This window comes from Nyctibius grandis, chromosome 5 (genome assembly GCF_013368605.1).
Source record: "Nyctibius grandis isolate bNycGra1 chromosome 5, bNycGra1.pri, whole genome shotgun sequence".
Taxonomy (NCBI): domain Eukaryota; kingdom Metazoa; phylum Chordata; class Aves; order Nyctibiiformes; family Nyctibiidae; genus Nyctibius; species Nyctibius grandis.
This window is the reverse complement of record NC_090662.1, coordinates 26,342,969-26,411,011: the sequence shown is the minus strand read 5'-3', so window position 1 is coordinate 26,411,011 and position 68,043 is coordinate 26,342,969. Positions and strand designations below refer to the sequence as shown.

The window sequence follows — 68,043 nt, the reverse complement described above, 5'->3', positions numbered from 1 at the left end:
CCCTGGGGTGGATACTGTCTAGTCCCATAGACTTGTGAGCATCCAAGTGGCACAGCAAGTTGCTGACCACTTCCTCCTGAATTACAGGGGGTCTATTCTGCTCCCTGTCCCTGTTTACTGGCTCAAGGGGCCGCTGCCCTGAGGATAACCGGTCTTACTGTGAAAGACTGAGGCAAAAAAGGTATTAAGCACCTCAGCCTCTTCCTCATCCCTCATCCCCTGGTCACAATGTTCCCTTTGTTTTTTAAACAAAGCTAAAACCTCTGTCATTCTGGAAATGAAAAGTCAAACTGGAAATGAAAAGTTAAGAGTCTCCTGGTTTTACTGAAGTTTATACCGGGAAGAAAGTAGTTTAAGGAGTGATTTGTACTTCTATGAAACCAGTCCTATGGCCAAGGGTGGGGTGAAATGCCATCACCATTTATCCTGCTGAGTAGCCCTCAGTCTTGTTAGTACTAAAGTGATGACTTGGCATAAGAAACAATGTGTGTGAAGATGTAAGAGTCTGGCCTCTAATGACTATCAGACAAAGACATTACAGGTAGACTAGGATAGACCAGGACACATGAAGTACTGTAATGTTTTTTTTTTAATAGAAAAGAATAATTATGGGTTCCATGGGAAGAACATCTTTTCAATACCAATTCTTTTCTCTTTAATTCCCATGCTTCCCTGCAGTCTTTTCTCTCATTTTAAGGCATGATGCGAGCTGCACATAACAGAAACAGTAAAGCTAAACAGGAAATGCCTAAGCAGATCTCTGGCCCAAATACAACTTACTGTAAAACTGTCATATGCACCCAAGAATGTCCTCTGGAGTTTTCTATTTGCTTTAAAATGAATAATCCACAGTTTATAAAGATGTCAGCAGTGATAGCATAGGCCTGTATATCCATCTCCTTGCTCTTTGAATTTCTTTTCACATATTTTGCACAAAAATAAAGGGATGCTACTTCGTGCCTTGAACCTGGTATCTCTGTTCACCTATTGGAAGTAAACTCTAGTATGAATTGCAAAGGAAAAAGTCAATCATGTATCTAGTTTTGTACTTTTATTGATCTGTAAGGAAGACTGCAAACATTTTAGCGTTATTTTTCTTCTGTACACTTTTTAACTTGGAATCTAGTCGGAGAAATATAGCTGGAGAATTAGGATGACATGTGAGTCAAGAGACAGAAAACTGGTAGTTGTGAGAATACAGCAAACACTTAATCTCTCTCTAATGCAGTTATACACTTTTGGATTGTAGAAGGATTCAAGATAGCTAGGCAGTCTGTGTCCACCTTACCACCTTATCTAATGCAAGCCATTTTTCAACAAGACCAGGAAAAGCAAGATTTTTGACATAATTTTGAAACAGAAGAATAACAGCAGAGAGGGCATAAGACAGAGACAGGATGGACAGATTTGGTCTTTTCTTTTTTCCTAAGAAGACAGAGAAATATACACACATGTGTAGATAAATACATGATATCTTGTAAATGCATATTTTGTGCATATAAATCATATATCTTAGAAAATGATGTATTGATACACAAGGTTTTTCAGGTTATTTGAAAGTTACTTTTAAATGTGATTCTGTGGTGAAAAATATGTTTAAATACAGTTGAAATGTCCATATTCCTTAGCCACAATAATAATTTCTACCCAAAATTTGTTCGAAAAAGGACGTCTTTTAGCTGCCAATTTTGCAGATTCCTCAGTGGAATACGAAAAATCCAGTTACATTAATTTCCTTTTTAAGTTCTATCATGCTTAATTTCTTTTCCAAGCAAAATGCTTCCCTACAGATATGAGAAATATTAGTTAAAAAGAATGTGTGTTTACAATGAAAGAACTACACTCAGAAGTTGCAAGTCAGGAGTCAATAGTGCATGTGAGAGGCTGAAAGCAAGCTTGGTAAAGTGTTGTAAAACTAGTTTAGGTCACAAAGTATAACTATTTTCTGCTAAATAAGTTGGAAAAAATCATCTTCCCTCTATGATTTAACTGTACCTCTTTTCTATTCTGATTTTAAATTATGCTAGCCAGATATTGGTTAATGAGGAAATCTGAAGTGGCTGTTACTGTAGGAACTTCAGATTCTTTTCCTCTTTTTTTTTTTCCAAAGTGAGTTTCTGAATTCTGAAATAATGATGGAGTTCAATGAAAGACGTGCAATTTAACTCATACTTCACAGGTTAAACCACATCTCTGTGAGTTCTTACTTTCCTACTGCACATGACATTACATACATTTCAACAGTCTTTAAAGTAAAAGTGCAGTTTTCCCTTCTCTGCCTGAACTGGAGGAGTGAGATAAGCCCAACTTAGTCATAGGATACGGGCTTCTAGGTGTTACAGTCATTATGTGATTTACTTTTTAAGATCAGCTTTATGATATTTCAGAAATACTGAAATGTCAACCTTTTTTAATCCTACTTGAAATTAGGTCTAAATCTACATACTTTCTCATGTTCACTGCAACTTCTGCTTAAAATCTCTTTCCCCTTATGTCATAGTTTGTCATTATAGCTCTGGAGAAGTTACATTTATTTCTTCAAAATGAGTACAAAAATGACATAGATATCCTGTAAGTTTCTCACCTGACAGGTAAAGAATGATAATGAAATGAAACCTTCAGAACATGAAGTGTTAACTAACATATACAGTGAAAGATTTTTAAGTTTTATGAAATGCTTATTTGATTGAAGATTCTTCTTATCTTGCTGCCCATTGACATTAAACTGCATAGGCAGTCAAAACCCTTAAAATGTCCCACTCCTGAAAGATAAACCTGAATAGCGAACAGGTCCGTACAAATGAGCTGTTCATCCACAACAGATTGAAAACCTTGGGCATCAAGAACAATTAAACTCAGCAGAAGATGAAAACACATAATAGTATTATAGTTAAACATATGGATTATACTTCCCTGAAAAGTCAGCATACAGAGGAGTATAAAACGAGAGGATGCATTTGCTGGCTATTGTGAAGTTGCATTGGCTGGTTATTATATTCTTGACATATGAATCATAATCAAAAGTACCAGCTGTAACATCATGTGTTAGTGCAAAGAACGCCAGGGTAATCAATAAAAACCAGCAGAGAAGCCAAAACCTGGCTGTCTGGAGAACACTATTGGGCTCTATTGGAACACATGGTGTGCAAATAGGTTTCGTTTAGGGGGAGAGTCTTTATTTTTGCTAATTTTAAACTGTTTGGTTTGGAATCAAAGTGTGCAATTAAGATCCTTAGTTCAGCTGTTATCAACTATTTTGAAATGGAAATATAGTGGAATTCTGACCAATAAACACAGTGGCCATAAAGGTTGGACTAAGTTAACAGCATTTGCTTGGGAAAAACAAACATTTTTTTGTTTCTTTTATAAAAATGAAGAAAGGAATATGCAGAAATGAAATCACTTTTTCTGTTCAAGAAATTACGAATTTCATCACACTTATTAAAGGATATATTGAAATACAGCCATAGCCCTCTTCATCCTAAACTGCATAGCAGAAGCTGATGCAGATAGAAAACTAGATGTTATTTTGTGCAGTGAGAGCATGATCCAAAGTTTCCTGAATACAATAAAAAATCTCTCATCAGCTTCAATGGATTTGTGATCAGGCCCCCACTTCTTTCACTTACGAAGAATTCATTTTTGTTTTTAGAATATAGAGCAGAAACACTGGAAACAGATTCTGCTCTGAAAACACTGCAGTGCCTCAGAAAGCTGTGTGCATCTTTGGGAAGTTAAATTAACCATGTCAATATGTCATTGAATCAGAAAAACAGGAGGATTTGAATCAAGGTTGATAATGACCTTCAAGAAGGAATCATTAGTGTCTGTGCTCATTAAAAAACAGGGATTAAAGCAGTCCAATTAGTGCCCATGCATGAGACTAAAAAGGCCATAGTCCAAAGATACAGCAGTGGAAATTGTAATAAGAGATGTTTTGTTCTTGTTTAGAGGTTCTTTCATGCATTTGTGAAACGACAGATAATTCCTTTTCCCCTTTTTCAGAATTATAGGCTTAGCTTTTTCTTTGGAAACTTGTTTCACTTGGTTTCACATGGCTTTTTAAAGCAAAACTAAGCATCTATAATTAAATTCCCATGTGCCAATAACATCACAAGTAATCACAGGTTAATGCAGCTGGACTGGAACTTTTTCACAAGTTTTTTGGGAATTGTCTCCCCTTTAAGGAATTGTGTATACAGGAGTGTCTCCTGTGTGCAACAGAAAGTAGCAGGAAAAGTAAAATTCTTTGCAGTTTTAGCCATCTAAAAGGTGTCTCCTTTTCTGGGTTAATGGAGATAGCCGGGTGACTAATCCAATGAAGATTTGTCAGTTCAGTCAAAAGACCCTCTCGAGAACTAGTCAACATGTCCTGAGATAAGCATTTTCATTTTGTGACTTGTGGTGGTTTGTACATGCTCCTGGACGACCGGCTCTAGGTTACCCTGCTTGAGCAGGGGGCTTGGACCAGATGACCTCCAGACATCCCTGCCAACATCAACCAATCTGTGATTCTGTCATTTAATGCTGTCAAGGACACTGACAAGAATTGCCCAGGAATTAAAAATATAACTTAAAATTATCCGCCACTATAATCTATTTCCAGGCCTATTTCTGTTATGATTTATTATCTGCAGTGTTGTAATGCGTAGGGCTGTCAGACCTAGACAAGAACTGTACTGTATTAGTCATTAATACATGACAAAATGATCAAGTTATATGTTCATAATAACACAAGACTGAACAGTATCAGCATTTGGACTGTGGGAATAGGCAGCTGGAATCTTTTCCTAGATCTTTTCTCACACAGAAATTCACTAAAAGTCTTTTCTTTCTCTCCTGTTGCTCTTCCTCTTTCATCTGAGCTATCACTCTGAGAAAATCTTTGTTTATATTATAGGCTTGTTCTCATGTACTGCAAAGCAATCCAGTCCAAATCATGAAAAAGCACTTACAAATGTACTAAGTCAGTTTGCTGCATCAAAGAAGGAGCGCAAAGTACTGTGATGCGTTCATCAGTTTGTATAAAACAGGAAGGGAAAGGCATTTTTTTTGTGGCTTTTTTTTTCCAACCTATGCCATCACTTAGATGATTATGCAAGACTCTGCAGGAGCACAGAGGAAAATATGCCATTTGCAAGCATAAGACTTCCTTCCAGCAGATCAGTGGAGTGAAAATAATGTGGCATTCTTTTCCAATGGGCACACTTGTGCCTAGTGCCAGCTTGGTGGCCTGTAGCCATGGCCCATTTCACTCAAGGATGTTATCCTTGATGGGATCTAAAGGATTATTGTGAGCAAAGTTTTAAAACTTGGGTGCTAAATCTATATCTATGCATACAAAGCAAGCAGCCAGAGAGTGGGTAAGGAAACAACAGGAGCATAAATCTCCAGCTTGCTAATGAGGGCTTGCTCCTGGGGAGTCCTGTGCTGTGACTTCTTGCCGTCCCGCTCTTCACTCACTGCCCCTAGCCATTGCTTAATGTGAATTGCCTTCCTCCACCTCTTGGGAAGGTGCTCTTGTACCAGACCACTGGTCAGGGGGACTCAATGCTTTTCTGGGACTGAAGATGGAAAAACACAAGATGGGATAGAGGAGAGAGAGGTTGTTCTGCAGGAGATAAAAAGACAAAATAGTGACTTAAGGGAAAGGCAGAGGATCAGGAGAGCAGTGGCAGATAGGAAAAGAAACATCAAACCCAGGGGATGGAAGAGCGGCCAGGAAGGAGAAATGACAGGGGGAGAAATCCTGGATTATATCACTTCTGAAAGCCAACAAATTTTCAAACAATGGAAAAGTTTTTTCTTTAATAAGTCTGTTGGCAGATTTGGATAGGGGCACCTGCAGCCTTCCTGTAGATCTGGCATCCCATTACAGATTAAAAGGCAATACCCAAGGAGTACTGTGAAATCTAGTAATTAGAGAGGTGTGTTGACTATACTGGTTTGGAAAGCAAGAAAGCTAGCGATCCCGGCTGTGAGCTAGTGGATAGGTAGGTGTGAAGAGCTCTCCTTGGCTAGGAAAGGAGTTAAGTGATTAACTGATGTTAACTGAGTGAGAAAATACTTCGGACAAGTGAAGCTAGGCTAATTAAGATAGGATAACTTGAGTCTGACTTTACAGGCAAGGAAGGAAATAATTAAAAAAGGTTGTAAAAATAGGGAGATGTCCAGTTTCAGGACATTTCAAATTCACATAGCTAGTGTGTGAATTGAACCTGCAATGCAGACAGTGATTGCAGCTTGATGGTATTTAACGTGTGAATAAAATTGAGAAAATTGACAGGTGAATGATAGAAGATAACAACTGAGAGGATAAACCATGTCACACTATAGATGCAGTAATGTTTATAAGGGCAAATGATTTTTTATGATCTCTGTATTCAAGCTGATATATCATCTGGACCCCACCATGTAGTGTTTGCTCATTAGCACCAATAACAGGCACTTTATTCTCCAGCAGAGAGACCTGAATGCCAGACCCAGGACAGAGTTGAGCTGTGCTTCTTGGGGAAGAGGTTGGAGCAGGGGAAGATTCTGGAACAGCCATCTGTGGGCAGCGGATGACCAGCTGCCCTGTGGGATGCAAAGGGGGGGTGTGGGTGCCTGGGTTGCCAGCAGCCCTGAAGCTCTGGCAGCTCCCAGAGTACTAGGAGTTCCCAAGCCAATGTGTCTACCAGCCAGGAAAAACAGCAGACCCTGAAGGAAAAAATTAATACTGATAAGCCCTCACTTCTACAGACTAGGTCCCTTTTTCAAAGATGTAGCATGTTTTTTGTCCAGTTCAGATCCACTTAACATAATTTATTTTCTTTAACATATTGATATTTAATTTGCTTTCCATATAATAAGTAGCTTAAACCTTTAACTCATTCATAGTATCACCCTTCTAGCCTGCACATTGATTATCACTCTTGCATCTATTCATTTAGAAAATGTAAATGAAATTCAAGGGTAGATAACAATACACTTTTTTTTCAGATATGCTGAAAATTGCAGCGTTTCTGAGTTCTCTTGATTAATCTCTGTGGGGTAGAAGTGTCTGCCTTTTGTGACCATTAACATATACAGATAGTAAAGAAGGCCTTAGCCCCACTGTGATTCTAGTCATGTCACACTGACTGTAGCAGAATATGCTTGGAAGCTGAGATTTCAAATGAGCAGCACATTCTTTTTTATACCACTGTTTTAAGTTATTCTTTTATTAACTCATTTTTTGTACACATCAGGGAGCAAATAAGTGTTAAGGAAAGGTCTGAATCAAATGTGGGAGTTTGAGCATGAGAACATCCTTCCAGACAGCAAAGTCTATCAAAAAGTCTTTCAAAGCATTTGAAATTAGGCTTGATTTTTACAAGATCACGGTTTTGCACTTTTCTCTGCTTGTGCTGGGTATAATGTTAGCAGAAGTAAATCAAACCAAAAGACATCTCTTTGTCAGCCTATCTGCCTCCAGGGTGGCTACTGCCCTTCTAACATGTCTTCTCTCGTTTTTGTTTTCAAGGACACATTATAACAATTTCCCAGAAAAAAACATACCATGGATGTTTGGGTCAAATGGTTAGCAGTGACAGCACTGCTTACTGTGGTTGATGCTCAGCTGCCGAAGCCGGCACTGGCCCCTCTGGCTCTGCACAAGCCTTTCATGGTTGTTTGGAATGCACCGACCGAGCAGTGCAGGCTACGGTACAAGGTGGACCTGGATCTCAGTGTTTTTGACATTGCATCCAACACCAATGAGACTCTGAGTGGGTCCAATGTGACAATCTTCTATCACACTCATTTGGGATACTATCCCTACTACTCAGATAACGGAGAGCCTGTCAATGGAGGGGTGCCCCAGAACGAAAGTCTTCTCAAACACCTTAATAAAGCAAAGTCTGACATTGACTATTGCATACCCATGAAGAAATTTCAGGGACTTGCAGTCATTGACTGGGAAAACTGGAGACCGCAGTGGGATAGGAACTGGGGCAATAAAAGCATTTATAGAAATAAATCTCTTGAGATAGTTAGGAGAAGGCATCCTCAGTGGTCAGAGGACAAAATTAGGAAAATGGCTAAAGAGGAATTTGAAAATGCTGGCAGGAGTTTTATGAACAACACTATCCTTCTGGCTGAGCATATGAGACCAAATGGTTTGTGGGGTTACTATCTTTACCCAGACTGCTACAATTATGATTACAAAGAACACCCTCAAACATACACAGGGAAATGTCCAGCCATTGAGTCTTCCCGCAATGACCTCCTGCTTTGGCTGTGGAAGGAAAGCACTGCTCTCTACCCTTCTGTATACCTGGATTATGTACTGAAGTCAAGTCCAAATGCACTGAAGTTTGTTCACTATCGGGTTAAGGAGGCAATACGTATTGCCTCAATTGCTAGAAAAGACTACGTTTTGCCCGTTTTTGTTTACTCCAGACCATTTTATGCTTATACTTTTCATGTTTTGACAGAGGTAAGCAGACAGACTTCTTTAGAAACTTACAGTTTAGAAAAAACCTCTTAGAAAAAGCATTTTCTAAAAGTTTTCCTTGCATAAAAACATTTATGCATTTGTTTTTCATATTTAAGACAGCTCCTCTAAAAGGAAGTTCTGTAGTCACAGTACAAAACTCTACACCTTTCAATAGTTAATATTGCAGTGCTTTGCTCTACTTCTATAGGGTAACATTGTATATTTTTAATGAAGGTAATTTAGAAAGAAAGTACAAACAAATTGTTTCCTTAAGGAAATAATTCATTCTGATATTTTAATTCTTCAAGACAGCTTGTGAAATGAACTTCACAAATTTTCATGAAGTTTAAAACTGATTAGTGTAATGGAAAGATAAACTTTCATGAGAAAAGAGTCGCAGGGCATTTTTGTTTCTTTATCCAAATGTAAATTAATTCAGTATAGAAATAAACCAGTCAAGTAAACTAGTCTAGCTTGGAGTTCCTAACTCCTGCATGATGAGCATTGGCCATCTTGCTTTTCAGAGGTACAACATGTTCAAATATCTTCATGATGGCGCATTTAGTGCAAACATTGTACAGTCCTTTTAATAAAGAACCCAAGTTTTTTAGTCATGCAATGTTCCTGCAAGCAATGATAAAGTGCAGTAAATACATAGTGGCCACAACATTGATGGTAAAGCTATATGCGTAGAAATCCCAGACTTTCTGGATATGTAATGACAATTATGGCTCTGACTTTTTTTATGCACATAATAGGGAGACACAAATGCTGATGGATTTCTCTAGTAGTTGTCCCAAGTGCTGAAAGTTTTGCTTTGATCTCTGTCAGTTCCACGAGAGGGGAGAGGGGAGGAAATCTGGGGCAGGGAGCTCACAGAAACAACCCCTCAATGGCTAAGGGCTGTCTAGGGGTGCTCCCTCCCTTTGGTTTACATGAGAGCTCACTTCTGCTGCCAGAGACAAGTTCTTGACTCAAACCAGAACAGCAAAAGGGAGAGGAGGGGCAATGGAAAAGGCAATGGCCAGTCCAGCAAACCACGGGCTGCACACGGCTTCAGCCTGGAGCAGGGAGCTGGGAAGGTGTGGTGGAGCCCTGACAGCCTGGGGAGTGTTTCAGGCTGCCCCCTGAAGCAAATGGTACATAGAAACAATCATTGATTCAGTCTGCCTTGTTTGTAGCAACCAGGGACTCTTTAGAGCTGTTTTCTGTGTGATGTGGAAACTGCAGGTCCTAGCTGACTCAGAAATCTTGGGCAAATAGGCAAGGCTGGGTTCCACTGTTACCAGTTATGAATGAGTTCAAAATCTATGGTGGTATAAAGTTACTGTTTTACCTTAAGCTATTTTCTGAACAGTTCCATAGGAATTTGGAGTGACGTTCCTCTTAAATTATACTCTTTAACTCACTGGCCTGTTTTTCAATTGCATGTAGGCATTTACTTTTGGATGCTTTGAAGATCACTTTACAACTCTGCATCCAGGGAAGATCCATGCATAGCCAGAGAAACATCTTTGAGTTATGCTCCACTACATATTTTCTAATAAGGACAGTACCTGGATCTGCAGGCAGCCATGGGGACAGGTCTTGGTGTGTCTCCAGACTATACGTGTTGTCTGTGTGAACAGCTTGGGGACCGCCAGGAACTTTCAAGGTTGCACTTAAGAAAGTTCTAAATAGGAATGATCAGGAAAATTATGTTCTTATTTTCCTTCATAGCTCTGAAGCCACCAAGATATTTTAAATATGGTTTTGTATGTTCAGCTTTTAGACTAGACCGGAGCTTCTCATTTGACCCACAACATGCCCCTAAGTGAAGCTCACAAACCTGCAAACAAGGCATGAAACCTCCAAGCTCCAGCAACAATGTGCGTGAATGTGACAAGGAAAGGAGCCAGTGTAGTACAATGACATCCAGGCTAAACGGCCATAGAAAAATTGGGATTGCAGACTGGTAGATACTTGAGCTTTGACAGGGACTGGGCCAGGAGAACCACCGTCCTGCTCGATCAAGCTATGCAAGAGCTGTGACTTTCTGGTTCAACAGAATTAACTGCTGACACATTCAAGCCTTATGTGTAAGCCCTTCTGTACACAGTATGAAAAATACAGTAAATATCACAGTGGAAGAAAATAGAAAGAATAGTTGCAAGTCAGAGTCACTGAGAGAGAGACATAAGTCTAGCAGACCTTCAGAAAGACGAAAGACCCAGGATGCTGTAGCTATGTCTGCTGTACCTTTCACCCTGACTTGCACCTGGAAATCAGGTGAGTTGTGCATAAGGTATCTGAGAAATTAATCCTGCTTTCTTTATTGGAAACAGTTTAGAAATTCTGAATTGAGATCTCAATCATTATGAAAGGTTTCTGTATTTGCTAGAAATGCATATAAGCAGTTTGCCATCTGTAGGGTATTTAGAAACTATCTGCCTTGACAATTCACTGCTAACTGTGTGGGAGAGGGAAGTTGCACAGTAGCATCTGTGCTTCCTGACTAGATGGCTGAAGTCATTAATAAAGCAGGATGACAACTAACAAATGATGAATAATGGATAACAACTTCTCTTGTTCACCTGCAGATAGTCTTCTCTGATGACTAGGTGTGCATGTGTACAGAGACCATTCCCTGCAACTATGCCAGGCTTGCACTACCATTCCTGAACACAGAAAAAGCATGTCTGAACCTAAGACTGATCAAAATTTAAAGGAAATATTACAGATGTACTTATTTTTCTTTCCTCAACATGTAACTAGAACTGGCTGTCCTGTTTCCTCTCAAACTCCAAAAATGAAACAGCTTAGCTCACCTCCTCTTTTTTAGTGTCCAAATGAAGTGACTTGGCTGATCAAAATATGGAGAAGCATAGATAGGAACTAGAGCCTCCTCCTCTCTGCCAAATTAGCTGTCCGCTCGGAGATAGCTCAGCATAATCTTGAGGATCTTTGGTTGTTGCATGCTGCCCCCAAAAGCTTGAAGGAGAATGAGCATCAGAAGGGAAGAGGCTTTGTTGCCTTGTTTTTCACTTGGATAAATACCAAATGCCTAAGTGACAGCTGACCCATAAAGTTGTCTCTTCAGGACAGTCCTCTAACATGGATGGAGGAGGATCTGATACAAAGAGTGAAATAGGATTCCCCACCTAGACAAATGCCAAAATGATGACTAAAATTTTTTAAACTTGCATGTTTTTTTCCATATGAGGTACTTCTTACACTCACATGGCAGAACCATGCCAGTGAGCCCCCACTAACGCCAAGCTGTGCTGTGTGAGGAGCAGTGCTAGGTTCATTCCCCAAACCAGGACTGCTGTGCCTGGGGACCGCTGGTGGAGCTCGTGTGCCTCACTCGGGGCTTCAGGGATGCACCTCCCTATGTCTGCTCCTGATATGCAACTCTCAGCCATTATGAGAGGCACTTATGTTTCCTTTTCTTAAAATACCTGAATAAGGGGCGAGACATTTATTTCGCTAACCCAGTCTGTGGCAGGGGAGGGTTGGTGGTGGTGCCTCCCTCATTGAGTGACCATCCGGTGGGCGGAGCACCCATCTCTGGCACAGGAGCTCTTGGCTCAGTTCTCTTCCCAGTCTGCTCAGGATGAATCCAGCACCCTGTGTTAGACACTAGGAAAGAGTTAGGGAATCACCAGACCAAACAGAACAAGCATATGAGAGAGAAAAAATAAAAGAGAGGGTGCAACCTCCTGTTCATAGGTTATTCAGGGAAGAGACTTCTGTGCTGATGGCTTTTGAGGTACTGAACATGAGTCAGTCATTCAGTAAAAGACGTCATTATGCTTAGAAATGAGAGTCAGAAACCTTATTTCCTTCCTTGTGGGCAAGTTACCTAATTATTAAGCTGAGTTAATCATAGGCTGTAGTCAGGTTCCCACTTGTTTCTCTTGCTCTCCTTTGAACCTTCATTGAATTGGTGCAAGGTGAAATGGCATCAGAAAAAGAAATGGCACCCCTCTAAACATTGCCTGTAACCTCATGGTGAAGATAACCCCTGATGGGTTACCTGGAGGTGATGAACCTTTTAAGCATGGGGGAAGAGAGAAAAATTCAGCCCATGACTTTCTAATTCTCTTTCCTCCTGGGGAGGACTCTTAGCACTCGCCCTTTGTTTTAAAGAATAAAAGAAGAGGAAATGTAAGGTGGAAGGAGAGTGTTTACATGAAATCCCATACAATATTTTTTGCAGTGAGCTGCAGGTGCTATAGGTGTCCTTTAAGCATCCCTAGGGGAATGTATCTTCCAATAAAATGCCAGAGTTTGGCCTCAGCCTGAGAAAAGTTCTGAGTTTCTCAGCATTGGCAAGGTGATGATTCTAGGTGTACATGAAAGTGGAAGCGTAGGTGCCTTGGGAACATCAGTTGTGAAGTTATTGCTAGCATTGGACTTCACACATCCAGGACCAGGTGAACTTTAAGGATCATGCTCTTGGATTTTATTATTTTGCATCCATATCAATCAAACATGAAGTGCTGAAATCCCATTGTGGATCTGAATCTAAACGATTTCTACAAGTAACAGAAGAAAGCTGTGGAATATGAGGGAATAAAAACTGGATTTACTGACTCCTGGTCAAGCACCCTAACTCCTAAAGCGTATTACTAAAAAAATCTTCATTTTGGGTTTTGCTCAAGTCTTAGTTCATCCAGCAATGGTAAACATCTGTTGATTTTTTATTTTGGCTGTTTGAAAATATTTCATTAATTTGTTAATTAGATCTGAACTGTGTTAGTGCTAAATCATTCAACCATCATGTGGTTAATGTAGAATCACAGCCCAGCCTTTGTACCTGGGTAATCTTCATAAAATGTTTTGCTTCAGAACCCTCATTACCAGGAGGTCAGGCTGTTATTTCACATTCTCTTAACATTTGATATTTTGATCTTTAATTCACATACCTTTTTTTTTTTTTTTTACTAATAAATTAATTCCCATAGGAAAAAAAAAAACCACCATTTACCACATGAAAGTAACACCTTTTTTTTAACTGATAAATTAATTCCCATAGGAAAAAAACCCCACCATTTCCCACATGAAAGTAACACCTGCAGCCCACACCACTATCCTCTTATAAAACTAGCACCGCACTGTATACTTTTAAGAGGAGTGACATTCTCTAAAGGACTGCTTGGGTGATCAGCAGCAATACAAACTTCGGGCAAGACCAATTCTACTTTATATCACGCTGAATCCTACACTAAGAGCCAGTAGGCAAGCTCTACTCTTTCAGACTTCTGCAGGTTTTCCTGCACTGTTTTGTCCAGCCTTAGTCAAGGCTCAAAGTCACTGCTCACTCTGACTTCTCTGAAATTGTCTTCAGCTCTTCAGCAGATTCTCCCTTTCCCAAAACATTTATTTGTGCCTTCTTTTATATCTTAACTATGCACTGGTAAATCAACAGACCCACTTACACACTGAAATAAATTATTTAGTAGTAATTTACAATAATAACATGGTTCTTCCACTCTATCATTTTGCATTTTTAAGGTGCTACCACAACACTGTGATAATTTGGCTGATCTTTTGGATTGTTTTCTCCTAAAAAGAGGTGAAAAGACTGCATCAAAGACCATCACTAACTTTTTAAAGGAATTTGCTGTTACTTCCTGAAATTGAGAAATATTGTAATATCTGTCATTACAAACACTGATCAGGAATTACTTTCTAATCAATTATTGTAGATAGAAATGGAATTAGATGTAATTGATCATGCCTTGAAATTTAGGGGTGTAAGAAGATCCCTCCTCCATATTTTCGAAGATTTAATTGCATTTCTCTTGACACAATATTCACGGTCTCAGGGAATGGCTTTAAGACACTTGCAAGGTACGTTGCTATGTTGTTGGCAAGGCACCAACGACTTCTGTTCTATACACAGTCTGTGCTCTGGTAGAGCTGCGTTACTGCTGATCGCTACACTCAACTGCTTATTGGTGCAGCTCTAAAAGTGAACATGGTTAAGTCAGTATGCAAATGTGTGTGCTTTTTTTTCCATTTGGCACTATGTAGCACTGGGAGAGGTTCACTTTTCAAACATATGTTTCCTGGAATGACGGCATTCACATTGGTAGGAACAGCAGATCCGTAACTGTATTGGCATGGCTAAAGCAGCAGAAGTTAGACACCTGCCTAAAGCCTATCAACTGCAATTAGACACTGTAAGGGTGAGCCAATGATATGTGGTCATCCTTATCATCACTTGCCCAAAGTGGTGCCTATGTAGAAACGGTAATCACTCAAAGTCTGGTAGATAAAATAGATCATTTAGGTCTTACTCCACCAGGTTGGTTGGAGGACCCCTTGTGAATAAACGATAATGATTTCGTTATTTAGTAGGCCCACTCATGAATGCAGCCTATGCAAACCTTCAGAGATACACAGGAGAGCTTTCTAAACTAATTAGTGATTTTGTGAAGAGTATACTACAGGACCGATGTCTCCTCTGGGGAGAAAAAAACAAAAAAAAGTGATGCCCATATCCTAGCGGTTTTTTACTTTTATTTTTATATCTTTGGTTTTCTGATGTCTGGTTTTGGCCTTCTTTTTCAGATGGATCTGGTCAATACCATTGGTGAAAGTGCGGCTTTGGGAGCAGCTGGAGTTGTTCTCTGGGGCAGTATGCAATACGCCAGCTCAAAGGTAGGTTGTATTGGTTTATTAGTATTTATCAATCACCTCAATACATCTCTGCCATCACACCGTCCATAGCACCCATCTGTCTTTATCAATGTCATCAGCCAGTGACGGAAGCGATGGCTCAGTACTACTTTCAGGTCTCCTTAGTTCTATAATTTCGTTAGGCTGAGAAGTCTTGTTGCTTCACAGCACATTGCTTTGGGCAGGTGATTTGTAGCATCGTGGAATAATGAGTCCAAGTTAGAATAAAGACATGTTTTGAAGCAACAACATACAAATGCAAACACAGCTTGTTTCACAGTGTTCTACTTTGTAGCTATGGCACTTTGTACAGATACACAGAGAAGGAATGGAGTCTGAAGGTGGGTTATTTTCTCTGGTCACTAGTGTTGAAATGGCACATGGAGAATAATGTTACCACAAGAAAAGGCTTAGTTCCTCCTCCCAGGTTCTTCAGGCTTTCACAAGTAATCCTTCTTGAAGTGACGGAGGAGGCAGGAGGCTGCACTGAGGTTTCACAGAAGGCACCGCAGGCTAGCCCCTGCTCCTGAACCTGGGCTGGGCTTTGGTGACCACTCTGCTTTTCATGCAGTCTACTCTCCTTCTCCTGAAGTCTCTGGCAAAGCACCACTGACTTGGGCAGAGGAAGAGGGAAATCTGAACTGGAACTTTCTAGCTGCAATTGCAGCAACATTGTGCTGGTGTCTGAAAATGATGTGGCTCCTTGTAAACTGAAGGAGTTGGAGAGATCAGGACCAAAGCAGTGACTCAATATGTGCTTTAAAACCTATTAGTCCCATGCACTGCTCCTTGTCAGCAGTTACCAGAAATCTCTACTTAAGGAACTAGTTAGTCTCGGATTAGCATATAAACTCTCTTTCTGTTTACTAGGACTCTTCCCTAGTCTAATACTGGATGTGGCTGCCAAGCACCCAAAATGACAATATAGTAAAGGTTAATACTTTGCTAATCTTACCCATGGAAGTAAACTCACTTAAACCAATAGATTACCCCAGTATGTAAATCCAACAAGATTTATCTCAACAGGTTGCTTTAGCCAAGAGCAGTTTTGTGCTAGCATCTTCTTAGATATAAGAAATTTGGACGTAGTGCTAGCTACTGAGAAATGCGTCATGGTCTTTTATTTTCTACAGGAGAGCTGTTCAACTGTGAAAAGGTACATTGATGGACCCTTAGGACATTACGTCATTAATGTGACCTCAGCAGCCAAACTCTGTAGCAAAGTCCTGTGTAAGAAGAATGGAAGATGTATCCGCAAAAACAGCGACTCTTCTGCTTACCTCCATTTGTCACCCACTAGTTTTAAGATCCGAGCCCATCACTCAGAGAGGGGCCCCAGGTTCCAGGTGACCGGTGAGCCCAGCCTGGAGAGTATTGAAGCCATGAGGCAGAGATTCATGTGTCAGTGTTACCAGGGCTGGACGGGAATATTTTGTGAGTTGCCTGATCAAAGGCTAATGGAGCGCTGGGTTCACACCGTGTTCAGTAGATCAAGAAAACAAAAGTTTTATGTCTTCCTCTTAGGAGCCATGCAGCTTTTTTGCTTTATACTGCACAGTAAAGTCTTCTGAGGCAGAGCAAGGAAATAAGAAATGGTGCCACTAAGACTTCTGTTCCGTAGCAAGTTTTTATTACGAAGGGAAAAGGCATTGTTGATTAAATAATTTTATTCTGTTTTCTTCATCTCCCACTCCTGGAATTGCTTCAGACATTAAACATTTTGAAAGCAAACCCCTCTTTTTTACCAGCTGCTTTACTCTTAACTCACGTTTTACTCATATGTTCAACAGGTAAAGCTTCTGCTGCAACAGTGGAAGCTTTACTTGAGTAAAAAAGTTGAATAAACCTGTACAAGGATTCATCCATGTAGAAGCTTAAAAAAGGACACAGAGCCTCTTTGTTTCAGGGCTGGATGATTTAACATATGGTGATGAGGAGAGTTTTCAAGTAGACCAGGGATTGCAAACTGTTCACTGCAGCTCTTGCTGAAGTTAAATGGCATTTTGTGTGAGCAGCAGCACTGTGCCCAGATCCACATCCACTGCAACTCACTGATCCCACTGCTTCTGCATAGACTATGTGAAGAGTATAGAGTTATACATCAGTGCACGCTTTAAAAAATGTATATTTCAGTATTTCAAGGCCTAATGCTATTCATGTTACTTCCAGAGGTATCAGTATTTCCAGGGGTAGCTTTGTGCCATCAGTTTCAAAGGTACTGCTTGACTGAAGATCTCTGCAATTGCCAGTCAATGGGTCAAATGTTCATTTTCCCACTGTGCCAGCCAACCAGCAGAATGTATACATGTTTAGACAAGGGGCTCCTGAGCTCTGAGAGCACCCCGCAGTGCTCCTGCCAGGCAGGCAGTGGAACGGTGCTTCTCCTCTTGCTCCGACCCCTTGGGAAGCAGGCAGCCTTGCCGCTCGGCATCACTGTTGCCTTTGGGGATGCTGAGGGTCTTTGCTTTCTGCTCTGCTAACTACATGGATCTGGTAGCTCTGCTCTCCTACTGCTCTTGTGCAGTGACCCAATCAAGCTGGCTGGTCAGCAACTGGGAAACAAGAACAGGCTGACAGACCCCACTGCTGACATGCATCTCCCTCATGCAGAGGAGGAGAAGATGAGGAACTCTACTTACTGGCAATGTGTTAGCTTGCAGCCTTTGGCTTCAGATGGGGACCTCTTTGGAGGTGATGTAGCTTAAAGAACCACTGATTACTGGTTAATTTAGCATCCATAACACGCCATCCTGTCAGGTAGTGGTGTGTACATTTGCAGTTATTCATTGATCCCTGTTCACGTGTGAGCATATATATTTCATCAAACCTGTCTGTCTTCCACACAGCCTTTCAATGTGACAAACAATGAATGTCTTCATTGAATTGATGTTAAACCCAAGAAATTCCCTACATCTCTCTCTGACTTAAGGAAAATAGTAAAATAATTTTCTTTTGACGCTATGGTATGATGCGTTGAACTGAGTATTGTTCCAGAGCATTGACACAGAGATTAATAAGAAACGCACAAGTGGATCTAAACCACTTTTTTTGCCCTGACTAGAGTTTGTGTTGATCATTTGAGGCCAGACTTCATTGCTTACATTACCCAGTATCATATTCCTGTAACAGTTGTTTGGTTAAAATTAGCAAGGCTATGTGGAGAGGATACTCAACTGAGTAAGGAAGTCTGAATCCAGCCCTTAGCCAGGCCCCCTTCTTGATACTGCCCTAAATTACTTTAAACATTATCATGTCTCTATGCATTCTAATCTGCTGGGGTGTCCTATGTTCTTTGTAATCTCCTGTTATCTATGAACATTTCTTCATAGTAACCCCACAAAAAAGCTTTCTTTGGTTTGCCAGGACCAGATTCACAGCTGGTGTGAAATGCAATGCTCAGATTCACTCGAGCCAAAGACCCAGCTCATAACAGACCTGCAGTGGATATGTTAAGGCTGCAATGATCCCTTTAAACCTGGACACTGAAATGGGACTGGCTTCAGTTAAACAGAGACTTAATGCTAGCTATAGTGAATTACTCTGTAATGACATGTTGGGCTGAGAAGCTACAGGAGAGCTTTGCCACTGACCTTCTGCTTTGTAGTGCATAATGGCAATGGACGACAGCAAAAGTGAAGGTAAAAAAACTTTATTATTTTAGTGTAGGAGAGAAGGGATTAAATTTAAAGTTTAGGAAACTGACAGTTGTTAGGAACTATGCCTTTAGACTGAAGCTAGGGTGTTTACCTTTTCAAATATTTTTTATTGATTATGTATATTCTGCTTTAGCTCCTTATTGAGTTCAGAGTTTGCTAAACTTCAAGGGGAACTTACATATACTTTGGTATATTGAGAGCATAGAAACTATACTCTCAAATTTAGCCCATTTTTGCTAAATACCTGTCACTAGTGCAGGTTTGTATTTAAACTGGATGCTCCTGCTTTGTGTAATTTTGTCCTGTGTTCTAAAACCAGGGATAATGTGAAAACACTGTAACGCTCATGCATTGTGTCAGTGAAATGTGTTTTTAAAATGTTTCCATTATTTCTGTAGGCTTATAAGAATAAACTGTGAAGCGACTTACTTACACGATTTATTTGGATAGCATAAATTCAATTAAAATGACATAAGGTCTTCATCAGCTAAAGTTCTGGTACTTCATGGGAAGTTTATACAAACAATACAAATGCTGTGACTGAAGTGGCAATATTCCTGATTCAGTCTGTGGTGTATATTCTTTATTAGGGTGCACTGACAGAGCCCTACTAAAGTCCATCGTGCTCTGTCTACGTCAGGTATGAATTTGCCCTGTGGCTGCTCTTTAGTCCAGGTTACCAATTCACACAGGGAAGTGTATGAGTGTCTGTGGTAGTACCTATGCCTGGAAACAAAGGTCTTTGAATTTGGGTCGTATATTTCTGTGAAGAACCACAAGCCCAGCTCTGCATCCTCATCACCAGGTTGTCTTAGGTAGAAGACCAAAACCAGAATTTGGTTTGGGCTTCTTAATAATTATTGATGGCACCAAGCATCTAAGAGAATGTAATTTTGCAGATTTTTTTTATATATTTCACATAGTTAGAGCCCTTCCTTTTGTAAAGAAAATAAGATTTACTATTAGACAGTGTCTCTGGAAGCTGCTAGTGGTGGGGTTGGAGGCAGCCGTGCTGCTGACTGAGGGCAGGCAGAGGTTGCACAGATGGATGTAAGGGCTCCCACATCTTGCGTGCAAGGTTGGCTGGAGCCTGATGCTGGGCAGGACCATAGAGCATGCACCACCCTGCAGGGCCCGGTGGCCAGTTGCCAAAAAAACAAAGGGGGCCAAAGGTTCCTCTCCTCCCTTCCCTTCTTTTGGGGGTGCTTTGCGCTCATCGGGGGACTCAGCACCCTTTCCAGTGGAGGGTTTACTGACATCCTGGTATCTTTTTTTTTTCTGTTCCCTGTGGAGAAATGTGAAATACAGTAAAAACCATGGTAACGAGCATTTTAATTCTGTTAGCATTAAATTAATAATAGTCTTCAAAATAAGCAATTAACTAATTGATTCACTTAATCCAGGTCTGAACACTGAAATAAAATCCAAATGCATAGGCTTTCTTGTAAAGCCCAGCTACGTGAAAGGTATGGGAGATGTACCGTTATTTTTTTCTGCTTCATTGATCCTCCCAAACAGTACCATATAGTTACAATCTTGACAATTTATTTCTTTATAAGTGCACTTCTGTCCTTGATGGTACTTTGTATCAAATCAAACTCCAGATGCTACTGTAGTACACATAATAAATAGCAAGTAGAGAAAGATACGCGAAGTGCATTTTTCATTACAGCTTATTTAATATTGTTGTAGGTTGTGCCTGATCATTCTGGTACACAAATTTTAGAAAGATTTTTTTTTTGGTTTAGTTGTATGGTCCAGTCTTTCGAGAGACACGATCAAATTTCTGTCTGTGTTAGAATTGTTTGGAGGAGGGAGAGTCTGTAGCAGCAAAGAACTGTGCTATAACCTTTACAATGATGTCCTTAGCTAGAACCAGCTCTTAAAGCATAGTTGATCCTGGGAAGTGGGGACTGATTTCTGGAGATAATAGGAACAAAGATTTGCTGTCTTTCATCTGAACCACCTCTGCTTCTAGATGATAATGGACTCAAATCCCATGTCTTTACTTTTCCCAAATTCTGAGCTGTAGTGCTCTAATCCTTTACTTCTCATCAGAGGACAAACAATGCCAACAGAAACACAACTGACACACTCCCAGCTTTTCTCAAATTTGCTCATTTAGCTTTACAAAACTTTGAAATTTGAGGAAATGCTGTGTTCATTTCCTTTTTCTCCCTCACCACTGCTGGATGTTGCACTTAATAAAATGTTGTATATTCTGAGTAACTCATAAATGTATAGAAAGGCTGGGACTTGTTTCGTTCCACTTCAGTCTGGCAGGTAGATGTGTGAGGCTGCAGACCCAGTTTGGCCAGCTTTAGGTGCCACTGGCATCTTCTTCCGACTCTCAATGTTCCCTCTCACTCCCCTCCCTGTGTCGTGGTGTGCTGTCCCCTGCTTGTGCTGGCACAGCACTTCGGGTGCCCTTGCGCTGGACTGGGAAAGCATCCAGGTCAAAAGTTCCCGTGTTAAAAAAAAGGTGCCACTCACAATGCTTTTTCTCCTAAAGTCAGATTAATTCCTCAATCTGACTCATATCACACTGCTCACACAGCTGAGCCAGGGCTAAGGAAGTGGGCAAAACCCACAGGGAAGTGGTAGCAAAGCCGTAAGTTGAGTATTGCCACTCCAGACAATACACCGTGAGTAAGCAGCCTTGGTATGAAGCATTGACTGTGGCTCACCCAACCCGTCCCCCAGGGTCCCTGTGTCAGGGAGGTTCAGTCCCTGGTGGTGTCCCCTCTTCTCCGTGCCTCTGTGGGGGGCAGAGGACAGCATGTCGGTCCCAGGATGGGGGGTACTGCCGTTCCAGGGTGCCTGGTGGGCTCCCCCAAAGCTGAGGGCTCCTTGGGGTGACCAGCCCAGACCTCAGTGCCTCAGCAGGTGCCAAAGGCAGGGCAAGTAAAGCTCTCCTGGGGTAGCATAACTTGGGAATCTAGATATTTAACATATTTTCTGAAGTCCCCTTTTGCCACTGCATCTTAAAGGAGAAAAAAGATGCGAAAGGCTCACTGGCTGAACATAATCATATCAACATTTTTGTATTTCATCAGCTTTTTCCAAATGCAAAGTTCTCTGCTAAGGTCAGTGGCTCTGCGAAAATGGGAATGATATTGTTATAGAAAAAAGTGCTAATAGCCCTCACAGACAAAACCAATAGAATGAAATCTCAGACCAGTTTGGATTTGTAACACTGTGCATAAATATGCGTGTGTGCATTCTTTTCTGTTAAAAATTGCTGAAATAAAAAAAAAACTTGCTTAAATTAAAAATTGCCTCAGTTTTGAACTGAAAGCATTTGTTGTAGGTAGTGAATTAAAACTGCACGTCATGCATAACAAGAAGGCACGTGAAAGACTTTGGCAAAGAAACTTTGATACACTTAAGATACTGTGGCAGCCACAACTACTTTTTTGTTTACATTTCAGGAAAAGTAATTTCCTGTCAATCTGGGCCAGACTCAGAGAGTGGGAGTATTTGCAAACACAGGTTACTCTAAAAATAGTTTGGAAACGGTAGTTCTGTACACTTCCAAGAACGACACTGGCTGGGAACAGTACAGCTTCTCAGAGACAAAATCCAGTCCTTAAAAAAAAGCAAGGAAAAACAATGATGTCACATACTGCTTAATGAGATTAAAGCCCCTGAGTTGTTCTTACTCAGCGATGGCACCGCGTGCTTACGTGTACCATAGCACGCAGCAGTATGGAGCAGTTAGAGGTCACATTAGAGAAGAGGGGAGAACTCTTTCGGTAGCTTCCCAAAGTAAACGTGTGCTTGAGATTTAACTTTGCTGCTTTTAATAGTTACAACACACCAGTTTATCCCTTGTATAATGTCACCAGAGTAATTCCAAGGTAGTATATTTCTGATTCAATTAAAACTTTGTTCAAGCTGTAATAAGCAAACAATGGGATATGTGTGCGTGTTAATATACATACATATGTATATGTATATATGAATGAGCGTGTGCATGTTTATATTGTAATACCGGTGTCTATAAGTTTGACCTAGAAGCAGCAGAGCAGTTACGAGGGGCGTGAGGCTTTGTTTGCTGCCTGGTGGGAACAAGCTCGGAGGCAGTTGTGTAACCGTATATCTCGGCACGTATGGCCTCTGCTGCTGCGCGGATTATGCCTATTATGTAACCGCATTATGCAGGAAGCTAACAGCACCTAACAAGCTAAAAATAAGCAGACTTCTATAATTTCAAAGGGCAATATTTTAAACTTTGCTTATACTGCTGCTCCTATTTCAACAATAAATGTGGCCTCTTCAGACATTTTATTTATATTTTGCCTAGGATCACATTTTAGCACGCTGGCAGGCTCTTTTCTCAGAGAGAGGCAGAGCTCCTTTCTCATTTTCCCATTACAGCAAGAACTCTCCTGGCTTTTATTTCAGGTGCTCTCCAACATGTGCAAGAAGCAAAGCAGCCCAGAGTATTGGTCCTGCTTTCTCTCCTCAGACAGTCAAGCAATCTGACACTTGCAGGCAGCTTTTCAAAACATGATGTTTGTTTCCGTGCTAGTAATAACCTTTTCAGTCAATTAGACAGCAGATTATTTAGAGCACTTTTTATATTGCTCCTTCAGATGCTGGGTTTCCAGGGCAGAACAAAAGTATTTAGCTTTTAGCCGTATTGAAGCTGCTCCTTACCTTGGCTTTGTGTCCACTCACCCTGCATTTCCCACTGGTAGGAGGAAGGTACCCTATGGAAATCCTGTGAGGCTGACGCCTCACTCCTCTACTGCAGTATGGGCAGTGGGTCCTGTACACAGAGGGCAGCTGGGCTTTCCTAAGCTGACACTTGTGTTCACCTTGTGGTGTTACCCCCGTTCCCCATGTCCAGCTGCTCGTGGTTCTCCCCATAGGGAGTGGAAGTGAGCTTCAACACGAGCATTTTAAGGCTCACGGAATCCGTCCCTCCATTTCTGCACAGGGTTCCCAATGGGGATGTTTAACATCTGGGGATACAGGCTCACGCCAGGTATCCCCTCCCCAGCGCTGGGCTGCCTTGGCACCGCGGGCATGGGGAGGACCCAAGGTGCTGGTGGGGGCTGTTTGCTACAGGGGTTCCCTATGTGGGGGAGTCCTGATCTTCCTTCTGCCCCTCCTCACCACCACCAGGCTGCAGTGGGAGCCATGGGGGAGCACTGCCCCTAGGGGAAATGCAAGCTGGCCTGTGGGGGGACAGGATGGAGGCAGGGTCATTGTGTGCCACTCCACTGCTCTATCAAAGGGGCTTCTTCAAGCTTGGTGAAACTGAGTCACGCACAAAGATCCTGCAAAGCCCTTGAGCCCCTACAACAGTAAGCGATGCTGATCGCAGGGGGTTAATTAGCACAAGCATGAACTGAAGCCCTTTGGAAACTTCAGACTTCTGCAAGGAGTACTCTTTTCTTAAATCTCAGCATCAAACTTTACTTTGTGGAATTTGGACAAGTAATTTTTCTAAACCTAGAAGTAGGAAGAAATAAGATAAGCTCTCCCTGGGCCTCTGTAGAAATTCAGGTACTGATGCATCTTGATTTGGAAGGAAGAGTGATATGTAACCACTGTTGTTGCTTTCATACCTCAGTGGCAATACTCAGCTCTCAGTATACTTGGCTAAAAACCCAATAATAAACTGACCTGATTGCAGTGAAGATGCTAATTTGAGTGGTAGAGTTACCCCACTTTTGACAGAAATCTCCTATTTTAATTTTGTTCTAATTTCTCTGCTCTTCAAGGGGCACAGCCTCATCTGATGTAAGATGGTGTATCTTTATTGATTTACAGTAGCTGAAAACCAGGCATGAAATATTCATGTTTGCTTTGTTCACCCGTGGATTTTTCCTTCTAGGCTGGCTTTAGTCCATTAGTTCCCTGCACCCACCAGCTGCTGCAAGGACAGTCAGCAGCAGTTCCTCAAAATATCCCCTGTGCTCCCAGCAAAGCAGCAGGTCATATGGTGGCTGATGAGAGCTAGTTGGAGAGGCTGTGCTAGGGCACGGCCACTGAGAGAGGCTCATTAGGTTTGTTCAAAGTCTCCATCCATACATGAGTCTGATTGAGGTTTACATGACTACCAGCTTAAAATAATTGCAATAATCCCTTAGACTGGCAACACTGAATTGTTGTATTTCCTCCAACAATAACGTTTAGTTCTAATGCAATACTCATCTGCAGGGGGAAGAAATCAAATGCCTTTTGTTGTTATGTTACAGCTATTCTGTAGGAGTGGGAAGAAAGGAATGTCACCCAAATCTGCCGCTGCTGGGTGCAAGCTGTAATCACTCCTGTGTGTGGGGGGGTGTTTGTTCTGCACAGTCTGGGGGCATGATCTTATCCTAGCACAAATACAAAGTACCTCTGCTGGACTCCCAGGAAAGTTAGTGGGAGGAGAGGCAACTCCTTCCTATTGTGCAGGGCTAACCGTTAGTTTAATTTCTGTGAGAAGAATATGCTCAGAACATAAAGCATCATTTATTTAGTTTTCAGTTAGGATTTACTGTACGATTGAATCAGGCAAATGGACAGAGAGGAAAGCTACTTCTTAAAAGAATCAGTTCGACACAATTTAAAATGTTATGAGCAATAAGAGTAAGTCAGCACTAATCTGTTGATATTTGATCTTTTCTCTCAGTAACCTCAGAAATGTAGGAAAAAGAGGATGGTAATGACATGCCATGAAGCCTGTATCTGGTCCCTGCTGCATGAACGTACCATGTGCTCTGGAGCTCCCTGGAGAGGGAGAGCCCAAGCAGTCCCGATGCCTTAAAATGGGTTTCAACATTTTTCAAAGGCAGCCTGAAGTCAGGTGGCTGGCTGCCCTGTGTTGTGGTCCTCCAAGCACATCTCCCAAATGTGGCTCTTTGTGGTGTGGGTATTTTGAACTACAGGTAAATGAGCAGTGTGGCAGGAAACCTGGGCACCCTGGGAGTCAGTTTAAGCCCACTCCTGAACACCGTCTTCACGTCTCGAGGCTGACGTACCCTAAAAGAATGTGAATCTTCCTGCTTTGCACATAGTGTAATCTATATTATCTTCTAATATGCAATCCCGTGAAGACAATGTGGTAGCAATGCAGACCACTCAGGCTATGCCAGGATTCAGGACATTATGCTCATTCTATAGTATAAGCATCCAAAATGTAGTTCCTAGTGCAAAGGCTACCCTCTTTGAAAAAGGGGGGGCACTGGAAAACCTTTCTTTTCACTGGAAAAAGGGAGAAAATTGTGGTATGGAGCACTGAGGACCTCACCAGGCTGGGCGTAGGCCAAAGACACTTCGTAATTATTTCAGTGTATGCCAGAAAATGACACAGCCACTGGCATCAAGAGCATCACAGAAGTACAAGCTAAGCATAAAAACTAATTTTATTGATGTTCCAATGGGCCATTAAATGAATCCATCAAACCGTCTGCCTTTTTGCTAGGACTAAGCATGAGTCTGCTCTCCCAGGCTGGACGACTGTCAGGTGTAATTGTCTACAGATGAGAGACATCTATGCAGCATGAAGTGGAGGACAAGTAAATAGCATAAGGACACTTGATCAATTTTCTTAATTTTCCATATTCAGGAGCCCAGCTATCTAGTAGGCCACCAGAATGCAAGTGTTCTCACATATGTAATAAAAGTCCACTATGGTGGCAAAAGGAGCTGAGATGATAGAGGCTAGATGACTGTCTTGATGAACCCCACACAGACTTGTAGCTCATCTGCTACAATCTGCTCCCCTCTGTCCTGCAGTCCCAATTTTTCATAATAAGTTAAATTTTGCTACAAAATTGCTCTCAGTACCTGCCTTCCAACCTGCCATATATGTGTTAAAATGCCAAGTTATAGCTTTTGATGCTTTATTCAGCTTATTCCTTACAGGTGCTAGGGGAAATAGCTCTGCTGCAACACATTCATACTTTAACTTGCAGCATTTTGAGGGTTCCCTGCCCTAAATTTGAAACACTATAAAATGTCCCTTGGCAGTTCATGCTTTTCAGGATTCCTAGCACCTTCATGGGGATCAGTGAAGCACTGTACTAAAGGGGTTTGAATCTCCACTATAATAAGCCACCAATGTCACTAAGTCAGTCAGATAATTGTGAGGTGAGGTCCTGCTCCATTTTTGTTATTCATTATGCTTCATATTCAGTCCCCTACATTGACTAACATAACAGAGATACTTCGCAAAATGTCATCGAGGCAAATTGCTAAAGGATGCCCTGGTCTAATGACCCCCATCCATATGAGGGAAGGTATAGGATGCATCCTCCCATACTGTCCTCCTTGAGGCTGCTGCAAGCTCTGTGGCTCTCAGGGTTATCTATATCCTCTGTCACCAGCCTCTGAGCATGTTGCTTCTAAATCTAGATCCAGCACAGAGAGCAATATTTGCTGCTGTCAGCATGACTTCAACTGGACAAAACTTGTTCCAGCTCATCAGACTTCTGAGTGTATCAGCTTTAGCTCTGCTGATAAAAAGTCAACAAAAGGATTATTCTGTAAAAATCCAGGGATTTTATTGGATCTCTGTGGTTGTGAAATTTCTTGTTTTAAAAACCATGCACGTCTTTGATAAGAGTATTTGGCGATTGGCTTGCTTGTTGAGACAGCCTGTTTTAAGCCCATCAAGGTTGTGCTGTGTCAATGTCATATTGTTGGAGAAAAGATCATTGTCTTTATTCATCATTTGCAATTTTTCTAATCCCTTGATATGAGTAGTGTAGCATCACTGGAGGAGGATTTTTGCTACAAGATAAATGCCAAAGCTTGAAAGTACATTCCTCAGCTCTAGATTAATTGGGGGAGAGGGATACAAGGTTTATATCATCTGATGAATGCTTAGCCTTTTTCTTATCAGTTAGCCAGCTATTTTTTTTAGCAGTATCCTGTGATCTGGTTCAAGTACTCTCTATGTCTGTTCAATTCAGAACTGCCTGTTTTAAGCTGATTTTGCTTCATCTTAGCTAGAGCTGTTTGCTGTCTAATAAAGACATATGGTTTCCACTTTCTCTCTGTTGGGAATTGCTGCCCACTGTGCATTTTCACTGTCAGCTGGACACCAAGATGGGCTCCCTCCGTGTTGCCTTGATTTACAGAGAAAAATATAATTAGCAGAAAGGGTATAACTGAATCCATTCATCCTGTTTTTTGTCAGTTATGACAGACACAAATGAAAGAAATACCTAGCAAAAAGAGGAGGAGAACTTTTTAGCATGTTGTAATCCTGCACAACTAGAAGCAAATGTGAAAAGTCTGGATAAAGGGAAAAGTACTGAGGAGAGCTTGGGCACAGGACATCCTTTCTGCATGATGCAAACAAGTGACTTCAGAGCCTGCTCCCAGCTGGAGCATGTGTGTGCTTGCATGATGGCTAAATGCATCAAATGGAATAAAATCAGAAGTCAGTAAACCTCAGCAATTTGCCCTCACACAGAATAAAAAATGGTATCTGATTCCTCCTTAATAATAGAGTGACTACAAATAACTTTCTGTGTTAAGTCCCCCATGACAAGTTTTTCTCAGGGGGCAGGGTGATCTGCCACTTCCCTGCAGCCTTCAATAACCTATAATGATATTATTATTGTTGTTGTTATGGTTATTATTATTATTTTCAGCTTGCTGATACTGCCTTTCCCATGTGTTAGCTCAGAGGCCCTTGGGGCAGCAAATCAGTATATCCAGCACACAGTAAAGCGTAGGGCTGATCTCCCCTGCCCTGCCCGAGAAGGGACATGCTGACCCACAGCACAGGGCAGTGCTGAGCCTCCCCGCTCCCCACCAGTGGGCAGATCCCAGCAAGAGCAGCCCCCCACGAGCCCCGTGGGTTTTGGTGCAGCCTGGCTGGGCAGCGCTGGGCCTGCCTGCCCCAGGGTTTGTGGTGCACTGGGTGATGCCACAAGTTGCCCCAGTGGATGGGTGGCCACCGCCCATGCTGCTGGTGTGTTGTGCCAAATGACACAGATCCTGCATGGGAAGTGCCCCCTGAAACCTGGGGTAAAACACCCGAGGGATGTGCCAAGCCCAGCTAGTGACACCTCCCCATCCAGACTGTGACGGGCGTGGGAGCAGAGGGCAGGATGGTGGTACAGCTCTCACAGGGGGGACTCAATGTGCTGCGATTTAGAATCACATGCTGCAATTTTAAGAAAATAATTGTAGGGATTTGCTGCCCTCTGGCAGGATTTTCTTACAGCTCTGATTCTCAGTGAATTGCGAGAGCAGTGCTCAGCGACGATGCTCCTGCACAGCAAGGTCTCTCAGTTGGTTGTAGGCAAAGCAGAGCAAACTGCTGGGCACCACTGGCCTCCCTGCAGCCCTTCTGGAAAGCCCATGCTGATCCCAGGCAGGGGTTGGCGTAAGGGACAGAGCTGTTAGGCTGGCAGGAGCACCCTGTCCCTTCTCTCCATCCCTCTGGGGGAGATGGGGCAGCAAGCCTGACTCTCTAAAGCTGGTCCTTTTAGTTGGTTGTCTCCTCACAACAGCAAGCCCACCATCATCCTGCTTCAGCTGTACATCCTTCCAGCAAGAAACTTCAGTTCGGCCTCTAATGCTGACAAGCCCTGAGTGGCTTTGCTGAGTTTGACTTATTGGTATGGTATATGCTATCTGAGTGATAGCAAATTGGGCTACTTTTCATTAACATTGTTTTCCAAAAAGCTCACCAATGCTGATATGGCACTTGTGGATATATGGATGGTGGTTTTGAAAACCTGTACCTCCTCATCACTAAATACAAAGCATTGTGAGTCTCATGGGGTGAGACTTCTCTGATGAAACATTGAGTTCTGCAGCATCTACACCATACTGCATTGGTCCTGTAGACTGCCTGCCTGGTCAGCAGGAGGCCCAGGCACATCTTGGACACTTCAGAGCGCTCTAATATCTCACACTGTCAGATGACTGTATCCTAAAAGCATCCATGACTTATTAAAAGTACCTAGGTTGGCTACCTTGGATGTTGATATTTTTTGCTGCAGGTACTTGAAATTAGGTCATGCTAGTCCTACCCTAAAATAGCAAAGAAATGGGGGAGTGGGGAGGTCCAGAAAAGTACCACAGGTACATAGCTATGACTGACTGTTTTTGTGTTTTGAGATAAAGGATAACATAGATGAGCTATTCCCATTAGTATATGTAACAATCTGGCTGTCCATATGAAACTCATGATCCTCACATCCAGCAGGTCGCAATCCCAGGAGGGATAAACAGGTAGGCAAGGACTGAGGAAGAAGAACAAGTAGGACTCAATACAAATCTATGATCATCCCTGATGGCTGATTGTACAACTGTATGGGATTTCCCCAGGGTTTTGAATGCAGGGAGAGCCTGGAGTTGCAGGGTGGCTAAGACTCTCTCTCTCTCTCTCTTATATGTAAGTATGTAGGTTTTGCTGTATATCTGGTTTCTTTTCTGCTTAATACACACATAATCAGCAGGGACCTTGTGACTGATGATTCTGCTCGTAGCACTGGCCACAAGCCTTAGGATCAAAGTCCACATTGCACAATGCAGTGTTGTGCAGACCTATTGGAGCTGGTCTGGAAGGTGCTAGCTCCATGTGGTAGTGCAGCCAGGCTAATAAATAGCTCAGAGCAAGCATTCACAGATCTGCTTTATTGCTGTCAAGGGTTTGAATCACAGAATCACAGAATGTTAGGGATTGGAAGGGACCTCGAAAGATCATCTAGTCCAATCCCCCTGCCGGAGCAGGATTGCCTAGACCATATCACACAGGAACGCGTCCAGGCGGGTTTTGAATGTCTCCAGAGAAGGAGACTCCACAACCTCTCTGGGCAGCCTGTTCCAGTGTTCGGTCACCCTCACCGTAAAGAAGTTTTTCCTCAAATTTAAGTGGAACCTCCTGTGTTCCAGCTTGCACCCATTGCCCCTTGTCCTGTCAAGGGATGTCACTGAGAAGAGCCTGGCTCCATCCTCATGACACTTGCCCTTTCCATATTTATAAACATTAATGAGGTCACCCCTCAGTCTCCTCTTCTCCAAGCTAAAGAGACCCAGCTCCCTCAGCCTCTCCTCATAAGGGAGATGTTCCACTCCCTTAATCATCTTCATGGCTCTGCGCTGGACTCTCTCTAGCAGTTCCCTGTCCTTCTTGAACTGAGGGGCCCAGAACTGGACACAATACTCCAGATGCGGCCTCACCAGGGCAGAGTAGAGGGGGAGGAGAACCTCTCTCGACCTGCTAACCACACCCCTTCTAATACAGCCCAGGATACCATTGGCCTCCTTGGCCACAAGGGCACACTGCTGGCTCATGGTCATCCTGCTGTCCACTAGGACCCCCATGTCCCTTTCCCCTACACTGCTCTCCAACAGGTCTGTCCCCAACTTGTACTCATACCTGGGGTTGTTCTTGCCCAGAGGCAGGACTCTACACTTGCCCTTGTTATATTTCATTAAATTTCTCCCCGCCCAACTCTCCAGCCTATCTAGGTCTCTCTGAATGGCTGCGCAGCCTTCCGGTGTGTCAGCCACTCCTCCCAGTTTTGTGTCATCAGCGAACTTGCTGACAGTGCACTCTATTCCCTCATCCAAGTCATTAATGAATATATTGAATAGTACTGGTCCCAGTACCAACCCTTGAGGGACTCCACTAGATACAGGCCTCCAACTGGACTCTGTCCCATTGACCACCACTCTCTGGCTTTGTTCCTTCAGCCAGTTCACAATCCACCTCACTACCCTATCATCCAGACCACACTTCCTCAGTTTAGCTGCGAGGATGCTGTGGGAGACAGTGTCAAACGCTTTACTGAAATCAAGATAGACCACATCCACAGCTTTACCATCATCTATCCACCGGGTGATGTCCTCATAAAAGGCTATCAAGTTGGTTAAGCATGACTTCCCCTTGGTGAAGCCATGTTGACTGCCCCTAACGATCCTTCTATCCTCGATGTGCCTAGAGACAGCACCAAGGACAAGTTGTTCCATTACCTTTCTGGGGATGGAGTTGAGGCTGACCGGTCTATAGTTCCCCGGGTCCTCCTCCTTGCCCTTTTTGAAGACTGGAGTGACATTTGCTTCCCTCCAGTCCTCAGGCACCTCTCCTGTTGCCCACGACTTAGCAAAGATGATGGAGAGTGGCCTAGCAATGACTTCCGCCAGCTCCCTCAGCACCCGCGGGTGCATCCCATCAGGACCCATGGATTTATGGACGTTCAGATTGCTTAATTGGTCCCTGACCCAGCCCTCATCTACCAAGACAGATTCCTCCTCTATCCTGACTTCTTCTGAGGCCTCAGGGGTCCGGGGCTCCTCAGGACAGCCTCCAGCAGTATAGACAGAGGCAAAGAAGGCATTCAGTAACTCCGCCTTCTTTTTATCCTCTGTCTCCAGGGCCCCCACCTCATTCATCAGTGGGCCTACATTGCCTCTAGTGTTGGCTTTACCTGCAATGTATTTGAAGAAGCCCTTTCTGTTGTCCTTGACCTCTCTCGCAAGGTTTAATTCCAAGGAGGCCTTAGCTTTCCTAGTTGCCTCCCTACATCCTCTGACAACAGACTTATATTCCTCCCAAGTGGCCAGCCCCTCCTTCCATGATCTGTACACCCTCTTCTTCCACTTGAGTTTGCCCAGCAGTTCCCTGTTTAACCATGCAGGTCTCCTGGTACCCTTCCTTGACTTCCTACCTGCTGGGATGCTCTGATATTGAGCTCGGAAGATGCAGTCCTTGAATGCTAACCAACTATCTTGGGCCCCCTTACCTTCTAGTAACCTGTCCCATGGGATTTCCCCTAGCAATTGCTTGAAAAGGCCAAAGTTGGCCCTACTGAAGTCCAGGGTTGTGATTCTGCTAGCTATTCTGTTCCTGCCACATGAGATCCTGAACTCTACCATCTCATGGTCACTACAACCAAGGCTGCCCTCAACCTTCACCTCTTCAACCAGACCCTCCTTGTTAGTAAGGATAAGATCCAGCAACGCTCCTCTCCTAGTTGGCTCATCCACCATTTGCATCAGAAAGTTATCATCAATGCACTGGAGGAACCTCCTGGACTGAGGATGGCTGGCTGAGTAGGCCTCCCAGCAAATATCAGGGTAGTTGAAATCCCCCATGACAACCAGGGCCTGTAATTGCGAGACTGCTCTCAGCTGCCTGTAGAAGGCCTCATCCTGATCCGGTGGCCTGTAATAGACACCCACAACAGTATCACCCCTGCCAGCCTGCCCCTTAATTCGCACCCACAAACTCTCAACTCGCTCCTGATCCGCCCCTGGACAGAACTCAATACATTCTAGCTGCTCACTCACATAAAGAGCAACTCCACCACCTCTCCTTACTGGCCTGTCTTTCCTGAACAAGACATAGCCATCCATGACCACATTCCAGTCATGCGAGGCGTCCCACCAAGTCTCTGTAATTGCCACTAAATCATAGCCCCCCGACCGAACACGGATTTCCAACTCCTCCTGTTTATTCCCCATGCTGCGTGCATTGGTGTACAGGCATTTCAGGGAGCGAGCTGAGCACACCAATTTCACCCTAGGGGGATGGGAGGCCTCCTGGTCTACCTCAACACTAGAGCGTTGCCCCAGTGGTGCAAGCCCAGCTACTACCCCATCCCCCTTCGAATCTAGTTTAAAGCTCTCCGAATGAGCCCTGCTAATTCCTGTCCCAGAACCCTTTTGCCCCTATGACATAAGCCTTTCCCATGTATTACGGTCATGCCTGTTGTCTTATAAAACCAGGCATTATCAAAGAACCCAAAGCCCTGTCTGTACTACCAGTCTCGTAGCCAGGCATTAACAGAGAGAATCCTACTATTCCATCCCACGTCATCACCTGAAAATGGAAGGAGGGAGGAGAAAACAACTTGTGCCCCAGACTCTTTCACCAACCGTCCTAGGGCCTTGTAGTCTTTCTTCATCCCCCTCAGACTACGGGATGCAGCTTCTTCCCCACCTGTCTGGAAGATCAGCAGGGGGTAGTAGTCTGTGGCCTTCACCAGGTTGGGGAGTTGCCTGGTGATATCCCTGATTCGGGCTCCAGGCAGACTGCAGACCTCCCTGTGATGGAGGTCAGCTCTGCATATTGGGCCCTCAGATCCCTTTAGGAAGGAGTCTCCAACCACTAAAACTCTCCTCTTCTTCCTTGTGGAGGAGGTAGCTATACACCTGTCAGGTTTTTCTGACTGTGGTGGGACCTCTGATATAGGTTGCCTCTCCACCAAATCCCCATTGGACTGGCTGTATTCCACTAGGGCTTCATATCTATTGCTCAGAGGCACCTGTGGAGGCAAGGTAGGCAAGGAGGGCACTCGCCTTTTGCGACGGCCATAGACTTGCCTCCACTCATTCCTCTCCTCTAGGTTATTGTTTTCCACCTGAGAGGGGCAGAGTACAGTTGTCCCTCGATCCTGGGAGCTCTCCGGCAGGTGCTCCCATTTTTGTTGCAGGGAAGGCAGAGCCTGGCTCCACCAGTCTATCTCCATTTCAGCCTCCCGAATGCTCCTAAGCCTTTCTACTTCGGCTTGAAGCCTTTCAACCTGGCTTTGCAGCTGTGCCGCTCGGCCGAGCGGATCATCTACCTGCTCACAGTGCACACAGCCCCCTGTCACCACAGGGACGCTGTAGCATTCCCTGCAGCCCGCAACCTGCACCATCGCCTCCTTCCGTGGAAGCTCTGTCTGGGTTCCCACATCCATTTTGGTCTTCTTCCACCACGTAGATACCATTGTTCTTTCACTGAGCTGGGAAATACCTGTTGGTGACACCCCTGGTTCACAGCTCCTTGGCACCTTCCTTGCCTTGTGCACTGGGAGGGAGTCAGCACCCTCCCCAACGAGCTGCAAACTGCTGCAGCCTCTCCTGCCCTGGGACACACCCAGTCACTGCTGACTCACACAGTCACAGCTGACTCTCTCTCTCCCTTCTGTCCAGGGACTAGTCCCTGCCCTCCAGGAGGCTTTTTATCACCCAATCAATCACCACCCCCAATCAACAGGGGGTGGTGCGTTTAAATCGCCCGTGGTGCCTCCAGCTATGCCCCCTCCTTTCCTGATTCATTGCTGGGAACCTCCCGGTCTGGGGGGGGGGAGGGGAGGGGAGGGGAGGGGAGGGGAGGGGAGGGGAGGGGAAGGGAAGGGAAGGGAAGGGAAGGGAAGGGAAGGGAAGGGAAGGGAAGGGAAGGGAAGGGAAGGGAAGGGAAGGGAAGGGAAGCAGCTTGGGACTGCTGCTCCGGGGGGGCCAAGAGTACGAAAACCGCCCGGTTACAGCCCGATGTTGCCCTCGCCCCCGCACTAACCTCAAGTCGCTGTCGCTGCTGCCGCCGCTGTCAGCTCGTATCAGGGAGGGCAGTGAACTTGTATCCCTTTATGGTACTGCACAATAACAGTGAAATATGTGTGCTTGTTTAGAGCTATTTGGAGTATCTCTGGCTGGCACTATATTAGACAGGTCAGGGATGTTCATGAAGCTGTGAAGATGGTGATAAAAGCCAAGGTTTGATTTTATAGTTACCTTTGTTATTATTGAGAGAGCTTGAAGGATAGCGAAACCATTTCTTCATCAACCTTTCCAACTGCAACAGCCACAGCCACTAAGGTACCCCAGGGCCCACTGAAGTGATGGCAACATCCTCAGTGATATCAGTAAGACCTGGATTGATGAGACAAGCAACTGTGGGTGCACTGACTTCCACAGACCTATGCTCATTCACTTCACCTGGGAATCTGTCCCTTTGTTCGAATTAGATTGCGCCCACTTTGTTTCTTCAGTGTTAGCATGGTAGATGCCTTGGAAGTGGCTGATACCAATTTATATAGCTATATATGGAATAAGTACTAATGCTTCTTCTGTTATGTTCTACAGACAAACTGGGAGATCTGCCTAATGTTGTCTCTTAAGTCATGAAAATACTGCCTGAAAATGGGATACCATTACGCATCATTCACCTTTCAGCTGCTGGCACAGCTGTGCATAGCACTTATCTGGACTTCCCTTGCTATGAAACCAGCCCAACCACTAGTTTGGGAGAGGAAGACTTTCATAGCCACCTGGAACAACTGACAAACCTGTGCTCCCTGAAGTACCACATCATATTGAACCTGGAAACATTTCATATAATTGGAAGCCCATTAGCTAAATCAAGAGGGCAGAACATGACCATATTTTATTTTAATAGGCTCGGCTATTATCCTTGGTACACATCACAGGAAGTCCCTGTTAATAGTGGCCTACCCCAGAACTTCAGTTTGCAAACTCATTTGGGAAAAGCTGGCTGTGACATTCACTATTACATTGCAGCTAAGGACTTCAGTGGATTAGCTGTCATAGACTGGGAGCACTGCAGACCTCAGTGGGTCTGCAACTGGGATGCAAAAGATGTCTACAGAAGAAAGTCCATGAAACTCGTAACTAAAATGGAAGGGAATATTTCAGCAAATGACGTTGAACATTTAGCCAGACTTTCCTTTGAAGAAAGTGCAAAAGCTTTTATGAAGGAAACAATTGCATTAGCAATGAAAAGCAGACCAAAGGGCTTGTGGGGATGCTATTTATACCCTAAGTGTCACAATTACAGTTTCTGTGATCAGAACTACACTGGTTCATGCCCAAAGAGTGAAGTTTTGAGGAACAATAAACTTTCCTGTCTCTGAGATAGCAGTGCAGCTCTGTATCCTTCCATTGGCATTAAGAATTCCCTTGGAAACAGTCAAAACATTTTGCATTTTTCTCAGTTTAGGGTGAATGAATACATAAGGTTGTCTTCTATGACATCCCAAGATTATGCTTTGCCCAAATTTGTGTATACTTGACTAGGTTATAGAGATGAACCTTTATTATTTCTCCCTATGGTAAGCTTTTGCTGGAACAATATGTGGGCTGCATTTATGCTTTAACCATTCTTGCAGATCATACATCAGGATGGAAAACCTCCTACTTGGGCCAGCTCTGCTGGTTGATGTTAACTGTCCACATGCTTTAAAGAGCTCAGTGTTCTGAAGAAAAAATGCAGCCTCAGATACCTTTTTTTTTTGCTTTACTTCATCACTGTGCTACACTCAAACATGTATTTGAATGCATTGAAAGGATTTCAGCAATTTGATGTAGTACGTAGGAGGCGGTTAATACATTAATCCTCCCTGATGTACTTTCTTCTGCTCGGTATACAATTGCTAACTAATCCCCAGATAGCTGCCCCTTTTATAGAAGGGAAACTGAGGCAGAGATGTTAGCAACTTGCTCAATGTTACATCAGAAAGGAAAATTGAAACCAGCCGTCTTTCTGCATGCCTCCATCTCAAAAATGTTTAATTTAGTCCCATACCTACCTTGGAGCAGGCAAACGGTGCACCAGAACCAAGGAGTACCGCTCACATCAGCTGAACACACACACACACAAGTGTTTCCAAGATAAGTGTCTTACCCTACTCCTTCTTTATGTGATTCTGGACATCCTCACAGAAACTGGATGAAGACAGTAGATATCCTGTTAAAAAGCAACATGACGTATCTGTCACAGACTGGGCTTAGTTTTCCCCAGAAGACAGTGACTGCACTACCAGCAGGTCTCAATTTCTGTGTTTCAGAGTTTAGCAAGTGAGCTGCATTCACTTTTTAAAGGCTATGTTCAGTCTTTCAGCCCAGGTATAGAGTCTGAAGCTGACACCTTGTCTGGAAAGGAGCATTAGCTCCCTCTCTTATTAGGTCCCGCTACTCCCCTAGCACTGCCATCACCCATTACACTTCCCAGTAAGGGGCTGAACTTCTCTCTGCCTTGAAGGCAAATCCCTATTCTTAGGCATTAAAGGAGGTGTAGGCACCTGCTTTGGTGCTTTTATCCAGCTTGCCTTTTCTTATCTTTGAAAGAAGAGGATAGATGGACATCAATAATTGCTGCAGGCTGCTGTGCATCCCCTTTGCCATTTTATGCCCAGTTTCCACCTCTTTTCCCCTTCAGGCAACTGATTCCTGTGAAGTTTTTCTACTTTGACTCTTGATGTGCTGTGGCCCTCAATCTCCCTTAAATCAATGATTGTGTCTAGGGAGTCACTTGCATATCAATGGTCTTTCATCTTCAGTGCTTATGGCATAGTAATTCACTTGTTGCTGTTCCTTAATCACTGTTCAAATCAAGGATAAACATCCAAGCACCAAATACCCTCTCCTTACAGCCTGTGATATGAGGAAAAGGTACAGTGAAAGACATCTCTCTGAAACAAATCTAGAAAGAGCACGAAAACTGAAATGGAAATTCTTCAGATTCGCCAAGTGTTGCATTTTCCCGTTCATTTAAAGTTGCACAATGCTGACATTCTCCCTCTATATTGGGTTTGCATGGCAAGGTTTTGGTAGTGAGGGGGCTACAGGGGTGGCTCCTGAGAGAAGCTGCTCTCCCCTATCCAGTTGAGGAGGAGAGTGATGGAGTGGCTTTGGTGGGCACCTGGCATCCAGCCAGGGTCAATCCACCACAGCCTCCTACAGTGTGTGCCTATTTACAGTCGCTTTTTCTAAGGTCTTTATAAGAAGCTGAATGAGCTCCTAGGGAAAGCAGCAAGAACAATGCACGCCTTTGGAATCACAGCTTTCAAATAGGAGAGGGATGGGGAAAACAGCTTGACATAGCAGAATGGCATTCTCCTTTCCCTTATCAGCAAAAACAGAACAGAGGGAATGCTTTGGGAAATTTTCATGTTAAAAATTGCACTTCAATGAAAAGATTTTAGTTGCTTCTAGTAATTGATGAGAAATCGAGAAAGCAAATAATTACAATTAAATTTTGCATCAAAGTGAATTGTATCCCAGTGTTTGCTAACTTGCTTATTACCAACATCTCAGGCAGTACCTAAGTTTGCAACTTATGTTTAATAATCTTTGTACTCCAGACAGCAAACCTTTAGCCACAAAAAATATAGTCCATAGGGACCAGAATGAAAAGAAAATGTAGTCTGAGGAACAGACACTTCACAAGCCATTGGATTACTTTAGAACGGCTGAATTAGCCTGACAGTGATGTCTTTACTCTTTTCACTGTAGCAAGATCTTATTAACACTATTGGAGAGAGTGCCCTGGGAGCTGCAGGCATTGTTATGTGGTGAGATATGGATTTAACTTCTTCAGAGGTAAGCCTGTGCCTGATTTAAATGCAATGTGTAAGATCCTCATTTTACCTTATTAATAGACACTGTCTGACTGCACCAGTTCCGAGTACTTGGTACCAGCAGAGCTGACTGCTTAACCAGTCTTTGCTGTCCCCCGGTCAGGATGACCATGGAACATGGTCAAGTCTTCCTGGCTCAACAAGGTCTTGTGAGGCTCACAGGCAACCAGTGGTAGGGAAGGAAGCCAATGGCTAATACCAGGCATTCTGGAAGACAGTTCCTCAATATTATCCATTCCAGCTGGATAAAACACCAGGAAACCAGCTAGAGCCTGATTAGCACATCAGTCAGACCAGATTAGGTATACCAGTGGTGCCCAGCAATTTGTCTGGTTATGGCAACTCTATTTCTGCCCGTGTGTGGTCAAGGAAAATGAAGCAGGCTGTTAAGATCAGATGGAGAGGCTTTGTATTACATGATAACAGACCTAGCCACATTAAAATAGAAGACAGATTTCTGTGACTCCGTCACATCCTGGAGCTTTCAGACAGCCACACATCAAACTTTGTCATGAGAAAAGACTTTGTCCTTAAAGCTGTGTGAAATGGGTGTTCAGGGCTGCTTTTCTCCTGGCAGATAGTATAGAAAACGCAGCCAGCATGAGAATGAACGGCTGAAAATAAGTGTTCAGTTGCCCTCAGTAAATTCAATTACTTCAGCCAATTTTTGCAAGTATTCAGCTGTGGTTTCTGTCAGAGTTAATGCAAATAGGAGGGTGAACTTCCTTCCAACTGGGCCAAGTGACAAAGGCAAGCCCCTGGAGCATCTCCATCAGCTCCAGACCCCCGCACTCTTGCCACACAGCCACACTGTCATCACCTGAGTTTCTAGCATACATCATGGTTTCTTTGTAGACCTACAGGCTGTGGTGTTATCTGGGGACTGCAAGTTGCTAAAGCCCTTTGCACCTCCATCAGGTTATATTTTCTCCATAAAACTTCTTCATAATCTTTTAAATTAGTCAAATTTAAATTGTCCTGAATGAATTCATGAATGCTGCTTACATATTGCATATTTTTCAGAAAGAGAAAGAAAAAAATAGAGTAGTTAGTTAGTTTCACATCAGCTAAAATTTCTTTTCTACTATTTACAGAGCAACTGCACAAAAGTGCAAAACTCGTGGATTCCAAATGAGGGCCTTACATTATCAATGTCACAGCAGCAGCTGAGGTGCGCAGCGGGCATCTTTGTCAGGACAATGGACGATGTGGGTGAAGCACCTGAAGCCTAGACATACCTACATTTGAATCCTAAGAGCTTCCAGATAGATGCCTCAGACAACCAAGGATTTATTGTGAGAGGAGAAGCATCAAATGAAGATCTGGAAATAACAGCAGACATTTGTCTGCCACTGTTACCAGGGTTATGAAGGAACTGACTGTGAGGAAGTTAAAGTTGCTGATGACCATCCAGGGTTCTCTGCAGACTCTGTCTCACCCAGATGATTTGCAGCAATCTGCCTGCTTACTTTGCCTTTGATATGTTTTTTTGAACTGCTGCTTAGTCAAAGGACTGGTTTCTGTCAGTCGAGAGGGATGGTAGAGTGGATCCAACAAAAAGTCTCACATCCTCTGCAGCTGGGGACTGGACATGTCATGGTCCCAGATGTAACCCAAGCCCTGCAGCCGTGCCCTGAGGTGTAATGCCCATAATGTATGGAGAGAGTGGGGCACCTTGAAGGCTGATTCAAAGACACACAGGTCATAGGAATACATCTTGATCCCATCTTCTGAGATTAGGCTATTTAGGAGGCTAGATGCTAGGCTTCTGCCCAGCTGGACAGCAGAAGCCGGCTGCAACTGGAAAAAATACTGCGAGGTTCACTTTTACCCTTTGTAAGGAGAAAATACCCATATCTACCTCTTACTAGATGGCATACTGGATAGAGCATCCTCCCGGAAAATGGAGGATGGGGGTGCAGGTTTCTAGTTTCTTTTCCATTTGAGTGAATTCAAGTCCATGCTTTCCTCTTTCATGTGCCTCATGATGGAGGTGGTCATGCTTTGAGCTCTCCACTAGGTAGAAAGGAATGAGAGAGTCAGGACATCAGGAAAAAAAAGGACAAGCCACACTCTGTTGATTAGTATATTTACTGAGAAAGGAATGCATATATTCTAATCCAACAACAAAAGGTCTCCCTGTGGTTTTTTTTATGCCATGACTATTTAAAATAAAATTAATAAGTAGTGCTGGGAGCAGGAACATCTCAGCCAGGTCTCCATCCTGAATCTATGACTATACTCCAACGACTTTTAAATTTAAAGCTAATGAAAGCACCTCATGGCTACTATAGAGATGCAATCAACGAGGATCAGGCAAGTTTATCATCTTCAACAAGAAACTTACTTATGTCCCAACTGCCATTGTAAGATCCATCCTCTGGAGAGGGTGGAAAGGCTTCCAGGGCTCTCCTTCCAGTCAGCAGGGAGAAGAATGCTCTTCTAGAGGTGACCATGAGCAGAAAGCATACCTGGCATGTCTCCAGGGCACTCTGTGAACCTCTAGCTTCTCAGCTTCCCAGGGGTTAAGTATTCTTGAAAGAGAGTTTACTTGAACGAATATGCATACACACACATATAACACATATGTGAAATAACAGTGTCTTTATACTAGAATCTCTGTAGCTGGAAAAAGAAAAGACAAATAGCCATAAGACAAATAAGGGACCTATGAGATCTGTGCTGAGTTCCTTGTTTTTTCTATTTGATCCAGGCAAACATGTGAAACATACCATCCAGCTCCCACTGGCCTCCATTATTCTTTTTGTTCCAGAACCTTAAAGATCCCATCAGGCTTAGACCTTTGCAATTTTGCACCTCTTAGCAGCTTTTCATTCTTCAAACATATGCTATCATCCTCATATCTAACTTCAGTGAGTTACTGCCCTAATAACTATGATGCTAAACAAATGATCGTAAGGTGAACAAACACTATGTTAACAGAGCTCTTGAAGGCAAGTGAGAAAAACTTTCTTTTTTTTTTTTTGACAGAATTCCCTTGTAGAAAGATATATTTTAAATTCTATTTAAGTTGGGGGAGACTGTGACTAAAACACAGGCAATCAATAAGAAATAAATTGAATTTAGAATGATCCTTCTTTAAAAGAAAAAATTATAAATGAAATTCAGGCTGTTATTTCTTTCAAAAAATAAATGAAGGAGATCCACTAAAAATTTTCTGGAGAATATTTTTATAGTGAAGAAAACTAGAGATATTCTGGATGAAATTTTTTTTCGATGGAATGGCTTTCTCTCAGAAAAATTCAGTTTGTTAAAATCAGATCGTGGTGGATTTTTCAAGGGAAAGGTGTAAACATGATTCATTTGACATTCTCCTTGTACTGTAGGACCGAAGTACAGGCTAATAGGAAACAAAATGTCTCTTAATGTTTTCTTAGCAGCATTGGATTAGATGTTAGTTTTGACTCTTCTTGCTGTCTTTGTTAAGGTCACATCTTATTGCTTGTAGTAACTAAACAATGGGAAAGAGAAACAGTGTTTTATAAAACCAAATTTCAAAATCTTCTGTGAATGTGTTAAATTATCAACTGCCTCTAATACATTGATGCCTCTTTTATAAATGTTATGATATTCCTTAGTGTCCATGCATCCAGGTACGCAGGCCCAGATTTTTCCCACCCAATATCCATTGAAGTGGGACAACTGAATTAGAAGCTAACCCATTTGAAGGGGGAAGGAGCCTCCTGAGGACCACTTCAGCTACCAGGGTTTAGCTGGTTTTGAGGTAAGGAGCACTTGGGCAGACAGTGTTAGAGATAGCAGTTTTGGGCAGAGGGCCCTATATCCCACCTCAGTATCAATCCAGGCATGTAAGCCATATTTCCTCTTTAGGCAGAGGTACAATACTTTTTTATCAAAGCACAAAATAGCTCTGTCATATTGCTTCCTTCCATTAAGATATAGAGGTTTGGGGTTTTTTTTTGCAGTGGCTCTATTTTTCAAGTGCTCTCCTGCTATTCTGCATTCAGAGAAAGACCTCAAAATCCGGGTTACGCTGAGAATGTAATGCTTAATTACACCTAACAACAAAGCACAGGCCAGTACAACGAAACTGGGCTTTCACATATTTCAGAAGTATCCATAAAGTTTCAATCTCTCTCTCAATGGTATTGGCAGGCAGATGATTTTGTGAGGTTAAAGTAGCCGAGATCTACACTGATGAGACACTTCCCAAACCACAGCAGGTTACCCCCTACAGCAGGGTACCCCAATTGCAGAGTCTGTTCTCATGGGGAAAGGTGAACCAGGTGCTCCTTCTGACTCCTCTCCTCCTGAGGCTGGAGATTCAGGCTATGTGAGATCTGGCATAAATTCCTATCAATCAGCTGCATCTCTAAGATCAAACCACCTCTCTTCTGTTCTCCTGTGAGAAGCATTTCTGATTTCCAGTTTTATAACTTTTTGGATTTCTGTTTTCTTCTCTTTGTGTTCCCTGTTGGCTATGTTTCATGATCCTTGACTGATGTGTTGGTATTTGCAAATTTCTTTCCCAGGATCTAACTGTCATAGACCATCCTATAAAGATTCAGACTGCTTAAACTTCAGACTGCGAATTCCTCTCTGGTGTCCATACCAGATTTAGGCATGCCAAAACTGAGTGGTATGGTGACTAAACTGTTCTATGAATTTCAGTAGGAGTTAGGCACCTAAGCAGATCTGAGAACCCATGCCTGGGCTTTCAGCAGCTGCATGGTTAAAACTGTTGCATGTGGTATGTAGAATGCAATGCAGCATGTCATAATAAAACTGATGGTGGAAAAAATTATTCTAGCTGTAGGCTTTTCCGCTGCAGAGGATTAGAGATCAATTTATGTTATTATACCTACTAAATGGTAGTGATAAAATTAACTAATCTCTGTAAATTCATGAGAACGGATGCTTTTAAATATAATGAACATACTTTCTCTTATTATAGTACAAATTGTGATTATTCCTTTCATGGTTTGTGAGGCTAAACATTTCTTACTAATATCATGTGAAAATAACAATATATGAAACTAAAAATCAGAGGACAGATGATAAGCACAGGAATATTTTAGTCAATGCTTTTGACAGTCTGACCCAAAGCCACATGAAGTCAACGGTAAGCTTCCTTTGGTTTCAATAGGCCTTGTATCAAGCTGGGATGCCTCTCAGGGGATTACACCACAAGGGTCTTGAGACCTTGATGGGTGCCTCTTCCATGCTAGAACATTCCTAAAATAGATCAGAAGGCATGCAAAAACAAGTTTTGAAGAAGCTTGTGTAGGCACCTAAACACAAAAGATATCTAAAAAGCATCTGAAAGAGCTTATTATCTAAGTTGTTAAAGATTTCGATAAGCTACTAAGCATTTGGATAACCAATAAATACCTTATGTGATTTGGTATTTAACAATATTTATTGATAGAAGGTATGAGAATGAAGTTAAATGTTATTTCACCTAGCCAAAAGCTTAACGAACAGTCAGCTGAAAACATGCATGTATCTCACTAATAATTGAAACTGTGTACAATTTTCATTACATCTAGTCTTTCAGCAGAGGCAACTGCGGTTAATTGAAATGGTTTTGTAGTTGTGAATGAGAACAGGACACAAGCAAAACTGCTTTGACGTTATTGCCTGCTGATCACCCTCCTAGGCTCTTCCATGAGTCACTTCGAAATGGGAAATCAGACACTAATTACGACTTTCAGGTAATTTGGAACATCTATTTGTAGTATTCTCTGATATTGACATGCTGTACCACATTTCCCACCAGCTTTATGTTGATAAAAGTATCTTCTCTTTTTGCTTCTATTTACTGTCATTCTGGCAAAGGACAGATGTTTGAAACTGGCACCTGGTTGCAGACATACCGTGAAGTGGCTGTAAAATTCATGGCCTTGTTCCTTCATCTAGATCCAATCAGGCAAACCCCATCTGCATGTGTAGCCAGTTAGGAGGTACAGATCCAAGTGACAGCAAGGTTAAGTTAGTGTTTCAAATTAAATCAGAAATTCTGATCTGATACAGGCAGCCCAATCATCCTAACTTATTCAGTACTAAACTATTTTCCTCCTGTTAGCCTGGAGGCAGCTGAAGGGTAATGCTGCTCCTTCTTGCCTGCTTCTGCTGCTTGATCTTACAGGCAGGGATTTTTCTCTATCACTCAACCAGTTCCAGATGTCTGGATGTTGATCTTAATTCCGTGCTGAGGCTTTGCTGCAAATCAGTTTGACAGTCAAGTGCAACATAGATTTGCCTTGGCACAATTCAGGTGCCTAACTCCCTGAAATGATGGTTAAACTCATAGCAAAAACACTGTTAAATACAGAATTGTAAACACTGTACAGATTGCATTGCATGATCATTTTTAATTGTATTCTGTATTGAAATTGATGGGAATAGGGCTCCTAAGTGCACTTAATTAGTCAGATTAATAGGAGTTTGTTTCTATTATTCTCATTTTCATGTAGAGGGGTTTAAAGAGGAACTACCTATCTGAGCGCTAGTACTCTCTGTTATGACAGATTATTTTATACTTATATTTAATAATTTAATCACCACTGTCATTGTATTGAGAACAGTGGAATGAATTACAGATCTCTTGTATCTTTTTGCATATACTTCCCCCTTGTGTTCCACTGGTAGAAGTCTGAGGTGTGTCATTTTCTGAAAATTACAGAATTATATTTAAACCTTAATTTATCTTGAATCTTAACCTGCTGAATTAGTACCTGAAATTTCTACTGGGCTCCCACTTCAGTGCAGGATTTTCCGAACAGGCCCATCTTTAAAAAAAAAAAACAAAACCAACCAAAAAAAATTCAGAGTTATTGTGGCTTTCCTCTGCTATGTGAACTTAGTCAATGGCATTGCTTACTCAGATTTCTTTTCACAGGCTGATATACCCTATGAACTCCCTACAGAAAATGAAGTCTCAGCTACACGTGACTACCTCCCTATTGAGAAGTGAGATATTAACTGTTGTTACAGACTTCTGTTCTTCTGATTCTTTGGGAATTTGTGTATGTGTTTTGCCTACAAACATGTTTTGAGAGAGTGGGAAAGGAGAAATACAGTATGAACTAGAACAGCTGATAGTCACCTATTAACACACGTGGCAGGAGATTTGGATTCAAGTTCTTTCGTTGTTTTGACAGAAGTGTCACACCACCATCCTATCCAAAAAAGATGTTTCAGATCCTTATTCAAACAAGATTTGTAGTTCAATAAAAACTGAACTAAAGACTTTCCTGAAGAGAAAGTCAATGCTCTGCTATTCCAAGGATAGTAAAACCATATGTCCTAATGATGGCAATGAGTCTATTTTCTGACAGGATTCTGGGTAAACAGTAGTTCTTGAAAGCAGGAGCTTACTAGCGCTTCCTGAAATCCACATTTCTGTAAGGATTCTCTCTCAGCAGACAAGCAAGACTATGTTGAAATCTGCCAGGACTGGCTGCAGCTACACCTTAGATGTCACTGCACAAAACGTGGCTCTTGCTTTAACCCTCACAGGATGTGGTTGACAAAGGCTTGGGCACTGATTCTCTGAAGATTTGTTTAGAGCTGGAGCATCTCTGCAGTTCCCTGGTGCATGGGGAAATTGCTCTTCAGCAAAGAAAAGCCCAGCCTTTTTCCCAATCTTCAGGCACAGGTCACTGAAACGATCACTGCACTGAAGGGGAAGGCTTTCCTTGTCATCGCTGCATCAATCAGAGCCATCTATGTTAAGCAAACGGGACACTGGCTTGTTTCTCCCAGAGTGTGGGAGGAGGGAGGGCAGCTGCGCCCTTAGGGAAAAGTCCTTCATTTAAAAGGCTGGATTTCTGAAATAAAGAATACTACACGCCTCTGCTACCATGAAAATAACTCCTTATTAGAAAGCAACACAGCCTTAACTAGCATTCAGTTAAGGCAACATGAATACAAAAGATTTACTTGTAACTCCTGGGAGGGAAGAAGTGGGTGTTTCTATAGGTGGTAAAATCCTTTTCCCCAGTTTTCTAAGCATACTGCTTTTATATTAACAATACACATTTTCTTACACTTTTTATATTCTGCATTGTGATTTATTGTATTCTAAATATAAAAAAGGATCTGATTCCGTTAAAATCAGAAAAGGCTTTGGTTATGTTTTAAATGAATACAAGGTAAAAGAAAACATGTCATTTACAGCCTGGTCTTGCCTTGATCTAACTGATTATTAGAGTTTCTGGCTGGTAAAATGAAATGTCACCACTCTACCTCACATATATCATGGTCTTACCTTGACACAATATAGACTTCAGTAGCAGTGACTTGCTTGCATGACAATGTGGAGCAGATGAAGAAAACATTATGGCTGTACTTATGTCCAGAAATAAGATATATACACTGAAGAGCAGCAGCCCCAAACCAGTTCTGCTTTGACAGAAGGGACCATAGGGAAAATCGCAGTCACAAGTACCAGGTTTACAAAGGTTCCTAAAATATATAGATGACAGAGGCAGGCCTGATATTAGGCTTCCCAGAAGTTATGAAACAAGTCCAGGCAATGTTTGCTTATCTCTTAAGACAAAGTCTCTGTCTGTCAACAGAGAAATGGCAGATTTTGGAGCTTCCCTTGCCTTCCTTCACCACCCTAATTCTCCCAAGGCCATTCAGCTCCCAGCCTTTTCATTTCATTAGAACATTCGTCTGAGACAGCAACATGTTGAATGTTTTGAGAAGCAGAACTGAAAAGAGAAAGGGAACAAAAATGCAACAACTGTGCTATGCACATAGGCGATATTCACACCTGCTGGGGAATTGGACTTTACAAGGGACGCGGTCCACTCCCACCCAAAGCTAGTAAAATCCTTCCAGTCACTTTGACAGGAGTGTCAAACTTCCACCCAAGAGAAGTGCAGGACTCTTAAAACTGAGTTTTGATTCATTACAATAACTAACACACATCTGTAAAGGATAACAAAGGCTTAAAAAGTGAAATTTGGTTCCACATTTTGACTCTTATTCCTAAAACTTATGTTGATCAAGTTGAAGTTTTTTGTTTGTTTGTTTGTTTGTTTTTTTTATAATCTTCAGAATGTTCTCTCTAGCACTTTTATCGACTATATCTGGTCCATAAGGAATACTTAATGTCAAAGAGCATTACAGAAAATATGCTATCTTTCTGAATTTTAGCCAGCTGTTTGATGTATAACATTGGCAGTTTAAAGCTCCTGCTGAATCTTTAAACCATTTGGAAAATAAATCAGACACTTCAGTGGGACTTCTCTGATTTACACCAGCTGGGAATTTGACCCTGAGTCTTTTAGAACAGGCTAATTGCCAATCAATAGGAAAAACTTTCAGTCGGTATGTGAAAAATAGCATTCAACTGCCAGTTCAGTCCCTGGCTTTTCTGGTGGAATTTTTGCAAAGAAAATTGCCTCAGCATTTTTAGTGGCTGCCCAGGTAGCAGTTACAGGTTCTGCTCAAAGCAGTTGCTATGGCCTCACATGCTTTTGGGCCAGCAGGGGAGGGAGCCAAGAAGTATGTGAAATAGGGAGAAATGGGAATACAGCCATATGGGACTTGTGTGCTGGGATCATTTCTCTCAAGAAATGGGTAGGGAAAGGCAAAGGACTGACTATCAACATGCAGCCAAAGGAAGGAGCCTGGGTGACTCTGTCAAACTGCTATCCCACCCACGTCATCCTGGGAGCTGCTATGAGTCAAAACAGGTCTTACTTAGCATAACAGTGTGCCTAAAATTAGCACCAGCTAGCTGATGCTAACCAGATTCCTAAATAGGCACAGGAAGGATAGCGCCAGTGAAGATGTAGGGGTACTGATGCTCAGTGTGTGGACCAAGTATATAACAAATAGATAGCAAAAGTCAAATATCCAACCTGAACAAGTGCTCGGCACAAGTCTGGCCAACATCTGCCCCACTGAGGGTCCACAGCATCACCCAAGTACGGGCTCCTATCGGAGGTACTGACAACCATCTTTTGAGTAACAGCCTCAAAAGCATTTACAGCATTTTCTACAAGTGGTTATAGCATTTGCCCAGTGGCTGGGGCTGATCTCAGCAGCAAGCCATAGAATCTGACTTTCTTCTTGCTTCTGCTGTCTATAGTTCCAACATTTTATCTTGCCAACTTGATAGATTAGGCCTATGATTGCATGGTATTTTGAGTAAAGCAGAACATTCAAGGCCAAACAGAAGACCTTAAAATAATCTTAGGCCTGATTTTCTCCTTTTCCCCAATGTTTGCATATATGAGGCTGCTGATGAGCTGCTCTTGTCAGACACCCCAAAACTGATATAGTAACCCAGTAACATTGTTCATTTCATCTGTTCTTGCTAATAATTTTTTTAGTCATTTTGAGGATGGATGGAAAAGACCATTTGAAAGATGGCACATTGGCATCTCCCCGTCTTGGATTCCTACTTCTTGGCAGCTTGGCTTGTGCAGTAGATCTACTGTTCTTGGCTGGGTCTAGAGCAGCAGGCACAGAAATGGCCCAGGTAGAATTGTCTATTTTTGAACTGATTTCTGCATCAACAGAAATTGGAAGCTGATCTATAACTCTACAAGAGCATCAAATCTCTCTCATGCCCACTCCCCCAACCAAGCTCACATCCCATTTCCCTGAGGTTAGAGCTTTACTCAGAAAAATCAGCTCCAGGTGGATGAATTTCCTAGAATGTGCATTCATTAGTTACTGCTGGCATAGCACAGTGAAGGTGGAGAGTGTTACACAAGCAAGTAATAATGCTACTAATATGTGTTATTATTAAGGCTATTAAAATACCAACTGGCACTGCAGAAAATTTGGTGTCATTAAATACATATTAGGGCTTTAAAATGAACTATCAGTGTGACTTGTCCTGTGCAATCTTGGCAGACAGAGCTTTGGAGGAACACGTTCACTTCACAGCTTTGTAGTGCCAGGACTGTAGTCTGTGGTGGGATTTGAAGACAGAGCAGCAAGGGCAGGGGCGATCATCACCATGGAGCCAGGCATTGGGTGCAGTGCTGCTAACAGCCTGTGCTCTCTGGGGCTGCCTGCACCCTGGTCTGTGACACTGCCACGCTCTGTGTGCTGGTGAGCCCCTGGGCAGTGAAAGGAATGGCCATGGCATGGACCTGAGCTGTGTCCAGATGGAGTGTCTCAACAGTGCAAAGCTTTGGAGGAAAGGGGGAGGTGAGGGTGAGATGTGACCTCTGGGCTCTGGGGCCCCATCTGCTCTGCACTGGGGTGCAGCACTGGTAGGTGAGTTGCTGGGCTACTTGGTCATTGCCATCAGATAACACCTTGGCTGGTGTATTGGCAGTAAGCTTTGCTAAGTCTAACTCCTGCACATTTACCATTGCTTTTCAATACCTGGAGGATTTCCTTCAGGGCTGGCTAGCAAAATATAGAGTAAAGAAGAAACAATAGCTTTCGTTTACGAAGATGAGAATTTGGCTGGGGTTAGCTTCCCCTCTTTTTCTGGCTGAAAATTTTGTTTGGGATTTCTATTCATGTTAATGGCTACAGATGAGATCAGGTAAGCGACATGTGAGCACTGAATCTCACCCTTTCAATAAACATTCATTTTGTGAATAGTGCAGATCCAATGTATCTCAAACACAGCTGATGTTCTCTGCAGATCAGCTATAAAACTTCTGACCCAGAAGGCCAACGCTTCCCAGAGGTGCTGGACTACTGCTCAAACCACACTAGGTTTAACCTATGTGGTGTGGAGAAAAGACTGAAAACTTATAAAGCCAAATGTCAATAAGAGCTTAATGCCTATTGTTTTTAATAGTTGGTGGCTTTTAAGTCATTTGCATAATGATTCCAATAAATACCTGCGCTTTTATAGTATGTCCAGCCTGTGAATCTTGAAATGCTTTACAAAGGCCATAAACAACCAATGTAGACCAAAAAAATTATCTTGGGTCATCTTGCAGCTGGATGATGGCTGAACCAAGAACAGCACAAGAGAGCCTGGACCCCAAATGAACATGCTACCCCCAAAGCCAAAGGATGAACAGGATCCCTGCTTACCACAAACCATTGCAACTGTACAGCCTGCAAGAGATGACATCCCCGAGCACAGCACAGGGAGGGCCCAACAGACAAATGGTCCTTTCTTTGCCTCAGAAATCTATGATGTTCCCTCTGGGGTCTTTCTCACACTTTTTTCAGTGCTTGCGGTTAAAAGCACTGGCATAGTTCTTGTCAAGTCAGTGTAGTTATGGCACCTCAAAGCTGTTGAACTCCTCATCCTATCTGTTCTCAGGAAAAGCAGCTAAACATGAGGAAAGATACCAGAAATGACCTATGGTGTGTCTGTACTGGGTGTGTTCATTCATTCATTCAAAAATAATCACAGACAGACGTGCATAAAAAGAACTAAAAACGTAAATTGCTATCAGCAGGGGCTTTCAGAGTTTGCCAAGTGAAGCTCTGAGAAGTTTATCTGTCTTAACTGGTTTAGCTAAACTACATCGTATCCTTTCTTGAATGCTTTGTAACTGATAAAAGTAGCTTTAATTCACCCTGTTTCCCTTTACTCCTACAGTGACTTAAAGCAACTTGAGCAAAGACCCTTTACTTTTGAAGAAAAGTGCCACACAAGTTTTAATATAGTCAGTCCCACTCACTTTAGATGCACACCTTTAGCTAGGCCACTGTTCCCAGCTCTCCCCATCTGCCCACTCCCAGTTCCAGCCGCTGAGTAGAAAAGTCCTAAGTTACTAACTCTTGAGCCTGTGGAAGCAAGCCTCAGAAGATGGTCCTCAGGCTCAAGAACTAGAAAGCCAGGAGGAACTCAACTGAAAAGCATCATTAAAATCTCTGTAAAAGGAGCTGGTGCCCTGCCTCGCCGTCACGGGCTGTTCACAGGGACCAGCACTGCTCTTGAACAGCCTGTGCTGCGGCGGTGGGAACAAAGCCGCCGTGGGCATGCACCTTTGGGTGCATGGCACCGCTGGGAGAAGAGCTCTGAACCTCCCATGTGGTGCCTGGTTAGTGTTCATTCAGTTCACAGTGCGAAAAACCTGAGCTATAGACACATAAGCACTGTGAGAACTGTCTTGTCTACTGGCTGAAAATGTTATTGCATATACAGAATTCAACATAAAGGAACTAAAGCCTATGAAAAGGTATTTCTTTATGTTGCCACCAAACCTATGAAATAGAAATCTGCTTTAGCTGTAGCAGATTAGCTTTATTTACATGGTTTGCCTACTTCTTGAATATAATGCAGTACTTGAATTCTACATTAAAATTTTTACATATTTATGTTCTGTCCTTTTTCAGGTTAGGTTAATGAATAATACCCACAATTTTATCGTGTTATCTGAGTGACTTGATCTCTTTGACCAGATCAATCAAATTTTTTCAATGAAGCTTCAAGGCAAGTGTTAATGGGGAAAAATGTAAAATTTACTTTTTAGAAACATTCTCTCCTTTGAAATAAAATTTGATGTTTCCTCAAGAGGTTCTTCACACAAAACTTGCTCATTAAAATATTAATTGGAAACAGACAAAAAAGGGTCATGAGCAGAGTCACATATCCATTGAAGTCTGCCTAGAGGAATGTGATTACCTAGTTCTCAATAGACTTTGTAGCGCTGATCAATTCATTGCATTGAAAAACATGGCAAGATAACCTTTCTAATCTTCTCTTTGCTCAGTGGAAGATTTGATGGTGTAGAAATGAACAAATAGAGAGAGAGTTATGACTTTTTCGTATTACTTCTTGGGAAAGGACCACTTCCAAAATAAGGCAAACCTTTCTGGTTGAAAAGAGAAGAGTGACATTGCCTTTCCTTATTCCAGACTTCGCTATGGAGTATGTATTTTTACACAATGCAATCAATCTTTTTTTCAGGATGACTCAAGCGATAGGGAAAAAAAAATTGTTTTCTGACTGTGCTTGCCTTGGTAACTCTGCGTCCCATCACTGGCTTCCAGGGCTCTGCTTTCTGAACAACTCCAAGTCCCTTCCTGCACTGCGGCGCTGCGGGCAGGAGCCTGGGCAGCTGGTGAAGCAGCACAGCAACAGGGTCAACAAACCAAACTCTTCCGTGTGATTAGCCTGGCCACGCAAGGAGAGGGAATCAGAAATGCAGCCCAATTACACTGGCAGAGGTGGGTACACATTTGCTTCACTCCTGCTTGTGAGGAGCAGGATTTGTACAGCTCCGTGGCAGCTCTGCCCTGCTTCTGCTGGATGGGGCTTCAGAGTAATCAGAAAAGAACGTTTCTGGGTCTGCAGCAGCATACTGGCATATAGGCAGAGCTTTCATAAATGTGCTAGGGCTGCCCAAGCATCCCCATAGCCTGCTGTTACATAGCACTGCTTGCCAGTGAGTTGTGTCTACCTTGACTAAGGAGGCCTGGTACACTAGTTCAAGAGGAGTCCTGTAAAAAGTACAAACACACTCACTTCAAGCTTCCACCTGTCCATCACACTTCTGACTCGTGCCGACGTTTCAGAAGCTTGCAGATTTTCCAATGGCTGGTTTTCATTCTTTTTACATCTCTGATCAGGGACTTCAGTTTTTATAAAGCATCGAATGCTTCTGTCTGCATACCAAGAGCCCTCACCCTTCTTGAGTTCAAACGCTGGGAGGAGGTTGGGATCGCTTTGTTTACCGTGCCCAAACAGTACATGCTGTAACAAGTGAATGTGGGCATAAGTGGTGTGCCACAAACTTCACTCCGTGCCACTAAGGGAAGGACTGGAAGAACTGGATTTCTGCCAGCCAGTATAAAGGTAAGGTAGCCTGGGAACAGGCAGTCCTGGTAGCTCTCTCCTGCAGAGCCTTGTAAGCAGCAGATCTCATCAGAACCAGGTAAAAAAACTGCATGAATTTTCTTAGTTTGGTTTAAGCTTGCTACTGTTTGAGCTGGGTCATTCCTAAGCTAAGGGTGGGATTCAGGTATATCCCACCTGGACTCCAGCTGCTGTCCCAGAGGGGCATGGGACTCCTGTGCATCCTGTGTTGTACCTGCCAACCCCCATGGAGATACCTGGGATAGAACACAGTGGTTATAATGTACTGTATATAGGCAAATAAACCATCACTAAGTGTTTTTGCAACTGTTTGCGCTGCGGCTTTTGGGTTTTAGTCTGCATAAATTTGTATTTAGAAAAGAAATGGCTGTGTCCTTATGCATAGGGACACTCACAAAGATGGTTTGTTTTGCTATGCTTACTAATAGCTGTAGACTGGTGGCAACCACAGTGAGCCAAAGTGCTTACATCTAGCATGCTGATGTTACCAAACCCATAAAAAACCTCTGCTCGGTTATTTCCTAGTGCTTTAGACTGCTACATTCCTTCAGCACATCAGGCTTTCCTAGTAATGTCTCATCACCGCCTGACCTCTCTTGCCACCTGGCTACTTGGAGACCTATTTCATATTTACAATTTGGTGGGATTCTCTGGAAGTCTCACCTATCTGACCAGCAGAGTGATTTGTTAAGTGTCCTTAGAGCACATCTCCTGAGGCGAGTCCAGAGGAGGTCCATGAAGATGATCAGAGGGCTGGAGCACCTCTCCTATGAAGACAGGCTGAGAGATTTGGGGGCTGTTCATCCTGGAGAAGAGAAAGCTCTGGGGAGACCTTACAGCAGCCTTCCAGTACCTGAAGGGGGCCTACAGGAAAGTGGAAGAGGGACTTTTTATAACGGCATGTAGTGATAGGACGAGGGGGAATGGTTTTAAACTGAAAGAGGGTAGATTTAGATTAGATATTAGGGAGAAATTCTTTACTGTGAGGGTGGTGAGACACTGGAACAGCTTGCCCAGAGAAGTTGTGGATGCCCCCTCCCTGGAAGTGTTCAAGGCCAGGTTGGATGGGGCTTTGAGCAACCTGGTCTAGTGGGAAGGTGTCCGTTCCCATGGCAGGGGGGTTGGAACTAGATGATCTTTAAGGTCCCTTCCAACCCAAACCATTCTATGATTCTAAGATAACCAAAGGAGAGCCAGCTGATACTGATAAATCCCAACTCTATCTCATTTTATTCAACAGCCTAGTATTGTAGGAAATGTGTTTGAAGGACCTGTTTGCTGATCTTGTTTGGGAGGCAGAGGCTTAAAACCAGCCTCCTACACTTCTAACTAAGCTAGATGAATGTTTAGGTAGTGATGCAAAAAATAAGAAGTACTTTTTGCTGAAACATTACAGTGGAAAAAATAGGGAGCTTTTGTTCTTTGCACATATAAAATGATTATTTTCTCAGAACAGAAAGCCAAAGACAAGGGTGTTTGTTAAACATCAATCACCAAGACATGGAAGATAAGGCCTCCAGGCATGAGATGAGCCATATCCATGAGGAGCTTTGGATGCTGTGACATAGGTACGTCTCCTAACATCTTGGTGCAGCAGGAAGAAGACTCAAGTTCACTAAACTCCCAGCAACATGCCCTAGCTGGGTGTTTATTTTGAGAAAGGCAGGGCAAGAGAGTATTCTGAAGCCTACAAGTACATACATGTTTTTAAATACATTTAAAATTTTAAAATACATTTAAAAAGAGATCCCTCCTTGTAAGGTGAAGGCTCTGCAGGCCATGGATGAAGGGCTGGATTAAGACCTCTTGGAATTGCTCTGACTTCTGTCCTTAGCATATTTTGTGGCCATATGAAAGTCTGAGATTGTTTTTCACCTCCAAAAAGTTTTTTAATTCATCATCTTCATGAGATCTGCTGTGGAAATACTAGTGCCAGTTACTCCTAATACAATTTCTTTTTCTGACTGGAATTTACATATTTATTAAAGCATTGTCTGCCTCATTTAACCTTAGGATTGAATAGAGAGAGGTCAGGAATGTAGAGAAATAGAAATGCAAGGCAAATGAAAACAGATTTGAGGGAACCTCCTTTAGTAACAAGCTAAATTAAGCAAAAAAGAATCTACCACACAGATTCTCTGCTGATAAGCTTGGAAACCCCTCCAAATCACTTAGCATCTAAAATGAACAGTTGCTTCATTTTTAGCACAAAGCTACCAATAACCTAACTAGCCAGAAAAAAAAAAATCAAGATCTTTATGCACAGAAATAGCGAGTAACTTAAAATACACGTTGTTGCCTTTGGGAAAAAAAATAGCTGAACTCTGTGAGAAGTATCTACTAAGGTGTTCTTGGAGGATACTGAGCATAATTTCATAAATATATTGCTCAATCTGCCAAATTTATTCACACGTACACAGACAGGCCTGCTATAAACATTACAGCATTGGTTACTGCTCTTGACAGTGTTAGTGTTGATAACAAGACTGTGTTTGAGTTTCATTGTGTACATTAATTCCCATTGGTCTGGCATTGTTTACAGTAAAATATCTACTTAACAGACATAAATTGGGGATACTATATCAAAAATAACTCTCAGAATTGACACATACTCAAGATGTTGTCTGCCTACTAAACTAATCACAACAGTAATGGTAGCGAGATTTCAAAAAGTCACATTCTTCTCTTAGAGAGACACTGTTAGAGAAGGAATGTGATGCAGGCGGGTAGATAAACTCCGTCGGTACAAAATGGTAGAGCCTGTTAATTTTTGTCAGCTCATTGTGTTTGCACATGATAATGGCAATAAAGAAAGTGCTGTAATTTGGAAGTATTTATATCAAGGTACTACAATCATCTTTTACACAGTTGAGCAATATACAAAATAGAATTGTTTTTCGGCTGTTATTACACCACCTATTTTTGATGTAAGAGAGCACCTCACAGCCTGAGCAGGGTATCCCTGTTTGTCTGCACATTGGGGGACCACGCGTTATGATAAATCTGTTTTTACCGTTAGTTCAACTAGTAAGCACCGTAAAGCAGCCCGTAAGACAAATCAACAAAGCAAGATTTTAGAAGTGAGAAAGGGTTCTTTTTATTAAATCATAAATAAAATTTAATCTGTCAAAATATATCTCCTCCTTTTCCTTTTCCTAAAGAGATAAGTAACAAAAAGAGAAAAGTGTAACAGGTAGGGTAGAAATGCAGGCAATGGGTTAGGAATTCAGTCGATTTTCCCCCAGATTAATGCTCTGAAGGGAAAGGCTCTGGCCATGGCATGACCCCAGCTCAGAGCACCCACCGGCTTTGGAGGAGCAGCCCTGAGGAGGAGCTAACCCTGCTCCTGCTCAGGGTGAGGTGTCCGTGCCCTGGGTCAGGTTTGACCTTCAGAGCCAGGGCAGCGCCAGGGCTTCTGAAAGAAACCCGCAGGCAAAAGGCAAGGCTTGGGGAAGAAAATAGAAGATTTGGAGCAACTGTGAGAGAACTTTATTTTCAGCTGTCCTCTTATTTCCAAGGGATTCAGATAATTCAACCCAGATGCTTCTCTGGCTATCACTTTAAAGACTCCAAAGGTTTTTTTCAGTCAGGAAATGAAAAAATCCTTTTATAGCTGTTTCATTTCAACAAATGATTTTGCCTTCAGCTTTTTAACTTCTAACTAAATAAAAAATCAAAATGAAAACGAAAAGTCATTTCAAATGACAGACTTTTTTCCCAGAATATTTTGATATTGCTGCAACTTTCTCTCCCCCTTTCACAGAGATTTTATGTTGGAGAAAAAGTAAACAATTTCATACATCTCAGAAATATGTTTGATTAAAAGTAGTGCCCCTTTTTAATGCAAAATAGCTTTTCTAGCAGCTCTGCCTCCTGCATTTTAAATACTAAAGTCAAACTACTCTTTAAAACATTTGCTCGATGCATTCTGCACTAGGTATCATTTGCTCATTTCCACCCATGCAGACTGCGTTTAACATCTCAAACCCTGAGATATTTAAAATCACAGAATCACTGAATGTTAGGGATTGGAAGGGACCTCGAAAGATCATCTAGTCTGAAATCAAGATAGACCACATCCACTGCTTTACCATCATCTATCCACTGGCTTATGTCCTCATAAAAGGCTATCAAGTTGGTTAAGCATGACTTCCCCTTGGTGAAGCCATGCTGAGTGCCCCTAATGATCCCCCTATCCTTGATGTGCCTAGACACAGCACCAAGGACAAGTTGTTCCATTACCTTTCCGGGGATGGAGGTGAGGCTGACCGGTCTATAGTTCCCCGGGTCCTCCTTCTTGCCCTTTTTGAAGACTGGAGTGACATTCGCTTCCCTCCAGTCCTCAGGCACCTCTCCCGTTGCCCACGACTTAGCAAAGATGATGGATACTGGCCTAGTAATGACTTCCGCCAGCTCCCTCAGCACCATGGGTGCATCCCATCAGGACCCATGGATTTATGGACGTCCAGATTGCTCAATTTGTCCCTGACCCAGCCCTCATCAACCAAGACAGACTCCTCCTCTATCCTGACTTCTTCTGAGGCCTCAGGGGTCCGGGGCTCCTCAGGACAGCCTCCAGCAGTATAGACAGAGGCAAAGAAGGCATTCAGTAACTCCGCCTTCTTTTATCCTCTGTCTCCAGGGCACCCACCTCATTCATCAGTGGGTCTACATTGCCTCTAGTGTTGGTTTTACCTGCAATGTATTTGAAGAAGCCCTTTCTGTTGTCCTTGACCTCTCTTGCAAGGTTTAATTCCAAGGAGGCCTTAGCTTTCCTAGTTGCCTCCCTACATCCTCTGACAACAGACTTATATTCCTCCCAAGTGGCCAGCCCCTCCTTCCATGATCTGTACACTCTCTTCTTCCACTTGAGTTTGCCCAGCAGTTCCCTGTTTAACCAAGCAGGTCTCCTGGTACCCTTTCTTGACTTTCTACCTGTTGGGATGCTCTGATCTTGAGCTCAGAAGAAGCAGTCCTTGAATGCTAACCAACTATCTTGGGCCCCCTTACCTTCTAGTACCTTGTCCCATGGGATTTCCCCTAGCAATTGCTTGAAAAGGCCAAAGTTGGCCCTCCTGAAGTCCAGGGTTGTAATTCTGCTAGCTATTCTGTTCCTGCCACATGAGATCCTGAACTCCACCATCTCATGGTCACTACAACCAAGGCTGCCCTCAACCTCCACCGCTTCAACCAGACCCTCCTTGTTACTGAGAATAAGATCCAGCAACACTCCTCTCCTAGTTGGCTCATCCACCATTTGCATCAGAAAGAAAATAAAATGCAAATAAACAGGTGATGCAGATATTTTTTATAACATTTACAATGCATGGCTCTACGATCTGTGTTTAGAATGAATTTTACCAACCATCTCACCAATTTAAATAGAATTCAGGCTTTGAAATGCTTTAAATACTTAAGTGGCTCTGTAAGCCTAAATCTTACTCCCTGCCATCTAATGTATACTGATAATGCTAATTCAGGGATTACAGCACTGAAAATAGGAACAAGAAATACCACCCAAATTCGAGTAAGAACTGTGGCTAGAGAAGAAGGTTCAGTAAGTCACTTGCACCTTTCTATGATCCTTGCCCAAAGCCAAAAGAAAATTAAGTTTGAACTCTCAGAAAAAAAATGAGAGAGTTTTCTTTCAGCCTGTCACAGTCCCTGCTCCTTGCAATAATTTCATTTTTTTAAACTGGAAATGCCACAAGATATCCTACTCTGACGATCCTACCAAAATCAAGAACAGAGAAATTATTGGAAATTGCATTAGAAAACCTCACCGAGGAAAGTTGCCTGATTCAGGAAACTTAGATGAGTTTCAGTTACAGCTGGACAGATTTTTGCAAGCTGAACAAAGCTTCTGAATATTCAGGCCTCTGAATTTCCTCTCATTTACAAAACATTGTTTTTAATATTTATACATACATATATAAAATCACATTTTATACTTCAACCAATAATTTAGGCAACATAGAAGGTCTAGCATGTAAAAAGGTCACAAAACTAGACACTGAATTTACTGGCTTTGGGCAGAATTGAAGGTTCTTCCCTTTGGGGCTTGAACACTGTTAGTTTTCCACACTGTGAAGAGTAAATACCTCAAAAAACTTCTCCTCTAAGGGTCACAAGCCAGCTGTTCCTTTCTGCCACATATAAGCTGCAAAACTCATCGCTATCCCCTGCTACTGTTGCATTTGCTATTGCTTCAGCAAAACTATTCTTCCCCTTCAATTTTCTGCTTTACTTCTGCAAGAATTCTCTATATCCCCTATCAAGAGGTTATATCCAGCCGAGTTCAATGACAGACACTCACCCATCGGCAAACACGGCTGCCTCTGAGATCCTGCTTGGCTGAAATATATCCCTGTGAGGTGAATGGGATAATAAGGTTTTCTTTCTTGTAGAGAAACCTTTGTGTGAGTCTGTTTCACATCGTCCTGCAGGACTAAGTTACTTAAGAATACCAACAACAGCTGCAATAGCTAATGGGTTTGTAAGCTGATTTGCATAATGAAAAATCTGTATTAATGTTAACTAATTAACTTGGAAAAATGACATTTGAAAGAAAATATATTCTTCCCTTTGGAAAATAGTAAAATATGTGGAAAGTTCATAAGATCATTTTATTGCTAAAAAGGCTGAGTATCAGGTTAAGGTGGGGGAAAAAAATAATATTATTGTATTATAAAATATGGTGATCCAAAAGAAAAATATAGGTCAGATATTAGGAAAATTTTATGACAGATCCAGTAATGTCGTGAATTCTTTGTGCAGAAATCTATAAACCCTTATTTTCCATACAGACATGTCACAGACATAGTTATCAACTGTGCAGGGAATTCAGCTTACCCAGAACCGCAGGCTGGTACGGCCAGATTTCTAAAGATAGAGACAGCACAGAGCAAGCACTGGGGACAGGACAACTAGATTAATCCCTTGCACCAGGGCACATGCCAGCCACTCAGTACCTATATTGTAGGGATTTTACACGTCAATGCCCCATCAATTCCTTCCATAAATGCAAATCACACACCGTTCACCAGTGGATTAAGAGTTGGCATTACTCTTGCAATTGTCCACAAGGACAAAGATGGAATAATGACAAGATTAGAGGAGGAGGAGAACCAGAAAGGAGGGGCTCAAGCACGTTTGGAGTGATTCCTTTCAAAATATCTTCCACTTTGCATCCTGAAAGGGCAGGAAAGAGCAAGGATTTTGTCTGCAGCCCTTTTGTATGTGAATATGTGAGGAGGTGTGGGTTTACCCCTTCTGCCTGCCAGTTCCTCTGAAGGGATAGGAAGGAATTAAATTACAGGTTGGGTCACACAGTATACCCTGGCATGCTGATATGAGCATCTGGACCATTAAAGCATGGCAGTCAAAAAGGAGCGTGAGGGGCTCTTTGCCTACTGCCTGCATTAGTTGTCTCTGAAATTGGTACTCGTGGGTCCTGGGTAGCCTCCTCGTTGTGGTAAAAAAAACTTCAAAGAGCATCCTGGCCCCCCACCCAGGGGCAGCTGGCCAGCATGGACTGTGAAAGACGCTTGAATGTTTGTGGCTTTAGACATTTCGCTGCTTGTCACTTCCCATCTTTTACTGACCTAAATTTACGTTTTTGCAGTTGCTTCAGGGCATTCACAGAAGGCTGACTCCACTTTGAAGATGGAAACGTTATAAATGTTAAACACCTCTGTGATTATTTACAAGCAAATTTGCATTTTATCAGTCATTTACATTGTAGCAATCAAAACGATAAGGTCAGAATTCAGCAAAAGATCAAAAGTCAGCATTTCTGCTTGAAAATAACGTGCCACTGAAAAATATTCAACCAACTCTAAGCTGAGCTCAGGCAGAACAACTGATAGATATCAAACGTCCTTTCCTCAGATGTCAGACACGAAGCTTTCAAAACTACAATGAAGTAGTTACACACTGCCTTCCTGTGGCTCCTGAAAATATTTTCACTCCAAGTTTCACCGTAAAAATGCATCACTGCAGAGCAGTTGTTCCTGTGATCCATTTACAAAGTAATCCTCTCCCTCAGCTCACAGCAATTTAACAGCCCTATTCCACTAAATCTTTACATTCTAAACCTTTAGGTAACTCTAGAGCCTGGTCCTACTCATAGTACAGTCAATGAAAAAAAAGTATGTTAATGTTGATGGCACAGGATCAGATCCTTAGGCAAGGCATTTTATCAGCTTTTTCTTTAGAACTAGTAATGAATGCAATAAATAAATATATTTACTTGACCTCCTCAGTCAATATAAATGTATTCTCTTTTCTTTGTTCCTTTCTATCAGCAATCTATAATTTTTCAGCATTTGGTTGCCTTCTTTACCCTCCCATCCTATTTCTGAATTGCTCCTTAATTCTCCCATGTAAGGCCAAGTTCTCTTCTCCCCTTTATTAAGAAAATTTGTAGTGTAAGAGGGTGCTGATTCTTTTCAACCTATATTTCTATTCTGCAATGTTTTAGTTTTACCTTGCATGAACACACTCAGAGTTATTCAAAAATAAAAGCAAGAAAAGATCTATCTCTGCTTGATTTTCCCTCGGAGACGAGAAGAACCACTGAATAAGTAAATTGTATTTGCCGGGAACCCGAGTACACTTTCTGAGTTAGCAGCAGTTCTCAGGGAATTAGTTGCAGTAAATTGCTTAAGTTTCACAGGCCAGTGGGCATAGGGTAAACTTAGCGGTAGCAATCAGAGGAGGAAAAATCTTTCTCCCTCAAGGAAAGAAAAGTAGTTGAAGAAAAATAACATAAAGCATTTTCTCAGTGAAAGAGTTGTATCTAGGAAAAGAAATGCTAAAAGAGAATAACAAACATCAGTGGCTAACTGGAAAAAAAAAAATCAAATTTTATGTAGCAGTGTGACATCAGAAAACAGTATCCCTGCATTTGCAATATTGCACACTGATCTGAGCAGGACCCTACCCCAAGAATACGGTAAGGATTTTAAGCAATTTAAAGAAAAAGAACACGAACAGGCATTGAAGAGACCACCATATACATTAAAAAGAGATAAAAATCACTGATTACACAATGATTCATGGTAAAAGAGGACAAAATCATACGCTATAATAAAAATTGCTGCAGATACAAGGAAAGGGAGGATCTATCTTGTATGATGTCAAAGGTTATAAATGAAAACAATGGACTAAACCCAGGAAAGCAGGAAAATTCTGGTGAATATTAGGGTAAAATGAAAGTTGTAAGATTATTTTGTTCTATGGGAAATATTTGAAAAGAATATGTGAATTGTTAAAGAACAGATGGGGTGACCTATTAAACTTTATCTCACTTGTAAAATTCTGACAGCTGTATTTGGAGAATGAAATGTCGTTAACCTCAATATCATTGATCTTTTCAGTAAAAGAAGTTAATCTGGCACCTTGTTCTTGTATAAGAAAAATAGAAAATATTTTATTTAATACACAAATTACCATTGTCTGAATGGATAAGAACTAAAAGAACTGAAGCATTTAGGCCATCACAACTCATCCTGCAGTTTTCTAATCCCTGCAGTGCGATGCAGAGACATTCACTTGCAACCGTAGCGCTATTATCTGCAAAAAGATGCCAGGTTGTTTTATATCATCCATCTGAATTCTCCCATCCGCCCTTTGCAGAACTGATGGGGAGAATGATGCCCATTGCCAAACACACTTCCATGTGCTGGGCTGAAGTTAATTACACAGGACTTAGGCTGGTTGAGACCTCCTTAGGATCCAGCGCAATGACAATACTCACTATGTCAGGAAATGAACAACGAGCACTACCCTCCTAACGCATGATGTAACCATTAACTCAAGGGCAGTCACAGAGAAAGCTGTAAAGGAGATAAAATCAGTAGAGCACAGACACTATTTCCTAAGTGCCAGCTGTTAATCCAGGGTAGTGAGTTAATTTTTAAAGGAAGAATTTGCCATAAGAGAGTCGTGCATGCTCCCACAGCTCCCAGATGGATTGCACCTTGCTGGGGTATGGAACCCAGTCTGGGAGCAACGGCAAGGATGGTGCAAACAGGTTTTCTTCCTGAGCTTGTCTGTTGTCATTACCTATTTTGCTACATTTTATGACTCCTGTTTCCAGATGGCAGTTTATAGCTTAGCTGAATAAAAAAAAAAAAAAGAGAGTAATTTTCCTCCCTGTTTTGCAGATATATTCTTTCATTGTGATATACAATGTATATCACAGCAAATGTATATTGTGTTTTCAGGTGATGCTGAAAAGGCATGGGCAGTACACTGCGGTGATTTTTTCCCAGGCATGTTTTTACTTATGGCGCAGAGAAAAGACTGAAGAAATGCCGTCTCCTTTCTTCCTCCTCCTGCTTTATGACTGGCTGATATAACATTCATTCATTCACATGCCATGGCCATGATCATATGGAAGTGCAGCCACCCCATATAGATCAAGATGGTATCTGCTGCTGGGTTTCTACTGGGCATTTCCTTTACTTTGGTTTGCTTTAGCATCTGTTTTTGAAAGTAAATTAATTTAAGAGGGTGGTTCCTTTGCTTGCAAAGTATTTTAGGCCAGCCCATCTTTGGGTAATCAATCTGTTACACAAACCAATTTTGAGCTGCTTCTTTTAGTTTATGTCATGGGGAGATAAACAAGTGCTTGGCGATGGCACTCATGAAGCACTCAGGATTTGTTAGCATTCCTGATTTTCTAAAACTAGATTTCTAGCCCCACTAGTGTAACTAATAAAACCAAAGGGTTTGTACATACACGTACTGGTAGTGGGGTCTGAATTTGTTTTCTTTGAGACACTCACTGAATCTGGCCCAGTTGCTGCTCAGACCCTATTGATGACCATGCTGATGTCCTATATTTGTTCTTTATAAAAAAAACTTGTGCAGTGTATTACCACAGCAATGTGATAATAGTTGTTTATATAGTGGGCATCTTTAGAGGTAACTTGGTACAGGCAATGCTTTGATTAAACTGTCTGATGCTGTGTGCTCTTTGGAAAAGTTATCGATATCCATGTTTTCATTTTATCTTTTGTCTTTTTTTTCCCTTTTAAGTAGGTAATTATTAGAATTTATCTTTATATAATTCTATTGAAAATTAGGCTAAACATCAAGTATTCAGTTATGCAGTATCTTGGAGAAAATGTAGATTAGCCCCTAAACCAGACAGTCGCTGCCCCAGTGGGTCCCTAGCACGCCTTCAGACTGCGTGCTGACTCTCAAATTGAGTAATTTTGTATGATGATATTCACATTTTCCTTTATCACATCCTGAATAGTGCAATATAGTGCAGAAAGTACTTCCATCTCCTAGGGAGAGAAATTACTTTTCATTTTCTGTGTGAATAACTGACTATTTAGGTCTTGAATTCATCTACATACCTTACCTTTCATGCGCTAATTAGAGGCCTGCTATCCTTAGGTACCATCTGCAGGCAAGGGAGAGAGACAGGCACTTCTGCAGGGCGATTCCTCCCACCATTTGGAATTTGAGATGAACTTGAGAGGTTCCTGCAGAGCAAGTCTATGATGACTGCATTCCTAAAGTAGGCACCTCCGCAAAATGCCTGAAGTTACCTGGGTAAACTGCACTGTAGCATTCAATTCTTACCATTTTAACCATTTATGTGTTCGGTCTGTGGACCCAGCTATGTATCCGTGATTTACTCAGTCATTAGAGGGAGAAGGTATCTCCTGGCAAGGATAAATCTGCTAGAGAATTGTTGTACATAGATGGGATGAGTCATGCTCTAGGGCTTTCTGTCTTTTTCTGTCAATGATAAAGAGTGTCTGGAATAACTGTCTCAGAGCAGGGACCTAACTTTTAGATGGCTGAGAGAAATTGCATCCTAAGTGATAAAGGAAAGTATCCATCTGGCAGCTCAATAGTCATCTTTTAGCTTATCCAGTAGGATAAAACAGGCAGCAGGATGCAAACTTCCCTGTAACGTTCTGTATCATTCAAGGTTATTAGGCTCTGATTTGCCTGAAGACTGGGAAAATAGCTCAGTCTTCATTGCCGTTAACTCAATTACTTTCAGCTGTACTGCAAATTTTATGACAGAGAGCTGAACAGTCACTATAACAATTTTATGTCACGCAGCAGGTAGCTAAGATACTAACTGGATTCACTGGAACTGAACTTTCAACTTAGTTGTGATTCTGTGATAGAGGCAAAAAAAAGATTCAACAGTAGATATTTTGAATCTGTTAAGAGAATGCATGGAAAAAGGACCAGTGTTGTTTAAGTAATGGATAAAGATTATAGGTTCCAGGAAGATTTTAATGTTCTCAAGTCTTGATCATCTATTTTTGGTAACGATGCCTGCGATGAATTTGTAGTGGTTTTATGTCTTATGTTTATAGCATTTAAAGTACTTTAAAAGTCCTAATAATTCTATAACCATATTGCATGCAAGCATGAACAACTGGCTGCTACGCTCTAAAACTCCTCACAAGCCTACACAGATGAGCCTTGGACAAGTTGCTTAGTATTGGTTTGTGCGGTCTTGGATGAAGTCTGCAGTGCAGAAGCAAGATCAAATGTGAGTTTAAAGTTTAGGTCATTCTAGTGTTACTGGCGGCAGTGTGCAGAAATTCAAAGTTTGGTTTGCTCAAGGACAAAATAAATGACCTAAAACTGATGTTTTCATCTGGGCAATTAGAAAAAAAATATGGGCTTATATTTTTAAATATAGTCATTAATTCACTGTAGTGTGATATCTAAGTACCTATCTTGAGACTGCTAGTCAGAATTTCTGAATTAGCCTTACACTGTCTAAAGCAGTGTAAGGAGCTTTTAATGCTTTTGGAGAAATATACATGGCACCAGAAACTAGAAGCAGCTTTCAAAATGGGGACTTTAGTTCTCATATTTCTACAATGGTTTGCAATGAAAATGTGAGAAGGCTTTATCTAGCAATCCTGCAATGTGTCTCATCTCTTGAATTATAATGTTGCCTGACATATTTGCAGCCAAGAGGTATTATGTATCAATCAAACTAAAGAAAAGAATTCTAAGTCAAAGAGATGTTTAAATGCTGCAGAATTTAGAGTACAGTCCTGAAAGGGTCCTCTGGAGATCATCTGATTATCCCTTGCTTTCCAAAGTCAGGATTAATTTTACCTATAACTTCCTTGAAAGATTTCTCAACTCTCCCAGACAAGGTACTCTGCTGTTTATCTGCTTTTACTGCTACGAAGTTTTCTGATATTCAATTTAAGTCTTTGTTAATGTGATTCAGATTCGAGCGCTCCCTCATCCCTTTTTAATCATTTCCCCCTGCCTACTAAAACTATTACTGTGTTTTCCTAATAATGTCCTCTAAAGACTAAAGAAATTTCCTTCATTCCTGCAGTTTTACCATGCTGTATTTCCTAGACCTGTATTGATTTCCATGTTCTGCTGCATCTTTGGTATCCTACTCTGTCGGTTTCTTCTGCCTTAGTGTAAATTTTTGCGCATGTCTCTCCTGAGTTGAATCCAACATTTTCCTGATCGTTCCTTTCATTTGAGAATTATTTTTTTTTTGCATCCTAGGCCAGACCTCTGGCAGACCTGTAGGCCATCCATGTTGTAGGCCACGCTAAGTAAAAAAAACAAACCCTTGTCTGAAGATACAGGTAGGCCTCTAGTAGGATTTTGAAGTGGCTGTGCATGCTGAGCTGGCAAGTAATTTTGGTACATATCAATACACACACGTATGAACATAAACACCTTTCTGCAATTTCACCTGTGATGCATAAGTGTACATGTCACACTAATTAGAGTCCTGTTACTGCACGCCCCTAACAAAAAGCTGCCAAATGTGCAATTAGGCATTCCCATTTGGGGGCTTTTTTACATCTTTCTGATACCAGTGTATTTTCTTGATAATTTTTCTGTATTTTCTTGGCAAGAAATTGCTCAGCGTAATCTTTCTGCTCATATCTAACCAGTATGGAAATATTTACAAGCAAAAAGAAGCTGTTTTAGGCCAAAGGAAAGCTGTAAATTAATAATCGCATAATTCAAATGAGTGGCATGTTTTGGATTCACAACAGTTACTCTGGTCCAAAGAAGCTGACACAAACTGAGTTTACAGTATATGAATCAGTAGCTCTGGACAAGTTTTAATAACATGGCCACGAGGCAAGACTCAGCTTTCCTTCCCTGCTGTGGATAGGCGCTGCATGCTTTAGCATTAATCACGTAAACACTTCCTCCTGTGCAAAGCTGCTGCAGGTGTTTAAGGCAGGATCAGAGCAAGATGTATATTAATTGACTCTAAATCTATCTCTGGGATATCCAGCATCAGGTTACAGTTAATTATGTGTTACAAAACTGTTTGAAGTAGCAAATAAAAGGTGATCTACTAAATATGGTAGCAAAATCCTGTGGAAAGTGGAAGTGATTGAATCTGAAAAT

The 68,043-nt window shown here is 42.1% G+C and overlaps 2 protein-coding genes across 2 annotated transcripts; both read left to right on the top strand.

Moving 5' to 3' along the window:
• The first annotated feature begins 7,540 nt into the window (after positions 1 to 7,540).
• On the top strand, positions 7,541 to 16,698 carry LOC137663454 (hyaluronidase-1-like). The gene is made up of 3 exons (XM_068400697.1): positions 7,541 to 8,458; positions 15,020 to 15,109; positions 16,261 to 16,698. The coding sequence occupies exons 1-3, from the start codon at positions 7,541 to 7,543 to the stop codon at positions 16,696 to 16,698; spliced, it is 1,446 nt and encodes a 481-aa protein (XP_068256798.1).
• Positions 16,699 to 18,580: 1,882 nt separating this feature from the next.
• Positions 18,581 to 46,935, top strand: LOC137663847 (hyaluronidase-4-like). Its single transcript, XM_068401445.1, is given in 6 exon segments — positions 18,581 to 18,765; positions 35,602 to 36,406; positions 37,871 to 37,926; positions 38,770 to 38,856; positions 39,989 to 44,590; positions 45,778 to 46,935. Coding segments are annotated over 2 exon segments (816 nt in total). The 5' UTR covers positions 18,581 to 18,765; positions 35,602 to 35,639; the 3' UTR covers positions 37,920 to 37,926; positions 38,770 to 38,856; positions 39,989 to 44,590; positions 45,778 to 46,935.
• The last annotated feature ends 21,108 nt before the right edge of the window (positions 46,936 to 68,043 follow it).

Bases quoted from the DNA above. Each gene is read 5' to 3' on its own strand.
- LOC137663454 (XM_068400697.1), top strand. From the start codon at position 7,541: ATGGATGTTTGGGTCAAATGGTTAGCAGTGACAGCACTGCTTACTGTG. The intron at 8,459-15,019 runs GTAAGCAGACAG...CTTCTTTTTCAG, and splicing joins CTTTTCATGTTTTGACAGAG to ATGGATCTGGTCAATACCAT. The intron at 15,110-16,260 runs GTAGGTTGTATT...TATTTTCTACAG, and splicing joins TGCAATACGCCAGCTCAAAG to GAGAGCTGTTCAACTGTGAA.